This window comes from Procambarus clarkii, chromosome 8, assembly GCF_040958095.1.
Source record: "Procambarus clarkii isolate CNS0578487 chromosome 8, FALCON_Pclarkii_2.0, whole genome shotgun sequence".
NCBI classification, from domain to species: Eukaryota; Metazoa; Arthropoda; class Malacostraca; order Decapoda; family Cambaridae; genus Procambarus; species Procambarus clarkii.
In genome coordinates, this window is record NC_091157.1 from 29,003,131 (window position 1) to 29,075,219 (window position 72,089).

A 72,089-nucleotide genomic window follows, 5' to 3' on the forward strand; every position below is an offset into this window, starting at 1 on the left:
ATCTCGACTGTGAGGTTTCTGGGTAGCGAAAACTTGACCTGACCTGACCTGACCCTGGGATGTGGGGAAGGGTGGAAGTCCGGGGGCCCTCGGACCCACACCTGGACCCGAGTTAGATTAGGTAAGGCGAGGTCAGGTCGTGTCGTGTCAGGTCGTGTCGTGTCAGGTCGTGTCGTGTCAGGTCGTGTCGTGTCAGGTCGTGTCGTGTCAGGTCGTGTCGTGTCGTGTCGTGTAAGGTCGTGTCGTGTCAGGTCGTGTCGTGTCGGGTCAGGTCGTGTCGGGTCGGGTCGTGTCGGGTCGTGTCGGGTCGTGTCGGGTCAGGTCGTGTCGGGTCAGGTCGTGTCGGGTCAGGTCGGGTCATAAATAAATAAAAATAAATAAATAAAAATGAATAAATAAAAATGAATAAATAACGCGCCGAATGTATCGCCGAATGTATCGCCGAATGAATAATAACGAATAAAGCATAAATAAATATAAATAAAAAATAAAAAATAAAAATAAAATAAAAATAAATAAATAAATAAAAATGAATAAATATATCGCCGAATGAATCGTCACCGAACATAATCGTCGCGTAAATCGTCGGGTAAATCGTCGGGTAAATCGTCGGGTAAATCGTCGCGTAAATCGTCGGGTAAATCGTCGGGTAAATCGTCGCGTAAATCGTCGCATAAATCGTCGGATAAATCGTCGCGTAAATCGTCGGATAAATCGTCGCGTAAATCGTCGGAAAACTTTTACCCGTTTTTTACCCGTGTAAAAACGGGTAAACCCGACAGGTAAACCCGACGGGGTTTACCCGTCGTGTAAGTCGTCGAATAAATCAAATAAAATAAAATAGTGTAAAATCTGTTCTCATGATAACTGACGTGAAAACTGTAAACTAAACACGTCGAGTAAACTGTCAGGGTAAAGCGGCAGGTAAACCGTCTTTGTAAACCGTCGGGTAAACCGTCATTGTAAACCGTCGGGTAAACCGTCATTGTAAACCGTAGGTTAAATCGTCATTGTAAACCATCGAGTAAACCGTCGGGTAAACCTTCGGGTAAACCGTCATTGTAAACTGTCGGGTAAACCGTCATTGTAAACTGTCGGGTAAATCGTCGAGTGAACCGTCGGGTAAATCGTCGACTCGGGTAAATGGACCGATCATAAAAGAAAATAAATGGTAAAACCATTTATTGTTTTGATTTTATAATTTATATTATATGATTATATGATTGATTTGATGTAATATGATATTTGAGATTGATTGACGTCAATCAATCTTCGGCTATCCATAGAATCTATCGAAACTGATGCTCCTACAGGAGAGGACATCACAGAAATCTATCTGTGCCCTGTAATTGCATCGGTTGCGACAGGCTCGAACGCAGGTTTATCCGGGTTAAGAACATGTTCAATCCGAACATGTTCGTCGACCATAATCGTCTTTACTTTTGCCATACCATAAATGAAAAGTAAATGGTCGGACTGAACATAATCGTCGGGTAAACCGTCAGGTAAATCATCTGGTAAATCGTCGGGTAAATCGTCGGGTAAATCGTCGGGTAAAGCGTCGGGTAAATTGTCGGGTAAATCGTCGGGTAAAGCGTTGGGGAAAGCGTCGGGTAAATCGTCGGGTAAATAATCGGGTAAAGCGTCGCGTCGGGACAGGCCTGTCAGTGTGTTGCTGGAGACCCCTGCCAGTGTGTTGCTGGAGACCCCTGCTAGTGTGTTGCTGGACACCCCACCCAGTGTGTTGCTGGAGACCCCTGCCAGTGTGTTCGTCAAAATATTGCTAAATTCGATGATTTTCCGTACGAAACAAAATGCAAGAAAACTTGCTTAAAATGCAATATTATGCGAAATTCTGAGATTTCAAGGCCAAATCACATATCGTGATACTACATGAAATAGTATCGAAATATTGGTAAAAATGAATATATTTACGTAATATCAAACTACATGAAAAACGTGAAAAAAGTCACTATATAACCATATTTGAAGATTTTAACTTCAAATCATAGAGCGAGGTTTCGTGTTATTTAGTTCTTAGAAAAGACATATGACAATGTTGTTTCCAATACAAATGATAAAAAACAATGTGTTTTCATTAGAATTAACTATAATGTTCTTGATTTTCCGTTTATATTAACGATGGAAGATGTACACGTAAAACCGCTGTAATCCGGCTGAAACGTCGATATATGCAATAAAAACCGAACTTCTCCCCTTTTCAATATCTTACTCAGTATTTTAACGAGAAACAAATAGATGATTGAAAATGAAGTATTTAAGGTTATTATCTAATCAATTATGTGTTTGCATCATTTTTATCGTATATATATATGAATTAATAACCATGGACGGAAAATTCACAAAAACGTGGAAAACGGCAAAATATTGCCTAATTCGATGATATTTTGTTTAAATCACATGAAGGAAAAGAAGATGATAAACGTTAAAATATTGCTAAATTCGATGATTTTTCGTACGAAGCAAAATGCAAGAAAACTTGCTTAAAATGCAATATTATGCGAAACTCTGAGATTTGAAGGCCAAATCACATATCGTGATACTACATGAAATAGTATCGAAATATTGGTAAAAATGAATATATTTACGTAATATCAAACTACATGAAAAACGTGAAAAAAGTCACAATATAACCATATTTGAGGATTTTAACTTCAAATCATAGAGCGAGGTTTCGTATTATTTAGTTCCAAGAAAAGACATATGACAATGTTGTTTCCGATACAAATGATAAAAAACAATGTGTTTTCATTAGAATTAACAATAATGTTCTTGATTTTCTGTTTATATTACCGATGGAAGATGTACACGAAAATCGCTCTATTCCGGCTGAAACGTCGATATATGCAATAAAAACAGAACTTCTCCCCTTTTCAATATCTTACTCAGTATTTTAACGAGAAACAAATAGTTGATTGAAAATGAAGTATTTAAGGTTATTATCTAATCAATTATGTGTATGCATTATTTTTATCGTATGTATATGAATTAATACCCATGGACTGAAAATTCAAAAAAACGTGGAAAAACGGCAAAATATTGCCTAATTCGATGATATTTTGTTTAAATCACATGAAGGAAAAGGGGATGATAAACGTCAAAATATTGCTAAATTCGATGATTTTTCGTACGAAACAAAATGCAAGAAAACTTGCTTAAAATGCAATATTACGCGAAATTCTGAGATTTGAAGGGTAAATCACATATCGTGATACTACATGAAATAGTATCGGAATATTGGTAAAAATGAATATATTTGCGTAATATCAAACTACATGATTAACGTGAAAAAGTTACTATTTTACCATATTTGAGGATTTTACCTTCAAATCATAGAGCGAGGTTTCGTATTATTTAGATCCAAGAACAGACATATGACAATGTTGTTTCCAATACAAATGATAAAAAAACAATGTGTTTTCATTAGAATTAACTATAATGTTCTTGATTTTCCGTTTATATTAACGATGGAAGATGTACACGTAAAACCGCTCTAATCCGGCTGAAACGTCGATATATGCAATAAAAACCGAACTTCTCCCCTTTTCAATATCTTACTCAGTATTTTAACGAGAAACAAATAGATGATTGAAAATGAAGTATTTAAGACGAAAATTCACAAAAAACGTTGAAAACGTCAAAATATTGCCTAATTCGATGATATTTTGTTTAAATCACATGAAGGAAAATGAGATGATAAACGTTAAAATATTGCTAAATTCGATGATTTTTCGTACGAAGCAAAATGCAAGAAACCTTGCATTAAATGCAATATTATGCGAAATTCTGATATTTGAAGGCCAAATCACATATCGTGATACTACATGAAATAGTATCGAAATATTGGTAAAAATGAATATATTTACGTAATATCAAACTACATGAAAAACGTGAAAAAAGTCACTATATAACCATATTTGAAGATTTTAACTTCAAATCATAGAGCGAGGTTTCGTATTATTTAGTTCCAAGAAAAGACATATGACAATGTTGTTTCCAATACAAATGATAAAAAACAATGTGTTATCATTAGAATTAACTATAATGTTCTTGATTTTCCGTTAATATTAACGAGGGAAGATGTACACGTAAAACCGCTCTAATCCGGCTGAAACGTCGATATATGCAATAAAAACCGAACTTCTCCCCTTTTCAATATCTTACTCAGTATTTTAACGAGAAACAAATAGATGATTGAAAATGAAGTATTTAAGGTTATTATCTAATCAATTATGTGTTTGCATCATTTTTATCGTATATATATGAATTAAAACCCATGGACTGAAAATTCACAAAAACGTGGAAAACGACAAAATATTGCCTAATTCGATGATATTTTGTTAAAATCACATGAAGGAAAAGGGGATGATAAACGTTAAAATATTGCTAAATTCGATGATTTTCCGTACGAAACAAAATGCAAGAAAACTTGCTTAAAATGCAATATTATGCGAAATTCTGAGATTTCAAGGCCAAATCACATATCGTGATACTACATGAAATAGTATCGAAATATTGGTAAAAATGAATATATTTACGTAATATCAAACTACATGAAAAACGTGAAAAAAGTCACTATATAACCATATTTGAAGATTTTAACTTCAAATCATAGAGCGAGGTTTCGTGTTATTTAGTTCTTAGAAAAGACATATGACAATGTTGTTTCCAATACAAATGATAAAAAACAATGTGTTTTCATTAGAATTAACTATAATGTTCTTGATTTTCCGTTTATAGTAACGAGGGAAGATGTACACGTAAAACCGCTCTAATCCGGCTGATACGTCGATATATGCAATAAAAACCGAACTTCTCCCCTTTTCAACATCTTACTCAGTATTTTAACGAGAAACAAATAGATGATTGAAAATGAAGTATTTAAGGTTATCATCTAATCAATTATGTGTTTGCATCATTTTTATCGTATATATATGAATTAAAACCCATGGACTGAAAATTCACAAAAACGTGGAAAACGGCAAAATATTGCCTAATTCGATGATATTTTGTTTAAATCACATGAAGGAAAAGGAGATGATAAACGTCAAAATATTGCTATATTCGATGATTTTTCGTACGAAACAAAATGCAAGAAAACTTGCTTAAAATGCAATATTATGCGAAATTCTGAGATTTGAAGGCCAAATCACATATCGTGATACTACATGAAATAGTATCGAAATATTGGTAAAAATGAATATATTTACGTAATATAACGTAATATTTAAGGTTATTATCCTTATTACATGGGAAGATGTACAGGTAATTCAATGAAATACATGAAAAACGTGAAAAAAGTCACTATTTAACCATATTTGAGGATTTTAACTTCAAATCATACAGCGAGGTTTCATATTATTTGGATCCAAGAAAAGACATGACAATGTTGTTTCCAATACAAATGATAAAAATCAAAGTGTTTTCATTAGAATTAACTAAAATGTTCCTGGTTTTCCGTTTATATTACCGATGGAAGATGTACACGAAAATCGCTCTATTCCGGCTGAAACGTCGATATATGCAATAAAAACAGAACTTCTCCCCTTTTCAATATCTTACTCAGTATTTTAACGAGAAACAAATAGTTGATTGAAAATGAAGTATTTAAGGTTATTATCTAATCAATTATGTGTTTGCATCATTTTTATCGTATATATATGAATTAATACCCATGGACTGAAAATTCAAAAAACGTGGAAAAACGGCAAAATATTGCCTAATTCGATGATATTTTGTTTAAATCACATGAAGGAAAAGGGGATGATAAACGTCAAAATATTGCTAAATTCGATGATTTTTCGTACGAAACAAAATGCAAGAAAACTTGCTTAAAATGCAATATTACGCGAAATTCTGAGATTTGAAGGGCAAATCACATATCGTGATACTACATGAAATAGTATCGGAATATTGGTAAAAATGAATATATTTTCGTAATATCAAACTACATGATTAACGTGAAAAAGTTACTATTTTACCATATTTGAGGATTTTACCTTCAAATCATAGTGCGAGGTTTCGTATTATTTAGATCCAAGAACAGACATATGACAATGTTGTTTCCAATACAAATGATAAAAAACAATGTGTTTTCATTAGAATTAACTATAATGTTCTTGATTTTCCGTTTATATTAACGATGGAAGATGTACACGTAAAACCGCTCTAATCCGGCTGAAACGTCGATATATGCAATAAAAACCGAACTTCTCCCCTTTTCAATATCTTACTCAGTATTTTAACGAGAAACAAATAGATGATTGAAAATGAAGTATTTAAGGTTATTATCTAATCAATTATGTGTTTGCATCATTTTTATCGTATATATATGAATTAATACCCATGGACTGAAAATTCACAAAATCGTGGAAAACGACAAAATATTGCCTAATTCGATGATATTTTGTTTAAATCACATGAAGGAAAATGGGATGATAAACGTCAAAATATTGCTAAATTCGATGATTTTCCGTACGAAACAAAATGCAAGAAAACTTGCTTAAATGCAATATTATGCGAAATTCTGAGATTTCAAGGCCAAATCACATACCGTGATACTACATGAAATAGTATCGAAATATTGGTAAAAATGAATATATTTACGTAATATCAAACTACCTGAAAAACATGAAAAAAGTCACTATTTAACCATATTTGAGGATTTTAACTTCAAATCATACAGCGAGGTTTCATATTATTTGGATCCAAGAAAAGACATATGACAATGTTGTTTCCAATACAAATGATAAAAATCAAAGTGTTTTCATTAGAATTAACTAAAATGTTCCTGGATTTCCGTTTATATTACCGATGGAAGATGTACACGAAAATCGCTTTATTCCGGCTGAAACGTCGATATATGCAATAAAAACCGAACTTCTCCCCTTTTCAATATCTTACTCAGTATTTTAACGAGACACAAATAGATGATTGAAAATGAAGTATTTAAGGTTATTATCTAATCAATTATGTGTTTGCATCATTTTTATCGTATATATATATATGAATAATACCCATGGACGGAAAATTCACAAAAACGTGGAAAACGGCAAAATATTGCCTAATTCGATGATATTTTGTTTAAATCACATGAAGGAAAAGGAGATGATAAACGTTAAAATATTGCTAAATTCGATGATTTTTCGTACGAAGCAAAATGCAAGAAACCTTGCTTAAAATGCAATATTATGCGAAATTCTGATATTTGAAGGCCAAATTACATATAGTGATACTACATGAAATAGTATCGAAATATTGGTAAAAATGAATATATTTACGTAATATCAAACTACATGATAAACGTGAAAAAAGTCACTATATAACCATATTTGAAGATTTTAACTTCAAATCATAGAGCGAGGTTTCGTATTATTTAGTTCCAAGAAAAGACATATGACAATGTTGTTTCCAATACAAATGATAAAAAACAATGTGTTTTCATTAGAATTAACTATAATGTTCTTGATTTTCCGTTTATATTAACGAGGGAAGATGTACACGTAAAACCGCTCTAATCCGGCTGAAACGTCGATATATGCAATAAAAACCGAACTTCTCCCCATTTCAATATCTTACTCAGTATTTTAACGAGAAACAAATAGATGATTGAAAATGAAGTATTTAAGGTTATTATCTAATCAATTATGTGTTTGCATCATTTTTATCGTATATATATGAATTAAAACCCATGGACTGAAAATTCACAAAAACGTGGAAAACGGCAAAATATTGCCTAATTCGATGATATTTTGTTTAAATCACATGAAGGATAAGGAGATGATGAACGTCAAAATATTGCTATATTCGATGATTTTTCGTACGAAACAAAATGCAAGAAAACTTGTTTAAAATGCAATATTATGCGAAATTCTGAGATTTGAAGGCCAAATCACATATCGTGATACTACATGAAATAGTATCGAAATATTGGTAAAAATGAATATATTTACGTAATATCAAACTACATGAAAAACTTGAAAAAAGTCACTATATAACCTTATTTGAGGATTTTAACTTCAAATCATAGAGCGAGGTTTCGTATTCTTTAGATCCAAGAAAAGACATATGACAATGTTGTTTCCAATACAAATGATAAAAAACAATGTGTTTTCATTAGAATTAACTATAATGTTCTTGATTTTCCGTTTATATTAACGATGGAAGATGTACACGTAAAACCGCTGTAATCCGGCTGAAACGTCGATATATGCAATAAAAACCGAACTTCTCCCCTTTTCAATATCATACTCAGTATTTTAACGAGAAACAAATAGATGATTGAAAATGAAGTATTTAAGGTTATTATCTAATCAATTATGTGTTTGCATCATTTTTATCGTATATATATATGAATTAATACCCATGGACGGAAAATTCAAAAAAACGTATAAAACGGCAAAATATTGCCAAATTCGATGATATTTTGTTTAAATCACATGAAGGAAAAGAAGATGATAAACGTTAAAATATTGCTAAATTCGATGATTTTTCGTACGAAGCAAAATGCAAGAAAACTTGCTTAAAATGCAATATTATGCGAAACTCTGAGATTTGAAGGCCAAATCACATATCGTGATACTACATGAAATAGTATCGAAATATTGGTAAAAATGAATATATTTACGTAATATCAAACTACATGAAAAACGTGAAAAAAGTCACTATATAACCATATTTGAGGATTTTAACTTCAAATCATAAAGCGAGGTTTCGTATTATTTAGTTCCAAGAAAAGACATATGACAATGTTGTTTCCGATACAAATGATAAAAAACAATGTGTTTTCATTAGAATTAACTATAATGTTCTTGATTTTCTGTTTATATTACCGATGGAAGATGTACACGAAAATCGCTCTATTCCGGCTGAAAAGTCGATATATGCAATAAAAACAGAACTTCTCCCCTTTTCAATATCTTACTCAGTATTTTAACGAGAAACAAATAGTTGATTGAAAATGAAGTATTTAAGGTTATTATCTAATCAATTATGTGTTTGCATCATTTTTATCGTATGTATATGAATTAATACCCATGGACTGAAAATTCAAAAACGTGGAAAAACGGCAAAATATTGCCTAATTCGATGATATTTTGTTTAAATCACATGAAGGAAAAGGGGATGATAAACGTCAAAATATTGCTAAATTCGATGATTTTTCGTACGAAACAAAATGCAAAAAAACTTGCTTAAAATGCAATATTACGCGAAATTCTGAGATTTGAAGGGCAAATCACATATCGTGATACTACATGAAATAGTATCGGAATATTGGTAAAAATGAATATATTTGCGTAATATCAAACTACATGATTAACGTGAAAAAGTTACTATTTTACCATATTTGAGGATTTTACCTTCAAATCATAGAGCAAGGTTTCGTATTATTTAGATCCAAGAACAGACATATGACAATGTTGTTTCCAATACAAATGATAAAAAACAATGTGTTTTCATTAGAATTAACTATAATGTTCTTGATTTTTCGTTTATATTAACGATGGAAGATGTACACGTAAAACCACTCTAATCCGGCTGAAACGTCGATATATGCAATAAAAACCGAACTTCTCCCCTTTTCAATATCTTACTCAGTATTTTAACGAGAAACAAATAGATGATTGAAAATGAAGTATTTAAGACGAAAATTCACAAAAACGTTGAAAACGTCAAAATATTGCCTAATTCGATGATATTTTGTTTAAATCACATGAAGGAAAAGGAGATGATAAACGTTAAAATATTGCTAAATTCGATGATTTTTCGTACGAAGCAAAATGCAAGAAACCTTGCTTAAAATGCAATATTATGCGAAATTCTGATATTTGAAGGCCAAATCACATATCTTGATACTGCATGAAATAGTATCGAAATATTGGTAAAAATGAATATATTTACGTAATATCAAACTACATGAAAAACGTGAAAAAAGTCACTATATAACCATATTTGAAGATTTTAACTTCAAATCATAGAGCGAGGTTTCGTATTATTTAGTTCCAAGAAAAGACATATGACAATGTTGTTTCCAATACAAATGATAAAAAACAATGTGTTTTCATTAGAATTAACTATAATGTTCTTGATTTTCCGTTTATATTAACGATGGAAGATGTACACGTAAAACCGCTGTAATCCGGCTGAAACGTCGATATATGCAATAAAAACCGAACTTCTCCCCTTTTCAATATCTTACTCAGTATTTTAACGAGAAACAAATAGATGATTGAAAATGAAGTATTTAAGGTTATTATCTAATCAATTATGTGTTTGCATCATTTTTATCGTATATATATATGAATTAATAACCATGGACGGAAAATTCACAAAAACGTGGAAAACGGCAAAATATTGCCTAATTCGATGATATTTTGTTTAAATCACATGAAGGAAAAGAAGATGATAAACGTTAAAATATTGCTAAATTCGATGATTTTTCGTACGAAGCAAAATGCAAGAAAACTTGCTTAAAATGCAATATTATGCGAAACTCTGAGATTTGAAGGCCAAATCACATATCGTGATACTACATGAAATAGTATCGAAATATTGGTAAAAATGAATATATTTACGTAATATCAAACTACATGAAAAACGTGAAAAAAGTCACAATATAACCATATTTGAGGATTTTAACTTCAAATCATAGAGCGAGGTTTCGTATTATTTAGTTCCAAGAAAAGACATATGACAATGTTGTTTCCGATACAAATGATAAAAAACAATGTGTTTTCATTAGAATTAACTATAATGTTCTTGATTTTCTGTTTATATTACCGATGGAAGATGTACACGAAAATCGCTCTATTCCGGCTGAAACGTCGATATATGCAATAAAAACAGAACTTCTCCCCTTTTCAATATCTTACTCAGTATTTTAACGAGAAACAAATAGTTGATTGAAAATGAAGTATTTAAGGTTATTATCTAATCAATTATGTGTATGCATTATTTTTATCGTATGTATATGAATTAATACCCATGGACTGAAAATTCAAAAAAACGTGGAAAAACGGCAAAATATTGCCTAATTCGATGATATTTTGTTTAAATCACATGAAGGAAAAGGGGATGATAAACGTCAAAATATTGCTAAATTCGATGATTTTTCGTACGAAACAAAATGCAAGAAAACTTGCTTAAAATGCAATATTACGCGAAATTCTGAGATTTGAATGGCAAATCACATATCGTGATACTACATGAAATAGTATCGGAATATTGGTAAAAATGAATATATTTGCGTAATATCAAACTACATGATTAACGTGAAAAAGTTACTATTTTACCATATTTGAGGATTTTACCTTCAAATCATAGAGCGAGGTTTCGTATTATTTAGATCCAAGAACAGACATATGACAATGTTGTTTCCAATACAAATGATAAAAAACAATGTGTTTTCATTAGAATTAACTATAATGTTCTTGATTTTCCGTTTATATTAACGATGGAAGATGTACACGTAAAACCGCTCTAATCCGGCTGAAACGTCGATATATGCAATAAAAACCGAACTTCTCCCCTTTTCAATATCTTACTCAGTATTTTAACGAGAAACAAATAGATGATTGAAAATGAAGTATTTAAGACGAAAATTCACAAAAAACGTTGAAAACCTCAAAATATTGCCTAATTCGATGATATTTTGTTTAAATCACATGAAGGAAAAGGAGATGATAAACGTTAAAATATTGCTAAATTCGATGATTTTTCGTACGAAGCAAAATGCAAGAAACCTTGCATTAAATGCAATATTATGCGAAATTCTGATATTTGAAGGCCAAATCACATATCGTGATACTACATGAAATAGTATCGAAATATTGGTAAAAATGAATATATTTACGTAATATCAAACTACATGAAAAACGTGAAAAAAGTCACTATATAACCATATTTGAAGATTTTAACTTCAAATCATAGAGCGAGGTTTCGTATTATTTAGTTCCAAGAAAAGACATATGACAATGTTGTTTCCAATACAAATGATAAAAAACAATGTGTTATCATTAGAATTAACTATAATGTTCTTGATTTTCCGTTTATATTAACGAGGGAAGATGTACACGTAAAACCGCTCTAATCCGGCTGAAACGTCGATATATGCAATAAAAACCGAACTTCTCCCCTTTTCAATATCTTACTCAGTATTTTAACGAGAAACAAATAGATGATTGAAAATGAAGTATTTAAGGTTATTATCTAATCAATTATGTGTTTGCATCATTTTTATCGTATATATATGAATTAAAACCCATGGACTGAAAATTCACAAAAACGTGGAAAACGGCAAAATATTGCCTAATTCGATGATATTTTGTTTAAATCACATGAAGGATAAGGAGATGATGAACGTCAAAATATTGCTATATTCGATGATTTTTCGTACGAAACAAAATGCAAGAAAACTTGTTTAAAATGCAATATTATGCGAAATTCTGAGATTTGAAGGCCAAATCACATATCGTGATACTACATGAAATAGTATCGAAATATTGGTAAAAATGAATATATTTACGTAATATCAAACTACATGAAAAACTTGAAAAAAGTCACTATATAACCTTATTTCAGGATTTTAACTTCAAATCATAGAGCGAGGTTTCGTATTCTTTAGATCCAATAAAAGACATATGACAATGTTGTTTCCAATACAAATGATAAAAAACAATGTGTTTTCATTAGAATTAACTATAATGTTCTTGATTTTCCGTTTATATTAACGATGGAAGATGTACACGTAAAACCGCTGTAATCCGGCTGAAACGTCGATATATGCAATAAAAACCGAACTTCTCCCCTTTTCAATATCATACTCAGTATTTTAACGAGAAACAAATAGATGATTGAAAATGAAGTATTTAAGGTTATTATCTAATCAATTATGTGTTTGCATCATTTTTATCGTATATATATATGAATTAATACCCATGGACGGAAAATTCAAAAAAACGTATAAAACGGCAAAATATTGCCTAATTCGATGATATTTTGTTTAAATCACATGAAGGAAAAGAAGATGATAAACGTTAAAATATTGCTAAATTCGATGATTTTTCGTACGAAGCAAAATGCAAGAAAACTTGCTTAAAATGCAATATTATGCGAAACTCTGAGATTTGAAGGCCAAATCACATATCGTGATACTACATGAAATAGTATCGAAATATTGGTAAAAATGAATATATTTACGTAATATCAAACTTCATGAAAAACGTGAAAAAAGTCACTATATAACCATATTTGAGGATTTTAACTTCAAATCATAAAGCGAGGTTTCGTATTATTTAGTTCCAAGAAAAGACATATGACAATGTTGTTTCCGATACAAATGATAAAAAACAATGTGTTTTCATTAGAATTAACTATAATGTTCTTGATTTTCTGTTTATATTACCGATGGAAGATGTACACGAAAATCGCTCTATTCCGGCTGAAACGTCGATATATGCAATAAAAACAGAACTTCTCCCCTTTTCAATATCTTACTCAGTATTTTAACGAGAAACAAATAGTTGATTGAAAATGAAGTATTTAAGGTTATTATCTAATCAATTATGTGTTTGCATCATTTTTATCGTATGTATATGAATTAATACCCATGGACTGAAAATTCAAAAACGTGGAAAAACGGCAAAATATTGCCTAATTCGATGATATTTTGTTTAAATCACATGAAGGAAAAGGGGATGATAAACGTCAAAATATTGCTAAATTCGATGATTTTTCGTACGAAACAAAATGCAAAAAAACTTGCTTAAAATGCAATATTACGCGAAATTCTGAGATTTGAAGGGCAAATCACATATCGTGATACTACATGAAATAGTATCGGAATATTGGTAAAAATGAATATATTTGCGTAATATCAAACTACATGATTAACGTGAAAAAGTTACTATTTTACCATATTTGAGGATTTTACCTTCAAATCATAGAGCAAGGTTTCGTATTATTTAGATCCAAGAACAGACATATGACAATGTTGTTTCCAATACAAATGATAAAAAACAATGTGTTTTCATTAGAATTAACTATAATGTTCTTGATTTTTCGTTTATATTAACGATGGAAGATGTACACGTAAAACCGCTCTAATCCGGCTGAAACGTCGATATATGCAATAAAAACCGAACTTCTCCCCTTTTCAATATCTTACTCAGTATTTTAACGAGAAACAAATAGATGATTGAAAATGAAGTATTTAAGACGAAAATTCACAAAAACGTTGAAAACGTCAAAATATTGCCTAATTCGATGATATTTTGTTTAAATCACATGAAGGAAAAGGAGATGATAAACGTTAAAATATTGCTAAATTCGATGATTTTTCGTACGAAGCAAAATGCAAGAAACCTTGCTTAAAATGCAATATTATGCGAAATTCTGATATTTGAAGGCCAAATCACATATCTTGATACTGCATGAAATAGTATCGAAATATTGGTAAAAATGAATATATTTACGTAATATCAAACTACATGAAAAACGTGAAAAAAGTCACTATATAACCATATTTGAAGATTTTAACTTCAAATCATAGAGCGAGGTTTCGTATTATTTAGTTCCAAGAAAAGACATATGACAATGTTGTTTCCAATACAAATGATAAAAAACAATGTGTTATCATTAGAATTAACTATAATGTTCTTGATTTTCCGTTTATATTAACGAGGGAAGATGTACACGTAAAACCGCTCTAATCCGGCTGAAACGTCGATATATGCAATAAAAACCGAACTTCTCCCCTTTTCAATATCTTACTCAGTATTTTAACGAGAAACAAATAGATGATTGAAAATGAAGTATTTAAGGTTATTATCTAATCAATTATGTGTTTGCATCATTTTTATCGTATATATATATATGAATAATACCCATGGACGGAAAATTCACAAAAACGTGGAAAACGGCAAAATATTGCCTAATTCGATGATATTTTGTTTAAATCACATGAAGGAAAAGGAGATGATAAACGTTAAAATATTGCTAAATTCGATGATTTTTCGTACGAAGCAAAATGCAAGAAACCTTGCTTAAAATGCAATATTATGCGAAATTCTGATATTTGAAGGCCAAATTACATATAGTGATACTACATGAAATAGTATCGAAATATTGGTAAAAATGAATATATTTACGTAATATCAAACTACATGAAAAACTTGAAAAAAGTCACTATATAACCTTATTTCAGGATTTTAACTTCAAATCATAGAGCGAGGTTTCGTATTCTTTAGATCCAAGAAAAGACATATGACAATGTTGTTTCCAATACAAATGATAAAAAACAATGTGTTTTCATTAGAATTAACTATAATGTTCTTGATTTTCCGTTTATATTAACGATGGAAGACGTACACGTAAAACCGCTGTAATCCGGCTGAAACGTCGATATATGCAATAAAAACCGAACTTCTCCCCTTTTCAATATCATACTCAGTATTTTAACGAGAAAAAATAGATGATTGAAAATGAAGTATTTAAGGTTATTATCTAATCAATTATGTGTTTGCATCATTTTTATCGTATATATATATATGAATTAATACCCATGGACGGAAAATTCAAAAAAACGTATAAAACGGCAAAATATTGCCTAATTCGATGATATTTTGTTTAAATCACATGAAGGAAAAGAAGATGATAAACGTTAAAATATTGCTAAATTCGATGATTTTTCGTACGAAGCAAAATGCAAGAAAACTTGCTTAAAATGCAATATTATGCGAAACTCTGAGATTTGAAGGCCAAATCACATATCGTGATACTACATGAAATAGTATCGAAATATTGGTAAAAATGAATATATTTACGTAATATCAAACTACATGAAAAACGTGAAAAAAGTCACTATATAACCATATTTGAGGATTTTAACTTCAAATCATAAAGCGAGGTTTCGTATTATTTAGTTCCAAGAAAAGACATATGACAATGTTGTTTCCGATACAAATGATAAAAAACAATGTGTTTTCATTAGAATTAACTATAATGTTCTTGATTTTCTGTTTATATTACCGATGGAAGATGTACACGAAAATCGCTCTATTCCGGCTGAAACGTCGATATATGCAATAAAAACAGAACTTCTCCCCTTTTTCAATATCTTACTCAGTATTTTAACGAGAAACAAATAGTTGATTGAAAATGAAGTATTTAAGGTTATTATCTAATCAATTATGTGTTTGCATCATTTTTATCGTATGTATATGAATTAATACCCATGGACTGAAAATTCAAAAACGTGGAAAAACGGCAAAATATTGCCTAATTCGATGATATTTTGTTTAAATCACATGAAGGAAAAGGGGATGATAAACGTCAAAATATTGCTAAATTCGATGATTTTTCGTACGAAACAAAATGCAAAAAAACTTGCTTAAAATGCAATATTACGCGAAATTCTGAGATTTGAAGGGCAAATCACATATCGTGATACTACATGAAATAGTATCGGAATATTGGTAAAAATGAATATATTTGCGTAATATCAAACTACATGATTAACGTGAAAAAGTTACTATTTTACCATATTTGAGGATTTTACCTTCAAATCATAGAGCAAGGTTTCGTATTATTTAGATCCAAGAACAGACATATGACAATGTTGTTTCCAATACAAATGATAAAAAACAATGTGTTTTCATTAGAATTAACTATAATGTTCTTGATTTTTCGTTTATATTAACGATGGAAGATGTACACGTAAAACCGCTCTAATCCGGCTGAAACGTCGATATATGCAATAAAAACCGAACTTCTCCCCTTTTCAATATCTTACTCAGTATTTTAACGAGAAACAAATAGATGATTGAAAATGAAGTATTTAAGACGAAAATTCACAAAAACGTTGAAAACGTCAAAATATTGCCTAATTCGATGATATTTTGTTTAAATCACATGAAGGAAAAGGAGATGATAAACGTTAAAATATTGCTAAATTCGATGATTTTTCGTACGAAGCAAAATGCAAGAAACCTTGCTTAAAATGCAATATTATGCGAAATTCTGATATTTGAAGGCCAAATCACATATCTTGATACTGCATGAAATAGTATCGAAATATTGGTAAAAATGAATATATTTACGTAATATCAAACTACATGAAAAACGTGAAAAAAGTCACTCTATAACCATATTTGAAGATTTTAACTTCAAATCATAGAGCGAGGTTTCGTATTATTTAGTTCCAAGAAAAGACATATGACAATGTTGTTTCCAATACAAATGATAAAAAACAATGTGTTATCATTAGAATTAACTATAATGTTCTTGATTTTCCGTTTATATTAACGAGGGAAGATGTACACGTAAAACCGCTCTAATCCGGCTGAAACGTCGATATATGCAATAAAAACCGAACTTCTCCCCTTTTCAATATCTTACTCAGTATTTTAACGAGAAACAAATAGATGATTGAAAATGAAGTATTTAAGGTTATTATCTAATCAATTATGTGTTTGCATCATTTTTATCGTATATATATATATGAATAATACCCATGGACGGAAAATTCACAAAAACGTGGAAAACGGCAAAATATTGCCTAATTCGATGATATTTTGTTTAAATCACACGAAGGAAAAGGAGATGGTAAACGTTAAAATATTGCTAAATTCGATGATTTTTCGTACGAAGCAAAATGCAAGAAACCTTGCTTAAAATGCAATATTATGCGAAATTCTGATATTTGAAGGCCAAATCACATATAGTGATAGTACATGAAATAGTATCGAAATATTGGTAAAAATGAATATATTTACGTAATATCAAACTACATGAAAAACGTGAAAAAAGTCACTATATAAATATATTTGAAGATTTTAACTTCAAATCATAGAGCGAGGTTTCGTATTATTTAGTTCCAAGAAAAGACATATGACAATGTTGTTTCCAATACAAATGATAAAAAACAATGTGTTTTCATTAGAATTAACTATAATGTTCTTGATTTTCCGTTTATATTAACGAGGGAAGATGTACACGTAAAACCGCTCTAATCCGGCTGAAACGTCGATATATGCAATAAAAACCGAACTTCTCCCCTTTTCAATATCTTACTCAGTATTTTAACGAGAAACAAATAGATGATTGAAAATGAAGTATTTAAGGTTATTATCTAATCAATTATGTGTTTGCATCATTTTTATCGTATATATATGAATTAATACCCATGGACTGAAAATTCACATAATCGTGGAAAACGACAAAATATTGCCTAATTCGATGATATTTTGTTTAAATCACATGAAGGAAAATGGGATGATAAACGTCAAAATATTGCTAAATTCGATGATTTTCCGTACGAAACAAAATGCAAGAAAACTTGCTTAAAATGCAATATTATGCGAAATTCTGAGATTTCAAGGCCAAATCACATACCGTGATACTACATGAAATAGTATCGAAATATTGGTAAAAATGAATATATTTACGTAATATCAAACTACATGAAAAACATGAAAAAAGTCACTATTTAACCATATTTGAGGATTTTAACTTCAAATCATACAGCGAGGTTTCATATTATTTGGATCCAAGAAAAGGCATATGACAATGTTGTTTCCAATACAAATGATAAAAATCAAAGTGTTTTCATTAGAATTAACTAAAATGTTCCTGGTTTTCCGTTTATATTACCGATGGAAGATGTACACGAAAATCGCTTTATTCCGGCTGAAACGTCGATATATGCAATAAAAACCGAACTTCTCCCCTTTTCAATATCTTACTCAGTATTTTAACGAGAAACAAATAGATGATTGAAAATGAAGTATTTAAGGTTATTATCTAATCAATTATGTGTTTGCATCATTTTTATCGTATATATATGAATTAAAACCCATGGACTGAAAATTCACAAAAACGTGGAAAACGGCAAAATATTGCCTAATTCGATGATATTTTGTTTAAATCACATGAAGGATAAGGAGATGATGAACGTCAAAATATTGCTATATTCGATGATTTTTCGTACGAAACAAAATGCAAGAAAACTTGTTTAAAATGCAATATTATGCGAAATTCTGAGATTTGAAGGCCAAATCACATATCGTGATACTACATGAAATAGTATCGAAATATTGGTAAAAATGAATATATTTACGTAATATCAAACTACATGAAAAACTTGAAAAAAGTCACTATATAACCTTATTTGAGGATTTTAACTTCAAATCATAGAGCGAGGTTTCGTATTCTTTAGATCCATGAAAAGACATATGACAATGTTGTTTCCAATACAAATGATAAAAAACAATGTGTTTTCATTAGAATTAACTATAATGTTCTTGATTTTCCGTTTATATTAACGATGGAAGATGTACACGTAAAACCGCTGTAATCCGGCTGAAACGTCGATATATGCAATAAAAACCAAACTTCTCCCCTTTTCAATATCTTACTCAGTATTTTAACGAGAAACAAATAGATGATTGAAAATGAAGTATTTAAGGTTATTATCTAATCAATTATGTGTTTGCATCATTTTTATCGTATATATATATGAATTAATACCCATGGACGGAAAATTCACAAAAACGTGGAAAACGGCAAAATATTGCCTAATTCGATGATATTTTGTTTAAATCACATGAAGGAAAAGAAGATGATAAACGTTAAAATATTGCTAAATTCGATGATTTTTCGTACGAAGCAAAATGCAAGAAAACTTGCTTAAAATGCAATATTATGCGAAACTCTGAGATTTGAAGGCCAAATCACATATCGTGATACGACATGAAATAGTATCGAAATATTGGTAAAAATGAATATATTTACGTAATATCAAACTACATGAAAAACGTGAAAAAAGTCACTATATAACCATATTTGAGAATTTTAACTTCAAATCATAGAGCGAGGTTTCGTATTATTTAGTTCCAAGAAAAGACATATGACTATGTTGTTTCCGATACAAATGATAAAAAACAATGTGTTTTCATTAGAATTAACTATAATGTTCTTGATTTTGTGTTTATATTAACGAGGGAAGATGTACACGTAAAATCGCTCTAATCCAGCTGAAACGTCGATATATGCAATAAAAACCGAACTTCTCTCCTTTTCAACATCTTACTCAGTATTTTAACGAGAAACAAATAGATGATTGAAAATGAAGTATTTAAGGTTATTATCTAATCAATTATGTGTTTGCATCATTTTTATCGTATATATATGAATAAATATGTCCATGTCCAAGTTAAATATGTTCATTCAGTCCATGAATACCCATGGACTGAAAATTCACAAAAACGTGGAAAACGACAAAATATTGCCTAATTCGATGATATTTTGTTTAAATCACATGAAGGAAAAGGGGATGATAAACGTCAAAATATTGCTAAATTCGATGATTTTCCGTACGAAACAAAATGCAAGAAAACTTGCTTAAAATGCAATATTATGCGAAATTCTGAGATTTCAAGGCCAAATCACATATCGTGATACTACATGAAATAGTATCGAAATATTGGTAAAAATGAATATATTTACGTAATATAACGTAATATTTAAGTTTATTATCCTTATTACATGGGAAGATGTACACGTAATTCAATGAAATACATGAAAAACGTGAAAAAAGTCACTATTTAACCATATTTGAGGATTTTAACTTCAAATCATACAGCGAGGTTTCATATTATTTGGATCCAAGAAAAGACATGACAATGTTGTTTCCAATACAAATGATAAAAATCAAAGTGTTTTCATTAGAATTAACTAAAATGTTCCTGGTTTTCCGTTTATATTACCGATGGAAGATGTACACGAAAATCGCTCTATTCCGGCTGAAACGTCGATATATGCAATAAAAACAGAACTTCTCCCCTTTTCAATATCTTACTCAGTATTTTAACGAGAAACAAATAGTTGATTGAAAATGAAGTATTTAAGGTTATTATCTAATCAATTATGTGTTTGCATCATTTTTATCGTATATATATGAATTAATACCCATGGACTGAAAATTCAAAAAACGTGGAAAAACGGCAAAATATTGCCTAATTCGATGATATTTTGTTTAAATCACATAAAGGAAAAGGGGATGATAAACGTCAAAATATTGCTAAATTCGATGATTTTTCGTACGAAACAAAATGCAAGAAAACTTGCTTAAAATGCAATATTACGCGAAATTCTGAGATTTGAAGGGCAAATCACATATCGTGATACTACATGAAATAGTATCGGAATATTGGTAAAAATGAATATATTTGCGTAATATCAAACTACATGATTAACGTGAAAAAGTTACTATTTTACCATATTTGAGGATTTTACCTTCAAATCATAGTGCGAGGTTTCGTATTATTTAGATCCAAGAACAGACATATGACAATGTTGTTTCCAATACAAATGATAAAAAACAATGTGTTTTCATTAGAATTAACTATAATGTTCTTGATTTTCCGTTTATATTAACGATGGAAGATGTACACGTAAAACCGCTCTTATCCGGCTGAAACGTCGATATATGCAATAAAAACCGAACTTCTCCCCTTTTCAATATCTTACTCAGTATTTTAACGAGAAACAAATAGATGATTGAAAATGAAGTATTTAAGGTTATTATCTAATCAATTATGTGTTTGCATCATTTTTATCGTATATATATGAATTAAAACCCATGGACTGAAAATTCACAAAAACGTGGAAAACGGCAAAATATTGCCTAATTCGATGATATTTTGTTTAAATCACATGAAGGATAAGGAGATGATGAACGTCAAAATATTGCTATATTCGATGATTTTTCGTACGAAACAAAATGCAAGAAAACTTGTTTTAAATGCAATATTATGCGAAATTCTGAGATTTGAAGGCCAAATCACATATCGTGATACTACATGAAATAGTATCGAAATATTGGTAAAAATGAATATATTTACGTAATATCAAACTACATGAAAAACTTGAAAAAAGTCACTATATAACCTTATTTCAGGATTTTAACTTCAAATCATAGAGCGAGGTTTCGTATTCTTTAGATCCAAGAAAAGACATATGACAATGTTGTTTCCAATACAAATGATAAAAAACAATGTGTTTTCATTAGAATTAACTATAATGTTCTTGATTTTCCGTTTATATTAACGATGGAAGATGTACACGTAAAACCGCTGTAATCCGGCTGAAACGTCGATATATGCAATAAAAACCGAACTTCTCCCCTTTTCAATATCATACTCAGTATTTTAACGAGAAACAAATAGATGATTGAAAATGAAGTATTTAAGGTTATTATCTAATCAATTATGTGTTTGCATCATTTTTATCGTATATATATATGAATTAATACCCATGGACGGAAAATTCAAAAAAACGTATAAAACGGCAAAATATTGCCTAATTCGATGATATTTTGTTTAAATCACATGAAGGAAAAGAAGATGATAAACGTTAAAATATTGCTAAATTCGATGATTTTTCGTACGAAGCAAAATGCAAGAAAACTTGCTTAAAATGCAATATTATGCGAAACTCTGAGATTTGAAGGCCAAATCACATATCGTGATACTACATGAAATAGTATCGAAATATTGGTAAAAATGAATATATTTACGTAATATCAAACTACATGAAAAACGTGAAAAAAGTCACTATATAACCATATTTGAGGATTTTAACTTCAAATCATAAAGCGAGGTTTCGTATTATTTAGTTCCAAGAAAAGACATATGACAATGTTGTTTCCGATACAAATGATAAAAAACAATGTGTTTTCATTAGAATTAACTATAATGTTCTTGATTTTCTGTTTATATTACCGATGGAAGATGTACACGAAAATCGCTCTATTCCGGCTGAAACGTCGATATATGCAATAAAAACAGAACTTCTCCCCTTTTCAATATCTTACTCAGTATTTTAACGAGAAACAAATAGTTGATTGAAAATGAAGTATTTAAGGTTATTATCTAATCAATTATGTGTTTGCATCATTTTTATCGTATGTATATGAATTAATACCCATGGACTGAAAATTCAAAAACGTGGAAAAACGGCAAAATATTGCCTAATTCGATGATATTTTGTTTAAATCACATGAAGGAAAAGGGGATGATAAACGTCAAAATATTGCTAAATTCGATGATTTTTCGTACGAAACAAAATGCAAAAAAACTTGCTTAAAATGCAATATTACGCGAAATTCTGAGATTTGAAGGGCAAATCACATATCGTGATACTACATGAAATAGTATCGGAATATTGGTAAAAATGAATATATATGCGTAATATCAAACTACATGATTAACGTGAAAAAGTTACTATTTTACCATATTTGAGGATTTTACCTTCAAATCATAGAGCAAGGTTTCGTATTATTTAGATCCAAGAACAGACATATGACAATGTTGTTTCCAATACAAATGATAAAAAACAATGTGTTTTCATTAGAATTAACTATAATGTTCTTGATTTTTCGTTTATATTAACGATGGAAGATGTACACGTAAAACCGCTCTAATCCGGCTGAAACGTCGATATATGCAATAAAAACCGAACTTCTCCCCTTTTCAATATCTTACTCAGTATTTTAACGAGAAACAAATAGATGATTGAAAATGAAGTATTTAAGACGAAAATTCACAAAAACGTTGAAAACGTCAAAATATTGCCTAATTCGATGATATTTTGTTTAAATCACATGAAGGAAAAGGAGATGATAAACGTTAAAATATTGCTAAATTCGATGATTTTTCGTACGAAGCAAAATGCAAGAAACCTTGCTTAAAATGCAATATTATGCGAAATTCTGATATTTGAAGGCCAAATCACATATCTTGATACTGCATGAAATAGTATCGAAATATTGGTAAAAATGAATATATTTACGTAATATCAAACTACATGAAAAACGTGAAAAAAGTCACTCTATAACCATATTTGAAGATTTTAACTTCAAATCATAGAGCGAGGTTTCGTATTATTTAGTTCCAAGAAAAGACATATGACAATGTTGTTTCCAATACAAATGATAAAAAACAATGTGTTATCATTAGAATTAACTATAATGTTCTTGATTTTCCGTTTATATTAACGAGGGAAGATGTACACGTAAAACCGCTCTAATCCGGCTGAAACGTCGATATATGCAATAAAAACCGAACTTCTCCCCTTTTCAATATCTTACTCAGTATTTTAACGAGAAACAAATAGATGATTGAAAATGAAGTATTTAAGGTTATTATCTAATCAATTATGTGTTTGCATCATTTTTATCGTATATATATATATGAATAATACCCATGGACGGAAAATTCACAAAAACGTGGAAAACGGCAAAATATTGCCTAATTCGATGATATTTTGTTTAAATCACATGAAGGAAAAGGAGATGATAAACGTTAAAATATTGCTAAATTCGATGATTTTTCGTACGAAGCAAAATGCAAGAAACCTTGCTTAAAATGCAATATTATGCGAAATTCTGATATTTGAAGGCCAAATTACATATAGTGATACTACATGAAATAGTATCGAAATATTGGTAAAAATGAATATATTTACGTAATATCAAACTACATGAAAAACTTGAAAAAAGTCACTATATAACCTTATTTCAGGATTTTAACTTCAAATCATAGAGCGAGGTTTCGAATTCTTTAGATCCAAGAAAAGACATATGACAATGTTGTTTCCAATACAAATGATAAAAAACAATGTGTTTTCATTAGAATTAACTATAATGTTCTTGATTTTCCGTTTATATTAACGATGGAAGATGTACACGTAAAACCGCTGTAATCCGGCTGAAACGTCGATATATGCAATAAAAACCGAACTTCTCCCCTTTTCAATATCATACTCAGTATTTTAACGAGAAACAAATAGATGATTGAAAATGAAGTATTTAAGGTTATTATCTAATCAATTATGTGTTTGCATCATTTTTATCGTATATATATATATATGAATTAATACCCATGGACGGAAAATTCAAAAAAACGTATAAAACGGCAAAATATTGCCTAATTCGATGATATTTTGTTTAAATCACATGAAGGAAAAGAAGATGATAAACGTTAAAATATTGCTAAATTCGATGATTTTTCGTACGAAGCAAAATGCAAGAAAACTTGCTTAAAATGCAATATTATGCGAAACTCTGAGATTTGAAGGCCAAATCACATATCGTGATACTACATGAAATAGTATCGAAATATTGGTAAAAATGAATATATTTACGTAATATCAAACTACATGAAAAACGTGAAAAAAGTCACTATATAACCATATTTGAGGATTTTGACTTCAAATCATAAAGCGAGGTTTCGTATTATTTAGTTCCAAGAAAAGACATATGACAATGTTGTTTCCGATACAAATGATAAAAAACAATGTGTTTTCATTAGAATTAACTATAATGTTCTTGATTTTCTGTTTATATTACCGATGGAAGATGTACACGAAAATCGCTCTATTCCGGCTGAAACGTCGATATATGCAATAAAAACAGAACTTCTCCCCTTTTCAATATCTTACTCAGTATTTTAACGAGAAACAAATAGTTGATTGAAAATGAAGTATTTAAGGTTATTATCTAATCAATTTTGTGTTTGCATCATTTTTATCGTATGTATATGAATTAATACCCATGGACTGAAAATTCAAAAACGTGGAAAAACGGCAAAATATTGCCTAATTCGATGATATTTTGTTTAAATCACATGAAGGAAAAGGGGATGATAAACGTCAAAATATTGCTAAATTCGATGATTTTTCGTACGAAACAAAATGCAAAAAAACTTGCTTAAAATGCAATATTACGCGAAATTCTGAGATTTGAAGGGCAAATCACATATCGTGATACTACATGAAATAGTATCGGAATATTGGTAAAAATGAATATATTTGCGTAATATCAAACTACATGATTAACGTGAAAAAGTTACTATTTTACCATATTTGAGGATTTTACCTTCAAATCATAGAGCAAGGTTTCGTATTATTTAGATCCAAGAACAGACATATGACAATGTTGTTTCCAATACAAATGATAAAAAACAATGTGTTTTCATTAGAATTAACTATAATGTTCTTGATTTTTCGTTTATATTAACGATGGAAGATGTACACGTAAAACCGCTCTAATCCGGCTGAAACGTCGATATATGCAATAAAAACCGAACTTCTCCCCTTTTCAATATCTTACTCAGTATTTTAACGAGAAACAAATAGATGATTGAAAATGAAGTATTTAAGACGAAAATTCACAAAAACGTTGAAAACGTCAAAATATTGCCTAATTCGATGATATTTTGTTTAAATCACATGAAGGAAAAGGAGATGATAAACGTTAAAATATTGCTAAATTCGATGATTTTTCGTACGAAGCAAAATGCAAGAAACCTTGCTTAAAATGCAATATTATGCGAAATTCTGATATTTGAAGGCCAAATCACATATCTTGATACTGCATGAAATAGTATCGAAATATTGGTAAAAATGAATATATTTACGTAATATCAAACTACATGAAAAACGTGAAAAAAGTCACTATATAACCATATTTGAAGATTTTAACTTCAAATCATAGAGCGAGGTTTCGTATTATTTAGTTCCAAGAAAAGACATATGACAATGTTGTTTCCAATACAAATGATAAAAAACAATGTGTTTTCATTAGAATAAACTATAATGTTCTTGATTTTCCGTTTATATTAACGAGGGAAGATGTACACGTAAAACCGCTCTAATCCGGCTGAAACGTCGATATATGCAATAAAAACCGAACTTCTCCCCTTTTCAATATCTTACTCAGTATTTTAACGAGAAACAAATAGATGATTGAAAATGAAGTATTTAAGGTTATTATCTAATCAATTATGTGTTTGCATCATTTTTATCGTATATATATATATGAATCCATGGACGGAAAATTCACAAAAACGTGGAAAACGGCAAAATATTGCCTAATTCGATGATATTTTGTTTAAATCACACGAAGGAAAAGGAGATGATAAACGTTAAAATATTGCTAAATTCGATGATTTTTCGTACGAAGCAAAATGCAAGAAACCTTGCTTAAAATGCAATATTATGCGAAATTCTGATATTTGAAGGCCAAATCACATATAGTGATAGTACATGAAATAGTATCGAAATATTGGTAAAAATGAATATATTTACGTAATATCAAACTACATGAAAAACGTGAAAAAAGTCACTATATAAATATATTTGAAGATTTTAACTTCAAATCATAGAGCGAGGTTTCGTATTATTTAGTTCCAAGAAAAGACATATGACAATGTTGTTTCCAATACAAATGATAAAAAACAATGTGTTTTCATTAGAATTAACTATAATGTTCTTGATTTTCCGTTTATATTAACGAGGGAAGATGTACACGTAAAACCGCTCTAATCCGGCTGAAACGTCGATATATGCAATAAAAACCGAACTTCTCCCCTTTTCAATATCTTACTCAGTATTTTAACGAGAAACAAATAGATGATTGAAAATGAAGTATTTAAGGTTATTATCTAATCAATTATGTGTTTGCATCATTTTTATCGTATATATATGAATTAATACCCATGGACTGAAAATTCACAAAATCGTGGAAAACGACAAAATATTGCCTAATTCGATGATATTTTGTTTAAATCACATGAAGGAAAATGGGATGATAAACGTCAAAATATTGCTAAATTCGATGATTTTCCGTACGAAACAAAATGCAAGAAAACTTGCTTAAAATGCAATATTATGCGAAATTCTGAGATTTCAAGGCCAAGTCACATACCGTGATACTACATGAAATAGTATCGAAATATTGGTAAAAATGAATATATTTACGTAATATCAAACTACATGAAAAACATGAAAAAAGTCACTATTTAACCATATTTGAGGATTTTAACTTCAAATCATACAGCGAGGTTTCATATTATTTGGATCCAAGAAAAGGCATATGACAATGTTGTTTCCAATACAAATGATAAAAATCAAAGTGTTTTCATTAGAATTAACTAAAATGTTCCTGGTTTTCCGTTTATATTACCGATGGAAGATGTACACGAAAATCGCTTTATTCCGGCTGAAACGTCGATATATGCAATAAAAACCGAACTTCTCCCCTTTTCAATATCTTACTCAGTATTTTAACGAGAAACAAATAGATGATTGAAAATGAAGTATTTAAGGTTATTATCTAATCAATTATGTGTTTGCATCATTTTTATCGTATATATATGAATTAAAACCCATGGACTGAAAATTCACAAAAACGTGGAAAACGGCAAAATATTGCCTAATTCGATGATATTTTGTTTAAATCACATGAAGGATAAGGAGATGATGAACGTCAAAATATTGCTATATTCGATGATTTTTCGTACGAAACAAAATGCAAGAAAACTTGTTTAAAATGCAATATTATGCGAAATTCTGAGATTTGAAGGCCAAATCACATATCGTGATACTACATGAAATAGTATCGAAATATTGGTAAAAATGAATATATTTACGTAATATCAAACTACATGAAAAACTTGAAAAAAGTCACTATATAACCTTATTTGAGGATTTTAACTTCAAATCATAGAGCGAGGTTTCGTATTCTTTAGATCCATGAAAAGACATATGACAATGTTGTTTCCAATACAAATGATAAAAAACAATGTGTTTTCATTAGAATTAACTATAATGTTCTTGATTTTCCGTTTATATTAACGATGGAAGATGTACACGTAAAACCGCTGTAATCCGGCTGAAACGTCGATATATGCAATAAAAACCAAACTTCTCCCCTTTTCAATATCTTACTCAGTATTTTAACGAGAAACAAATAGATGATTGAAAATGAAGTATTTAAGGTTATTATCTAATCAATTATGTGTTTGCATCATTTTTATCGTATATATATATGAATTAATACCCATGGACGGAAAATTCACAAAAAACGTGGAAAACGGCAAAATATTGCCTAATTCGATGATATTTTGTTTAAATCACATGAAGGAAAAGAAGATGATAAACGTTAAAATATTGCTAAATTCGATGATTTTTCGTACGAAGCAAAATGCAAGAAAACTTGCTTAAAATGCAATATTATGCGAAACTCTGAGATTTGAAGGCCAAATCACATATCGTGATACGACATGAAATAGTATCGAAATATTGGTAAAAATGAATATATTTACGTAATATCAAACTACATGAAAAACGTGAAAAAAGTCACTATATAACCATATTTGAGAATTTTAACTTCAAATCATAGAGCGAGGTTTCGTATTATTTAGTTCCAAGAAAAGACATATGACAATGTTGTTTCCGATACAAATGATAAAAAACAATGTGTTTTCATTAGAATTAACTATAATGTTCTTGATTTTGTGTTTATATTAACGAGGGAAGATGTACACGTAAAATCGCTCTAATCCAGCTGAAACGTCGATATATGCAATAAAAACCGAACTTCTCTCCTTTTCAACATCTTACTCAGTATTTTAACGAGAAACAAATAGATGATTGAAAATGAAGTATTTAAGGTTATTATCTAATCAATTATGTGTTTGCATCATTTTTATCGTATATATATGAATAAATATGTCCATGTCCAAGTTAAATATGTTCATTCAGTCCATGAATACCCATGGACTGAAAATTCACAAAAACGTGGAAAACGACAAAATATTGCCTAATTCGATGATATTTTGTTTAAATCACATGAAGGAAAAGGGGATGATAAACGTCAAAATATTGCTAAATTCGATGATTTTCCGTACGAAACAAAATGCAAGAAAACTTGCTTAAAATGCAATATTATGCGAAATTCTGAGATTTCAAGGCCAAATCACATATCGTGATACTACATGAAATAGTATCGAAATATTGGTAAAAATGAATATATTTACGTAATATAACGTAATATTTAAGTTTATTATCCTTATTACATGGGAAGATGTACACGTAATTCAATGAAATACATGAAAAACGTGAAAAAAGTCACTATTTAACCATATTTGAGGATTTTAACTTCAAATCATACAGCGAGGTTTCATATTATTTGGATCCAAGAAAAGACATGACAATGTTGTTTCCAATACAAATGATAAAAATCAAAGTGTTTTCATTAGAATTAACTAAAATGTTCCTGGTTTTCCGTTTATATTACCGATGGAAGATGTACACGAAAATCGCTCTATTCCGGCTGAAACGTCGATATATGCAATAAAAACAGAACTTCTCCCCTTTTCAATATCTTACTCAGTATTTTAACGAGAAACAAATAGTTGATTGAAAATGAAGTATTTAAGGTTATTATCTAATCAATTATGTGTTTGCATCATTTTTATCGTATATATATGAATTAATACCCATGGACTGAAAATTCAAAAAACGTGGAAAAACGGCAAAATATTGCCTAATTCGATGATATTTTGTTTAAATCACATGAAGGAAAAGGGGATAATAAACGTCAAAATATTGCTAAATTCGATGATTTTTCCTACGAAACAAAATGCAAGAAAACTTGCTTAAAATGCAATATTACGCGAAATTCTGAGATTTGAAGGGCAAATCACATATCGTGATACTACATGAAATAGTATCGGAATATTGGTAAAAATGAATATATTTGCGTAATATCAAACTACATGATTAACGTGAAAAAGTTACTATTTTACCATATTTGAGGATTTTACCTTCAAATCATAGTGCGAGGTTTCGTATTATTTAGATCCAAGAACAGACATATGACAATGTTGTTTCCAATACAAATGATAAAAAACAATGTGTTTTCATTAGAATTAACTATAATGTTCTTGATTTTCCGTTTATATTAACGATGGAAGATGTACACGTAAAACCGCTCTTATCCGGCTGAAACGTCGATATATGCAATAAAAACCGAACTTCTCCCCTTTTCAATATCTTACTCAGTATTTTAACGAGAAACAAATAGATGATTGAAAATGAAGTATTTAAGGTTATTATCTAATCAATTATGTGTTTGCATCATTTTTATCGTATATATATGAATTAAAACCCATGGACTGAAAATTCACAAAAACGTGGAAAACGGCAAAATATTGCCTAATTCGATGATATTTTGTTTAAATCACATGAAGGATAAGGAGATGATGAACGTCAAAATATTGCTATATTCGATGATTTTTCGTACGAAACAAAATGCAAGAAAACTTGTTTAAAATGCAATATTATGCGAAATTCTGAGATTTGAAGGCCAAATCACATATCGTGATACTACATGAAATAGTATCGAAATATTGGTAAAAATGAATATATTTACGTAATATCAAACTACATGAAAAACGTGAAAAAAGTCACTATATAACCTTATTTGAGGATTTTAACTTCAAATCATAGAGCGAGGTTTCGTATTCTTTAGATCCAAGAAAAGACATATGACAATGTTGTTTCCAATACAAATGATAAAAAACAATGTGTTTTCATTAGAATTAACTATAATGTTCTTGATTTTCCGTTTATATTAACGATGGAAGATGTACACGTAAAACCGCTGTAATCCGGCTGAAACCTCGATATATGCAATAAAAACCGAACTTCTCCCCTTTTCAATATCTTACTCAGTATTTTAACGAGAAACAAATAGATGATTGAAAATGAAGTATTTAAGGTTATTATCTAATCAATTATGTGTTTGCATCATTTTTATCGTATATATATATGAATTAATACCCATGGACGGAAAATTCACAAAAACGTGGAAAACGGCAAAATATTGCCTAATTCGATGATATTTTGTTTAAATCACATTAAGGAAAAGAAGATGATAAACGTTAAAATATTGCTAAATTCGATGATTTTTCGTACGAAGCAAAATGCAAGAAAACTTGCTTAAATTGCAATATTATGCGAAACTCTGAGATTTGAAGGCCAAATCACATATCGTGATACTAAATGAAATAGTATCGAAATATTGGTAAAAATGAATATATTTACGTAATATCAAACTACATGAAAAACGTGAAAAAAGTCACTATTTAACCATATTTGAGGATTTTAACTTCAAATCATACAGCGAGGTTTCATATTATTTGGATCCAAGAAAAGACATATGACAATGTTGTTTCCAATACAAATGATAAAAATCAAAGTGTTTTCATTAGAATTAACTAAAATGTTCCTGGTTTTCCGTTTTTATTACCGATGGAAGATGTACACGAAAATCGCTTTATTCCGGCTGAAACGTCGATATATGCAATAAAAACCGAACTTCTCCCCTTTTCAATATCTTACTCAGTATTTTAACGAGAAACAAATAGATGATTGAAAATGAAGTATTTAAGGTTATTATCTAATCAATTATGTGTTTGCATCATTTTTATCGTATATATATGAATTAAAACCCATGGACTGAAAATTCACAAAAACGTGGAAAACGGCAAAATATTGCCTAATTCGATGATATTTTGTTTAAATCACATGAAGGATAAGGAGATGATGAACGTCAAAATATTGCTATATTCGATGATTTTTCGTACGAAACAAAATGCAAGAAAACTTGTTTAAAATGCAATATTATGCGAAACTCTGAGATTTGAAGGCCAAATCACATATCGTGATACTAAATGAAATAGTATCGAAATATTGGTAAAAATGAATATATTTACGTAATATCAAACTACATGAAAAACGTGAAAAAAGTCACTATATAACCATATTTGAGGATTTTAACTTCAAATCATAGAGCGAGGTTTCGTATTATTTAGTTCCAAGAAAAGACATATGACAATGTTGTTTCCGATACAAATGATAAAAAACAATGTGTTTTCATTAGAATTAACTATAATGTTCTTGATTTTCTGTTTATATTACCGATGGAAGATGTACACGAAAATCGCTCTATTCCGGCTGAAACGTCGATATATGCAATAAAAACAGAACTTCTCCCCTTTTCAATATCTTACTCAGTATTTTAACGAGAAACAAATAGATTGATTGAAAATGAAGTATTTAAGGTTATTATCTAATCAATTATGTGTTTGCATCATTTTTATCGTATAGTATATGAATTAATACCCACTGGACTGAAAATTCACAAAAACGTGGAAAAACGGCAAAATATTGCCTAATTCGATGATATTTTGTTTAAATCACATGAAGGAAAAGGAGATGATAAACGTCAAAATATTGCTAAATTCGATGATTTTTCGTACGAAACAAAATGCAAAAAAACTTGCTTAAAATGCAATATTACGCGAAATTCTGAGATTTGAAGGGCAAATCACATATCGTGATACTACATGAAATAGTATCGGAATATTGGTAAAAATGAATATATTTGCGTAATATCAAACTACATGATTAACGTGAAAAAGTTACTATTTTACCTTATTTGTGGATTTTAACTTCAAATCATAGAGCGAGGTTTCGTATTATTTAGATCCAAGAACAGACATATGACAATGTTGTTTCCAATACAAATGATAAAAAACAATGTGTTTTCATTAGAATTAACTATAATGTTCTTGATTTTCCGTTTATATTAACGATGGAAGATGTACACGTAAAACCGCTCTAATCCGGCTGAAACGTCGATATATGCAATAAAAACCGAACTTCTCCCCTTTTCAATATCTTACTCAGTATTTTAACGAGAAACAAATAGATGATTGAAAATGAAGTATTTAAGGTTATTATCTAATCAATTATGTGTTTGCATCATTTTTATCGTATATATATGAATTAATACCCATGGACTGAAAATTCACAAAAACGTGGAAAACGACAAAATATTGCCTAATTCGATGATATTTTGTTTAAATCACATGAAGGAAAAGGGGATGATAAAAGTTAAAATATTGCTAAATTCGATGATTTTCCGTACGAAACAAAATGCAAGAAAACTTGCTTAAAATGCAATATTATGCGAAATTCTGAGATTTGAAGGCCAAATCACATATCGTGATACTATATGAAATTGTATCGAAATATTGGTAAAAATGAATATATTTACGTAATATCAAACTACATGAAAAACGTGAAAAAAGTCACTATATAACCATATTTGAGGATTTTATCTTCAAATCATAGAGCGAAGTTTCGTATTCTTTAGATCCAAGAAAAGACATATGACAATGTTGTTTCCAATACAAATGATAAAAAACAATGTGTTTTCATTAGAATTAACTATAATGTTCTTGATTTTCCGTTTATATTAACGATGGAAGATGTACACGTAAAACCGCTGTAATCCGGCTGAAACGTCGATATATGCAATAAAAACCGAACTTCTCCCCTTTTCAATATCTTACTCAGAACTTTAACGAGAAACAAATAGATGATTGAAAATGAAGTATTTAAGGTTATTATCTAATCAATTATGTGTTTGCATCATTTTTATCGTATATATATATGAATTAATACCCATGGACTGAAAATTCACAAAAACGTGGAAAACGGCAAAATATTGCCTAATTCGATGATATTTTGTTTAAATCACAAGAAGGAAAAGGAGATGATAAACGTTAAAATATTGCTAAATTCGATGATTTTTCGTACGAAGCAAAATGCAAGAAAACTTGCTTAAAATGCAATATTATGCGAAATTCTGAGATTTGAAGGCCAAATCACATATCGTGATACTACATGAAATAGTATCGAAATATTGGTAAAAATGAATATATTTACGTAATATCAAACTACATGAAAAACGTGAAAAAAGTCACTATTTAACCATATTTGAGGATTTTAACTTCAAATCATACAGCGAGGTTTCATATTATTTGGATCCAAGAAAAGACATATGACAATGTTGTTTCCAATACAAATGATAAAAATCAAAGTGTTTTCATTAGAATTAACTAAAATGTTCCTAGTTTTCCGTTTATATTACCGATGGAAGATGTACACGAAAATCGCTCTATTCCGGCTGAAACGTCGATATATGCAATAAAAACAGAACTTCTCCCCTTTTCAATATCTTACTCAGTATTTTAACGAGAAACAAATAGATGATTGAAAATGAAGTATTTAAGGTTATTATCTAATCAATTATGTGTTTGCATCATTTTTATCGTATATATATGAATTAATACCCATGGACTGAAAATTCACAAAAACGTGGAAAACGGCAAAATATTGCCTAATTCGATGATATTTTGTTTAAATCACATGAAGGAAAAGGGGATGATAAACGTCAAAATATTGCTAAATTCGATGATTTTCCGTACGAAACAAAATGCAAGAAAACTTGCTTAAAATGCAATATTTTGCGAAATTCTGAGATTTCAAGGCCAAATCACATATCGTGATACTACATGAAATAGTATCGAAATATTGGTAAAAATGAATATATTTACGTAATATCAAACTACATGAAAAACGTGAAAAAAGTCACTATATAACCTTATTTGAGGATTTTAACTTCAAATCATAGAGCGAGGTTTCGTATTCTTTAGATCCAAGAAAAGACATATGACAATGTTGTTTCCAATACAAATGATAAAAAACAATGTGTTTTCATTAGAATTAACTATAATGTTCTTGATTTTCCGTTTATATTAACGATGGAAGATGTACACGTAAAACCGCTGTAATCCGGCTGAAACCTCGATATATGCAATAAAAACCGAACTTCTCCCCTTTTCAATATCTTACTCAGTATTTTAACGAGAAACAAATAGATGATTGAAAATGAAGTATTTAAGGTTATTATCTAATCAATTATGTGTTTGCATCATTTTTATCGTATATATATATGAATTAATACCCATGGACGGAAAATTCACAAAAACGTGGAAAACGGCAAAATATTGCCTAATTCGATGATATTTTGTTTAAATCACATTAAGGAAAAGAAGATGATAAACGTTAAAATATTGCTAAATTCGATGATTTTTCGTACGAAGCAAAATGCAAGAAAACTTGCTTAAATTGCAATATTATGCGAAACTCTGAGATTTGAAGGCCAAATCACATATCGTGATACTAAATGAAATAGTATCGAAATATTGGTAAAAATGAATATATTTACGTAATATCAAACTACATGAAAAACGTGAAAAAAGTCACTATTTAACCATATTTGAGGATTTTAACTTCAAATCATACAGCGAGGTTTCATATTATTTGGATCCAAGAAAAGACATATGACAATGTTGTTTCCAATACAAATGATAAAAATCAAAGTGTTTTCATTAGAATTAACTAAAATGTTCCTGGTTTTCCGTTTTTATTACCGATGGAAGATGTACACGAAAATCGCTTTATTCCGGCTGAAACGTCGATATATGCAATAAAAACCGAACTTCTCCCCTTTTCAATATCTTACTCAGTATTTTAACGAGAAACAAATAGATGATTGAAAATGAAGTATTTAAGGTTATTATCTAATCAATTATGTGTTTGCATCATTTTTATCGTATATATATGAATTAAAACCCATGGACTGAAAATTCACAAAAACGTGGAAAACGGCAAAATATTGCCTAATTCGATGATATTTTGTTTAAATCACATGAAGGATAAGGAGATGATGAACGTCAAAATATTGCTATATTCGATGATTTTTCGTACGAAACAAAATGCAAGAAAACTTGTTTAAAATGCAATATTATGCGAAACTCTGAGATTTGAAGGCCAAATCACATATCGTGATACTAAATGAAATAGTATCGAAATATTGGTAAAAATGAATATATTTACGTAATATCAAACTACATGAAAAACGTGAAAAAAGTCACTATATAACCATATTTGAGGATTTTAACTTCAAATCATAGAGCGAGGTTTCGTATTATTTAGTTCCAAGAAAAGACATATGACAATGTTGTTTCCGATACAAATGATAAAAAACAATGTGTTTTCATTAGAATTAACTATAATGTTCTTGATTTTCTGTTTATATTACCGATGGAAGATGTACACGAAAATCGCTCTATTCCGGCTGAAACGTCGATATATGCAATAAAAACAGAACTTCTCCCCTTTTCAATATCTTACTCAGTATTTTAACGAGAAACAAATAGTTGATTGAAAATGAAGTATTTAAGGTTATTATCTAATCAATTATGTGTTTGCATCATTTTTATCGTATGTATATGAATTAATACCCACGGACTGAAAATTCAAAAAACGTGGAAAAACGGCAAAATATTGCCTAATTCGATGATATTTTGTTTAAATCACATGAAGGAAAAGGGGATGATAAACGTCAAAATATTGCTAAATTCGATGATTTTTCGTACGAAACAAAATGCAAAAAAACTTGCTTAAAATGCAATATTACGCGAAATTCTGAGATTTGAAGGGCAAATCACATATCGTGATACTACATGAAATAGTATCGGAATATTGGTAAAAATGAATATATTTGCGTAATATCAAACTACATGATTAACGTGAAAAAGTTACTATTTTACCTTATTTGTGGATTTTAACTTCAAATCATAGAGCGAGGTTTCGTATTATTTAGATCCAAGAACAGACATATGACAATGTTGTTTCCAATACAAATGATAAAAAACAATGTGTTTTCATTAGAATTAACTATAATGTTCTTGATTTTCCGTTTATATTAACGATGGAAGATGTACACGTAAAACCGCTCTAATCCGGCTGAAACGTCGATATATGCAATAAAAACCGAACTTCTCCCCTTTTCAATATCTTACTCAGTATTTTAACGAGAAACAAATAGATGATTGAAAATGAAGTATTTAAGGTTATTATCTAATCAATTATGTGTTTGCATCATTTTTATCGTATATATATGAATTAATACCCATGGACTGAAAATTCACAAAAACGTGGAAAACGACAAAATATTGCCTAATTCGATGATATTTTGTTTAAATCACATGAAGGAAAAGGGGATGATAAAAGTTAAAATATTGCTAAATTCGATGATTTTCCGTACGAAACAAAATGCAAGAAAACTTGCTTAAAATGCAATATTATGCGAAATTCTGAGATTTGAAGGCCAAATCACATATCGTGATACTATATGAAATTGTATCGAAATATTGGTAAAAATGAATATATTTACGTAATATCAAACTACATGAAAAACGTGAAAAAAGTCACTATATAACCATATTTGAGGATTTTATCTTCAAATCATAGAGCGAAGTTTCGTATTCTTTAGATCCAAGAAAAGACATATGACAATGTTGTTTCCAATACAAATGATAAAAAACAATGTGTTTTCATTAGAATTAACTATAATGTTCTTGATTTTCCGTTTATATTAACGATGGAAGATGTACACGTAAAACCGCTGTAATCCGGCTGAAACGTCGATATATGCAATAAAAACCGAACTTCTCCCCTTTTCAATATCTTACTCAGAACTTTAACGAGAAACAAATAGATGATTGAAAATGAAGTATTTAAGGTTATTATCTAATCAATTATGTGTTTGCATCATTTTTATCGTATATATATATGAATTAATACCCATGGACTGAAAATTCACAAAAACGTGGAAAACGGCAAAATATTGCCTAATTCGATGATATTTTGTTTAAATCACAAGAAGGAAAAGGAGATGATAAACGTTAAAATATTGCTAAATTCGATGATTTTTCGTACGAAGCAAAATGCAAGAAAACTTGCTTAAAATGCAATATTATGCGAAATTCTGAGATTTGAAGGCCAAATCACATATCGTGATACTACATGAAATAGTATCGAAATATTGGTAAAAATGAATATATTTACGTAATATCAAACTACATGAAAAACGTGAAAAAAGTCACTATTTAACCATATTTGAGGATTTTAACTTCAAATCATACAGCGAGGTTTCATATTATTTGGATCCAAGAAAAGACATATGACAATGTTGTTTCCAATACAAATGATAAAAATCAAAGTGTTTTCATTAGAATTAACTAAAATGTTCCTAGTTTTCCGTTTATATTACCGATGGAAGATGTACACGAAAATCGCTCTATTCCGGCTGAAACGTCGATATATGCAATAAAAACAGAACTTCTCCCCTTTTCAATATCTTACTCAGTATTTTAACGAGAAACAAATAGATGATTGAAAATGAAGTATTTAAGGTTATTATCTAATCAATTATGTGTTTGCATCATTTTTATCGTATATATATGAATTAATACCCATGGACTGAAAATTCACAAAAACGTGGAAAACGGCAAAATATTGCCTAATTCGATGATATTTTGTTTAAATCACATGAAGGAAAAGGGGATGATAAACGTCAAAATATTGCTAAATTCGATGATTTTCCGTACGAAACAAAATGCAAGAAAACTTGCTTAAAATGCAATATTTTGCGAAATTCTGAGATTTCAAGGCCAAATCACATATCGTGATACTACATGAAATAGTATCGAAATATTGGTAAAAATGAATATATTTACGTCATATCAAACTACATGAAAAACGTGAAAAAAGTCACTATTTAACCATATTTGAGGATTTTAACTTCAAATCATACAGCGAGGTTTCATATTATTTGGATCCAAGAAAAGACATATGACAATGTTGTTTCCAATACAAATGATAAAAATCAAAGTGTTTTCATTAGAATTAACTAAAATGTTCCTGGTTTTCCGTTTATATTACCGATGGAAGATGTACACGAAAATCGCTCTATTCCGGCTGAAACGTCGATATATGCAATAAAAACAGAACTTCTCCCCTTTTTAATATCTTACTCAGTATTTTAACGAGAAACAAATATTTGATTGAAAATGAAGTATTTAAGGTTATTATCTAATCAATTATGTGTTTGCATCATTTTCATCGTATATATATGAATTAATACCCATGGACTGAAAATTCAAAAAACGTGGAAAAACGGCAAAATATTGCATAATTCGATGATATTTTGTTAATATCACATGAAGGAAAAGGAGATGATAAACGTTAAAATATTGCTAAATTCGATGATTTTTCGTACAAAGCAAAATGCAAGAAAACTTGCTTAAAATGCAATATTATGCGAAATTCTGAGATTTGAAGGCCAAATCACATATCGTGATACTACATGAAATAGTATCGAAATATTGGTAGAAATGAATATATTTACGTAATATCAAACTACATGAAAAACGTGAAAAAGTCACTATATAACCATATTTGAGGATTTTAACTTCAAATCATACAGCGAGGTTTCATATTATTTGGATCCAAGAAAAGACATATGACAATGTTGTTTCCAATACAAATGATAAAAAACAATGTGTTTTCATTAGAATTAACTATAATGTTCTTGATTTTCTGTTTATATTAACGAGGGAAGATGTACACGTAAAATCGCTCTAATCCGGCTGAAACGTCGTTATATGCAATAAAAACCGAACTTCTCCCCTTTTCAACATCTTACTCAGTATTTTAACGAGAAACAAATAGTTGATTGAAAATGAAGTATTTAAGGTTATTATCTAATCAATTATGTGTTTGCATCATTTTTATCGTATATATATGAATTATTACCCATGGAATGAAAATTCAAAAAACGTGGAAAAACGGCAAAATATTGCCTAATTCGATGATATTTTGTTTAAATCACATGAAGGAAAAGGGGATGATAAACGTCAAAATATTGCTAAGTTCGATGATTTTTCGTACGAAACAAAATGCAAGAAATCTTGCCCAAAATGCAATATTACGCGAAATTCTGAGATTTGAAGGGCAAATCACATATCGTGATACTACATGAAATAGTATCGGAATATTGGTAAAAATGAATATATTTGCGTAATATCAAACTACATGATTAACGTGAAAAAGTTACTATTTTACCATATTTGAGGATTTTACCTTCAAATCATAGAGCGAGGTTTCGTATTATTTAGATCCAAGAAAAGACATATGACAATGTTGTTTCCAATACAAATGACAAAAATCAATGTGTTTTCATTAGAATTAACTAAAATGTTCCTGATTTTCCGTTCATATTACCGATGGAAGAAGTACACGAAAACCGCTCTATTCCGGCTGAAACGTCGATATATGCAATAAAATCAGAACTTCTCCGCCTTTCAATATCTTACTCAGTATTTTAACGAGAAAGAAATAGTTGATTGAAAATGAAGTATTTAAGGTTATTATCTAATCAATTATGTGTTTGCATCATTTTTATCGTATATATATGAATTAAAACCCATGGACTGAAAATTCACAAAAACGTGGAAAACGGCAAAATATTGCCTAATTCGATGATATTTTGTTTAAATCACATGAAGGAAAAGGAGATGATAAACGTTAAAATATTGCTATATTCGATGATTTTTCGTACGAAACAAAATGCAAGAAAACTTGCTTAAATGCAATATTATGCGAAATTCTGAGATTTGAAGGCCAAATCACATATCGTGATACTACATGAAATAGTATCGCAATATTGGTTAAAATGAATATATTTACGTAATATCAAACTACATGAAAAACGTGAAAAAAGTCACTATATAACCATATTTGAGAATTTTAACTTCAAATCATAGAGCGAGGTTTCGTATTATTTAGATCCAAGAAAAGACATATGACAATGTTGTTTCCAATACAAATGATAAAAAACAATGTGTTTTCATTAGAATTACCTATAATGTTATTGATTTTCCGTTTATATTAACGATGGAAGATGTACACGTAAAACCGATCTAATCCGGCTGAAACGTCGATATATGCAATAAAAACCGAACTTCTCCCCTTTTCAATATCTTACTCAGTATTTTAACGAGAAACAAATAGATGGTTGAAAATGAAGTATTTAAGGTTATTATCTAATCAATTATGTGTTTGCATCATTTTTATCGTATATATATATGAATTAATACCCATGGACGGAAAATTCACAAAAACGTGGAAAACGGCAAAATATTGCCTATTTCGATGATATTTTGTTTAAATCACATGAAGGAAAAGGAGATGATACACGTTAAAATATTGCTAAATTCGATGATTTTTCGTACGAAGCAAAATGCAAGAAAACTTGCTTAAAATGCAATATTATGCGAAATTCTGAGATTTGAAGGCCAAATCACATATCGTGATACTACATGAAATAGTATCGAAATATTGGTAGAAATGAATATATTTACGTAATATCAAACCACATGAAAAACGTGAAAAAAGTCACTATATAACCATAGTTGAGGATTTTAACTTCAAATCATAGAGCGAGGTTTCGTATTATTTAGTTCCAAGAAAAGACATATGACAATGTTGTTTCCAATACAAATGATAAAAAACAATGTGTTTTCATTAGAATTAACTATAATGTTCTTGATTTTCTGTTTATATTTCCGAGGGAAGATGTACACGTAAAATCGCTCTAATCCGGCTGAAACGTCGATATATGCAATAAAAACCGAACTTCTCCACTTTTCAACATCTTACTCAGTATTTTAGCGAGAAACAAATAGATGATTGAAAATGAAGTATTTAAGGTTATTATCTAATCAATTATGTGTTTGCATCATTTTTATCGTATATATATGAATTAATACCCATGGACTGAAAATTCACAAAAACATGGAAAACGACAAAATATTGCCTAATTCGATGATATTTTGTTTAAATCACATGAAGGAAAAGGGGATGATAAACGTCAAAATATTGCTAAATTCGATGATTTTCCGTACGAAACAAAATGCAAGAAAACTTGCTTAAAATGCAATATTATGCGAAATTCTGAGATTTCAAGGCCAAATCACATATCGTGATACTACATGAAATAGTATCGAAATATTGGTAAAAATGAATATATTTACGTAATATAACGTAATATTTAAGGTTATTATCCTTATTACATTTGAAGATGTACACGTAATTCAATGAAATACATGAAAAACGTGAAAAAGTCACTATTTAACCATATTTGAGGATTTTAACTTCAAATCATACAGCGAGGTTTCATATTATTTGGATCCAAGAAAAGACATATGACAATGTTGTTTCCAATACAAATGATAAAAAACAATGTGTTTTCATTAGAATTAACTACAATGTTCTTGATTTTCCGTTTATATTAACGATGGAAGATGTACACGTAAAACCGCTCTAATCCGGCTGAAACGTGGATATATGCAATAAAAACCGAACTTCTCCCCTTTTCAATATCTTACTCAGTATTTTAACGAGAAACAAATAGATGATTGAAAATGAAGTATTTAAGACGAAAATTCACAAAAACGTTGAAAACGGCAAAATATTGCCCAATTCGATGATATTTTGTTTAAATCAGATGAAGGAAAAGGAGATGATAAACGTTAAAATATTGCTAAATTCGATGATTTTTCGTACGAAGCAAAATGCAAGAAACCATGCTTAAAATGCAATATTATGCGAAATTCTGATATTTGAAGGCCAAATCACATATCGTGATACTACATGAAATAGTATCGAAATATTGGTAAAAATGAATATATTTACGTAATATCAAACTACATGAAAAACGTGAAAAAAGTCACTATATAACCATATTTGAAGATTTTAACTTCAAATCATAGAGCGAGGTTTCGTATTATTTACTTCCAAGAAAAGACATATGACAATGTTGTTTCCAATACAAATGATAAAAAACAATGTGTTTTCATTAGAATTAACTATAATGTTCTTGATTTTCCGTTTATATTAACGAGGGAAGATGTACACGTAAAACCGCTCTAATCCGGCTGAAACGTCGATATATGCAATAAAAACCGAACTTCTCCCCTTTTCAATATCTTACTCAGTATTTTAACGAGAAACAAATAGATGATTGAAAATGAAGTATTTAAGGTTATTATCTAATCAATTATGTGTTTGCATCATTTTTATTGTATATATATGAATTAATACCCATGGACTGAAAATTCACAAAAACGTGGAAAACGACAAAATATTGCCTAAGTCGATGATATTTTGTTTAAATCACATGAAGGAAAAGGGGATGATAAACGTCAAAATATTGCTAAATTCGATGATTTTCCGTACGAAACAAAATGCAAGAAAACTTGCTCAACATGCAATATTATGCGAAATTCTGAGATTTCAGGGCCAAATCACATATCGTGATACTACATGAAATAGTATCGAAATATTGGTAAAAATGAATATATTTACGTAATATCAAACTACATGAAAAACGTGAAAAAAATCACTATTTAACCATATTTGAGGATTTTAACATCAAATCATACAGCGAGATTTCATATTATTTGGATCCAAGAAAAGACATATGACAATGTTGTTTCCAATACAAATGATAAAAATCAAAGTGTTTTCATTAGAATTAACTAAAATGTTCCTGGTTTTCCGTTTATATTACCGATGGAAGATGTACACGAAAATCGCTTTATTCCGGCTGAAACGTCGATATTTGCAATAAAAACCGAACTTCTCCCCTTTTCAATATCTAACTCAGTATTTTAACGAGAAACAAATAGATGATTGAAAATGAAGTATTTAAGGGTATTATCTAATCAATTATGTGTTTGCATCATTTTTATCGTATATATATGAATTAATACCCATGGACTGAAAATTCACAAAAACGTGGAAAACGACAAAATATTGCCTAATTCGATGATATTTTGTTTAAATCACATGAGGGAAAAGGGGATGATAAACGTCAAAATATTGCTAAATTCGATGATTTTCCGTACGAAACAAAATGCAAGAAAACTTGCTTAAAATGCAATATTATGCGAAATTCTGAGATTTCAAGGCCAAATCACATATCGTGATACTACATGAAATAGTATCGAAATATTGGTAAAAATGAATATATTTACGTAATATCAAACTACATGAAAAACGTGAAAAAAGTCACTATATAACCATATTTGAGGATTTTAACTTCAAATCATAGAGCGAGGTTTCGTATTATTTAGTTCCAAGAAAAGACATATGACAATGTTGTTTCCAATACAAATGATAAAAAACAATGTGTTTTCATTAGAATTAACTATAATGTTCTTGATTTTCATTTTATATTAACGAGGGAAGATGTACACGTAAAATCGCTCTAATCCGGCTGAAACGTCGATATATGCAATAAAAACCGAACTTCTCCCCTTTTCAACATCTTACTCAGCATTTTAACGAGAAACAAATAGATGATTGAAAATGAAGTATTTAAGGGTATTATCTAATCAATTATGTGTTTGCATCATTTTTATCGTATATATATGAATTAATACCCATGGACTGAAAATTCACAAAAACGTGGAAAACGACAAAATATTGCCTAATTCGATGATATTTTGTTTAAATCACATGAGGGAAAAGGGGATGATAAACGTCAAAATATTGCTAAATTCGATGATTTTCCGTACGAAACAAAATGCAAGAAAACTTGCTTAAAATGCAATATTATGCGAAATTCTGAGATTTCAAGGCCAAATCACATATCGTGATACTACATGAAATAGTATCGAAATATTGGTAAAAATGAATATATTTACGTAATATCAAACTACATGAAAAACGTGAAAAAAGTCACTATATAACCATATTTGAGGATTTTAACTTCAAATCATACAGCGAGGTTTCATATTATTTGGATCCAAGAAAAGAGATATGACAATGTTGTTTCCAATACAAATGATAAAAATCAAAGTGTTTTCATTAGAATTAACTAAAATGTTCCTGGTTTTCCGTTTATATTACCGATGGAAGATGTACACGAAAATCGCTCTATTCCGGCTGAAACGTCGATATATGCAATAAAAACCGAACTTCTCCCCTTTACAATATCTTACTCAGTATTTTAACGAGAAACAATTAGATGATTGAAAATGAAGTATTTAAGGTTATTATCTAATCAATTATGTGTTTGCATCATTTTTATCGTATATGTATGAATTAAAACCCATGGACTGAAAATTCACAAAAACGTGGAAAACGGCAAAATATTGCCTAATTCGATGATATTTTGTTTAAATCACATGAAGGAAAAGGAGATGATAAACGTCAAAATATTGCTATATTCGATGATTTTTCGTATGAAACAAAATGCAAGAAAACTTGCTTAAAATGCAATATTATGCGAAATTCTGAGATTTGAAGGCCAAATCACATATCGTGATACTATATGAAATTGTATCGAAATATAAATAAGGTTATTATCTAATCAATTATGTGTTTGCATAATTTTTATCGTATATATATATGAATTAATACCCATGGACGGAAAATTCACAAAAACGTGGAAAACGGCAAAATATTGCCTAATTCGATGATATTTTGTTTATATCACATGAAGGAAAAGGAGATGATACACGTTAAAATATTGCTAAATTCAATGATTTTTCGTACGAATCAAAATGCAAGAAAACTTGCTTAAAATGCAATATTATGCGAAATTCTGAGATTTGAACGCCAAATCACATATCGTGATACTACATGAAATAGTATCGAAATATTGGTAAAAATTAATATATTTACGGAATATCAAACTACATGAAAAACGTGAAAAAAGTCACTATATAACCATATTTGAGGATTTTAACTTCAAATCATAGAGCGAGGTTTCGTATTATTTAGTTCCAAGAAAAGACATATGACAATGTTGTTTCCAATACAAATGAAAAAAAACAATGTGTTTTCATTAGAATTAACTATAATGTTCTTGATTTTCCGTTTATATTAAAGAGGGAAGATGTACACGTAAAACCGCTCTAATCCGGCTGAAACGTCGATATATGCAATAAAAACCGAACTTTTCCCCTTTTCAATATCTTACTCAGTATTTTAACGAGAAACAAATAGATGATTGAAATTGAAGTATTTAGGGTTATTATCTAATCAATAATATTATCTTATCATAATATCAAATTATGTGTTTGCATCATTTTTATCGTATATATATGAATTAAAACCCATGGACTGAAAATTCACAAAAACGTGGAAAACGGCAAAATATTGCCTAATTCGATGATATTTTGTTTAAATAACATGAAGTAAAAGGAGATGATAAACGTCAAAATATTGCTATATTCGATGATTTTTCGTACGAAACAAAATGCAAGAAAACTTGCTTAAAATGCAATATTATGCGAAATTCTGAGATTTCAAGGCCAAATCACATATCGTGATACTACATGAAATAGTATCGAAATATTGGTAAAAATGAATATATTTACGTAATATCAAACTACATGAAAAACGTGAAAAAAGTCACTATATAACCATATTTGAGGATTTTAACTTCAAATCATAGAGCGAGGTTTCGTATTATTTAGATCCAAGAAAAGACATATGACAATGTTGTTTCCAATACAAATGATAAAAAACAATGTGTTTTCATTAGAATTAACTATAATGTTCTTGATTTTCCGTTTATATTATCGATGGAAGATGTACACGTAAAACCGCTCTAATCCGGCTGAAACGTCGATATATGCAATAAAAACCGAACTTCTCCCCTTTTCAATATCTTACTCAGTATTTTAACGAGAAACAAATAGATGATTGAAAATGAAGTATTTAAGCTTTTTATCTAATCAATTATGTGTTTGCATAATTTTTATCGTATATATATATATATGAATTAATACCCATGGACGGAAAATTCACAATAACGTGGAAAACGGCAAAATATTGCCTAATTCGATGATATTTTGTTTATATCACATGAAGGAAAAGGAGATGATACACGTTAAAATATTGCTAAATTCAATGATTTTTCGTACGAATCAAAATGCAAGAAAACTTGCTTAAAATGCAATATTATGCGAAATTCTGAGATTTGAAGGCCAAATCACATATCGTGATACTACATGAAATAGTATCGAAATATTGGTAAAAATGAATATATTTACGTAATATCAAACTACATGAAAAACGTGAAAAAAGTCACTATATAACCATATTTGAGGATTTTAACTTCAAATCATAGAGCGAGGTTTCGTATTATTTAGTTCCAAGAAAAGACATATGACAATGTTGTTTCCAATACAAATGATAAAAAACAATGTGTTTTCATTAGAATTAACTATAATGTTCTTGATTTTCCGTTTATATTAACGAGGGAAGATGTACACGTAAAACCGCTCTAATCCGGCTGAAACGTCGATATATGCAATAAAAACCGAACTTCTCCCCTTTTCAACAGCTTACTCAGTATTTTAACGAGAAACAAATAGATGATTGAAAATGAAGTATTTAAGGTTATTATCTAATCAATTATGTGTTTGCATCATTTTTATCGTATACATATGAATTCATACCCATGGACTGAAAATTCACAAAAACGTGGAAAACGGCAAAATATTGCCTAATTCGATGATATTTTGTTTAAATAACATGAAGTAAAAGGAGATGATCAACGTCAAAATATTGCTATATTCGATGATTTTTCGTACGAAACAAAATGCAAGAAAACTTGCTTAAAATGCAATATTATGCGAAATTCTGAGATTTCAAGGCCAAATCACATATCGTGATACTACATGAAATAGTATCGAAATATTGATAAAAATGAATATATTTACGTAATATCAAACTACATGAAAAACGTGAAAAAAGTCACTATATAACCATATTTGAGGATTTTAACTTCAAATCATAGAGCGAGGTTTCGTATTATTTAGATCCAAGAAAAGACATATGACAATGTTGTTTCCAATACAAATGATAAAAAACAATGTGTTTTCATTAGAATTAACTATAATGTTCTTGATTTTCCGTTTATATTATCGATGGAAGATGTACACGTAAAACCGCTCTAATCCGGCTGAAACGTCGATATATGCAATAAAAACCGAACTTCTCCCCTTTTCAATATCTTACTCAGTATTTTAACGAGAAACAAATAGATGATTGAAAATGAAGTATTTAAGGTTATTATCAAATCAATTATGTGTTTGCATCATTTTTATCGTATATATATATGAATTAATACCCATGGACGGAAAATTCACAAAAACGTGGAAAATGGCAAAATATTGCCTAATTCGATGATATTTTGTTTAAATCATATGAAGGAAAAGGAGATGATAAACGTTAAAATATTGCTAAATTCGATGATTTTTTGTACGAAGCAAAATGCAAGAAAACTTGCTTAAAATGAAATATTATGCGAAATTCTGAGATTTGAAGGCCAAATCACATATCGTGATACTACATGAAATAGTGTCGAAATATTGGTAAAAATGAATTTATTTACGTAATATCAAACTACATGAAAAACGTGAAAAAAGTCACTATATAACCATATTTGAGGATTTTAACTTCAAATCATAGAGCGAGGTTTCGTATTATTTAGTTCCAAGAAAAGACATATGACAATGTTGTTTCCAATACAAATGATAAAAAACAATGCGTTTTCATTAGAATTAACTATAATGTTCTTGATTTTCCGTTTATATTAACGAGGGAAGATGTACACGTAAAACCGCTCTAATCCGGCTGAAACGTCGATATATGCAATAAAAACCGAACTTCTCCCCTTTTCAATATCTTACTCAGTATTTTAACGAGAAACAAATAGATGATTGAAAATGAAGTATTTAAGCTTTTTATCTAATCAATTATGTGTTTGCATAATTTTTATCGTATATATATATATATGAATTAATACCCATGGACGGAAAATTCACAAAAACGTGGAAAACGGCAAAATATTGCCTAATTCGATGATATTTTGTTTATATCACATGAAGGAAAAGGAGATGATACACGTTAAAATATTGCTAAATTCAATGATTTTTCGTACGAATCAAAATGCAAGAAAACTTGCTTAAAATGCAATATTATGCGAAATTCTGAGATTTGAAGGCCAAATCACATATCGTGATACTACATGAAATAGTATCGAAATATTGGTAAAAATGAATATATTTACGTAATATCAAACTACATGAAAAACGTGAAAAAAGTCACTATATAACCATATTTGAGGATTTTAACTTCAAATCATAGAGCGAGGTTTCGTATTATTTAGATCCAAGAAAAGACATATGACAATGTTGTTTCCAATACAAATGATAAAAAACAATGTGTTTTCATTAGAATTAACTATAATGTTCTTGATTTTCCGTTTATATTAACGATGGAAGATGTACACGTAAAACCGCTCTAATCCGGCTGAAACGTCGATATATGCAATAAAAACCGAACTTCTCCCCTTTTCAATATCTTGCTCAGTATTTTAACGAGAAACAAATAGATGATTGAAATTGAAGTATTTAAGGTTATTATCAAATCAATTATGTGTTTGCATCATTTTTATCGTATATATATATATGAATTAATACCCATGGACGGAAAATTCACAAAAACGTGGAAAACGGCAAAATATTGCCTAATTCGATGATATTTTGTTTAAATCACATGAAGGAAAAGGAGATGATAAACGTTAAAATATTGCTAAATTCGATGATTTTTTGTACGAAGCAAAATGCAAGAAAACTTGCTTAAAATGCAATATTATGCGAAATTCTGAGTTTTGAAGGCCAAATCACATATCGTGATAACACATGAAATAGTATCTAAATATTGGTAAAAATGAATTTATTTACGTAATATCAAACTACATGAAAAACGTGAAAAAGTCACTATATAACCATATTTGAGGATTTTAACTTCAAATCATAGAGCGAGGTTTCGTATTATTTAGTTCCAAGAAAAGACATATGACAATGTTGTTTCCAATACAAATGATAAAAAACAATGTGTTTTCATTAGAATTAACTATAATGTTCTTGATTTTCCGTTTATATTAACGAGGGAAGATGTACACATAAAACCGCTCTAATCCGGCTGAAACGTCGATATATGCAATAAAAACCGAACTTCTTCCCTTTTCAACAGCTTACTCAGTATTTTAACGAGAAACAAATAGATGATTGAAAATGAAGTATTTAAGGTTATTATCTAATCAATTATGTGTTTGCATCATTTTTATCGTATACATATGAATTCATACCCATGGACTGAAAATTCACAAAAACGTGGAAAACGGCAAAATATTGCCTAATTCGATGATATTTTGTTTAAATCACATGAAGGAAAAGGAGATGATAAACGTCAAAATATTGCTATATTCGATGATTTTTCGTACGAAACAAAATGCAAGAAAACTTGCTTAAAATGCAATATTATGCGAAATTCTGAGATTTGAAGACCAAATCACATATCGTGATACTACATGAAATAGTATCGAAATATTGGTAAAAATGAATATATATACGTAATATCAAACTACATGAAAAACGTGAAAAAAGTCACTATATAACCATATTTGAGGATTTTAACTTCAAATCATAGAGCGAGGTTTCGTATTATTTAGATCCAAGAAAAGACATATGACAATGTTGTTTCCAATACAAATGATAAAAAACAATGTGTTTTCATTAGAATTAACTATAATGTTCTTGATTTTCCGTTTATATTAACGATGGAAGATGTACTCGTAAAACCGCTCTAATCCGGCTGAAACGTCGATATATGCAATAAAAACCAAACTTCTCCCCTTTTCAATATCTTACTCAGTATTTTAACGAGAAACAAATAGATGATTGAAAATGAAGTATTTAAGGTTATTATCTAATCAATTATGTGTTTGCATCATTTTTATCGTATATATATATGAATTAATACCCATGGACGGAAAATTCACAAAAACATGGAAAACGGCAAAATATTTACTAATTCGATGATATTTTGTTTAAATCACATGAAGGAAAAGGGCATGATAAACGTCAAAATATTACTAAATTCCATGATTTTCCGTACGAAACAAAATGCAAGAAAACTTGCTTAAAATGCAATATTATGCGAAATTCTGAGATTTCAAGGCCAAATCACATATCGTGATACTACATGAAATAGTATCGAAATATTGGTAAAAATGAATATATTTACGTAATATCAAACTACATGAAAAACGTGAAAAAAGTCACTATATAACCATATTTGAGGATTTTAACTTCAAATCATAGAGCGAGGTTTCGTATTATTTAGATCCAAGAAAAGACATATGACAATGTTGTTTCCAATACAAATGATAAAAAACAATGTGTTTTCATTAGAATTAACTATAATGTTCTTGATTTTCCGTTTATATTAATCGATGGAAGATGTACACGTAAAACCGCTCTAATCCGGCTGAAACGTCGATATATGCAATAAAAACCGAACTTCTCCCCTTTTCAATATCTTACTCAGTATTTTAACGAGAAACAAATAGATGATTGAAAATGAAGTATTTAAGGTTATTATCAAATCAATTATGTGTTTGCATCATTTTTATCGTATATATATATGAATTAATACCCATGGACGGAAAATTCACAAAAACGTGGAAAATGGCAAAATATTGCCTAATTCGATGATATTTTGTTTAAATCACATGAAGGAAAAGGAGATGATAAACGTTAAAATATTGCTAAATTCGATGATTTTTTGTACGAAGCAAAATGCAAGAAAACTTGCTTAAAATGAAATATTATGCGAAATTCTGAGATTTGAAGGCCAAATCACATATCGTGATACTACATGAAATAGTGTCGAAATATTGGTAAAAATGAATTTATTTACGTAATATCAAACTACATGAAAAACGTGAAAAAAGTCACTATATAACCATATTTGAGGATTTTAACTTCAAATCATAGAGCGAGGTTTCGTATTATTTAGTTCCAAGAAAAGACATATGACAATGTTGTTTCCAATACAAATGATAAAAAACAATGCTGTTTTCATTAGAATTAACTATAATGTTCTTGATTTTCCGTTTATATTAACGAGGGAAGATGTACACGTAAAACCGCTCTAATCCGGCTGAAACGTCGATATATGCAATAAAAACCGAACTTCTCCCCTTTTCAATATCTTACTCAGTATTTTAACGAGAAACAAATAGATGATTGAAAATGAAGTATTTAAGCTTTATTATCTAATCAATTATGTGTTTGCATAATTTTTATCGTATATATATATATATGAATTAATACCCATGGACGGAAAATTCACAAAAACGTGGAAAACGGCAAAATATTTGCCTAATTCGATGATATTTTGTTTATAATCACATGAAGGAAAAGGAGATGATACACGTTAAAATATTGCTAAATTCAATGATTTTTCGTACGAATCAAAATGCAAGAAAACTTGCTTAAAATGCAATATTATGCGAAATTCTGAGATTTGAAGGCCAAATCACATATCGTGATACTACATGAAATAGTATCGAAATATTGGTAAAAATGAATATATTTACGTAATATCAAACTACATGAAAAACGTGAAAAAAGTCACTATATAACCATATTTGAGGATTTTAACTTCAAATCATAGAGCGAGGTTTCGTATTATTTAGATCCAAGAAAAGACATATGACAATGTTGTTTCCAATACAAATGATAAAAAACAATGTGTTTTCATTAGAATTAACTATAATGTTCTTGATTTTCCGTTTATATTAACGATGGAAGATGTACACGTAAAACCGCTCTAATCCGGCTGAAACGTCGATATAGCAATAAAAACCGAACTTCTCCCCTTTTCAATATCTTACTCAGTATTTTAACGAGAAACAAATAGATGATTGAAATTGAAGTATTTAAGGTTATTATCAAATCAATTATGTGTTTGCATCATTTTTATCGTATATATATATGAATTAATACCCATGGACGGAAAATTCACAAAAACGTGGAAAACGGCAAAATATTGCCTAATTCGATGATATTTTGTTTAAATCACATGAAGGAAAAGGAGATGATAAACGTTAAAATATTGCTAAATTCGATGATTTTTTGTACGAAGCAAAATGCAAGAAAACTTGCTTAAAATGCAATATTATGCGAAATTCTGAGATTTGAAGGCCAAATCACATATCGTGATAACACATGAAATAGTATCGAAATATTGGTAAAAATGAATATATTTACGTAATATCAAACTACATGAAAAACGTGAAAAAAGTCACTATATAACCATATTTGAGGATTTTAACTTCAAATCATAGAGCGAGGTTTCGTATTATTTAGTTCCAAGAAAAGACATATGACAATGTTGTTTCCAATACAAATGATAAAAAACAATGTGTTTTCATTAGAATTAACTATAATGTTCTTGATTTTCCGTTTATATTAACGAGGGAAGATGTACACGTAAAACCGCTCTAATCCGGCTGAAACGTCGATATATGCAATAAAAACCGAACTTCTCCCCTTTTCAACTATCTTACTCAGTATTTTAACGAGAAACAAATAGATGATTGAAAATGAAGTATTTAAGGTTATTATCTAATCAATTATGTGTTTGCATCATTTTTATCGTATACTATATGAATTCATACCCATGGACTGAAAATTCACAAAAACGTGGAAAACGGCAAAATATTGCCTAATTCGATGATATTTTGTTTAAATCACATGAAGGAAAAGGAGATGATAAACGTCAAAATATTGCTATATTCGATGATTTTTCGTACGAAACAAAATGCAAGAAAACTTGCTTAAAATGCAATATTATGCGAAATTCTGAGATTTCAAGGCCAAATCACATATCGTGATACTACATGAAATAGTATCGAAATATTGGTAAAAATGAATATATTTACGTAATATCAAACTACATGAAAAACGTGAAAAAAGTCACTATATAACCATATTTGAGGATTTTAACTTCAAATCATAGAGCGAGGTTTCGTATTATTTAGATCCAAGAAAAGACATATGACAATGTTGTTTCCAATACAAATGATAAAAAACAATGTGTTTTCATTAGAATTAACTATAATGTTCTTGATTTTCCGTTTATATTAACGATGGAAGATGTACACGTAAAACCGCTCTAATCCGGCTGAAACGTCGATATATGCAATAAAAACCGAACTTCTCCCCTTTTCAATATCTTACTCAGTATTTTAACGAGAAACAAATAGATGATTGAAATTGAAGTATTTAAGGTTATTATCAAATCAATTATGTGTTTGCATCATTTTTATCGTATATATATATGAATTAATACCCATGGACGGAAAATTCACAAAAACGTGGAAAAACGGCAAAATATTGCCTAATTCGATGATATTTTGTTTAAATCACATGAAGGAAAAGGAGATGATAAACGTTAAAATATTGCTAAATTCGATGATTTTTTGTACGAAGCAAAATGCAAGAAAACTTGCTTAAAATGCAATATTATGCGAAATTCTGAGATTTGAAGGCCAAATCACATATCGTGATACTACATGAAATAGTATCGAAATATTGGTAAAAATGAATTTATTTACGTAATATCAAACTACATGAAAAACGTGAAAAAGTCACTATATAACCATATTTGAGGATTTTAACTTCAAATCATAGAGCGAGGTTTCGTATTATTTAGTTCCAAGAAAAGACATATGACAATGTTGTTTCCAATACAAATGATAAAAAACAATGTGTTTTCATTAGAATTAACTATAATGTTCTTGATTTTCCGTTTATATTAACGAGGGAAGATGTACACGTAAAACCGCTCTAATCCGGCTGAAACGTCGATATATGCAATAAAAACCGAACTTCTCCCCTTTTCAATATCTTACTCAGTATTTTAACGAGAAACAAATAGATGATTGAAAATGAAGTATTTAAGCTTATTATCTAATCAATTATGTGTTTGCATAATTTTTATCGTATATATATATGAATTAATACCCATGGACGGAAAATTCACAAAAACGTGGAAAACGGCAAAATATTGCCTAATTCGATGATATTTTGTTTATAATCACATGAAGGAAAAGGAGATGATACACGTTAAAATATTGCTAAATTCAATGATTTTTCGTACGAATCAAAATGCAAGAAAACTTGCTTAAAATGCAATATTATGCGAAATTCTGAGATTTGAAGGCCAAATCACATATCGTGATACTACATGAAATAGTATCGAAATATTGGTAAAAATGAATATATTTACGTAATATCAAACTACATGAAAAACGTGAAAAAAGTCACTATATAACCATATTTGAGGATTTTAACTTCAAATCATAGAGCGAGGTTTCGTATTATTTAGATCCAAGAAAAGACATATGACAATGTTGTTTCCAATACAAATGATAAAAAACAATGTGTTTTCATTAGAATTAACTATAATGTTCTTGATTTTCCGTTTATATTAACGATGGAAGATGTACACGTAAAACCGCTCTAATCCGGCTGAAACGTCGATATAGCAATAAAAACCGAACTTCTCCCCTTTTCAATATCTTGCTCAGTATTTTAACGAGAAACAAATAGATGATTGAAAATGAAGTATTTAAGGTTATTATCTAATCAATTATGTGTTTGCATCATTTTTATCGTATATATATATGAATTAATACCCATGGACTGAAAATTCACAAAAACGTGGAAAACGGCAAAATATTGCCTAATTCGATGATATTTTGTTTAAATCACATGAAGGAAAAGGAGATGATAAACGTCAAAATATTGCTAAATTCGATGATTTTTTGTACGAAGCAAAATGCAAGAAAACTTGCTTAAAATGCAATATTATGCGAAATTCTGAGATTTGAAGGCCAAATCACATATCGTGATACTACATGAAATAGTATCGAAATATTGGTAAAAATGAATTTATTTACGTAATATCAAACTACATGAAAAACGTGAAAAAAGTCACTATATAACCATATTTGAGGATTTTAACTTCAAATCATAGAGCGAGGTTTCGTATTATTTAGTTCCAAGAAAAGACATATGACAATGTTGTTTCCAATACAAATGATAAAAAACAATGTGTTTTCATTAGAATTAACTATAATGTTCTTGATTTTCCGTTTATATTAACGAGGGAAGATGTACACGTAAAACCGCTCTAATCCGGCTGAAACGTCGATATATGCAATAAAAACCGAACTTCTCCCCTTTTCAACATCTTACTCAGTATTTTAACGAGAAACAAATAGATGATTGAAAATGAAGTATTTAAGGTTATTATCTAATCAATTATGTGTTTGCATCATTTTTATCGTATATATATGAATTAATATCCATGGACTGAAAATTCACAAAAACGTGGAAAACGGCAAAATATTGCCTAATTCGATGATATTTTATTTAAATCACATGAAGGAAAAGGGATGATAAACGTCAAAATATTGCTAAATTCGATGATTTTTCCGTACGAAACAAAATGCAAGAAAACTTGCTTAAAATGCAATATTATGCGAAATTCTGAGATTTCAAGGCCAAATCACATATCGTGATACTACATGAAATAGTATCGAAATATTGGTAAAAATGAATATATTTACGTAATATCAAACTACATGAAAAACGTGAAAAAAGTCACTATATAACCATATTTGAGGATTTTAACTTCAAATCATAGAGCGAGGTTTCGTATTATTTAGATCCAAGAAAAGACATATGACAATGTTGTTTCCAATACAAATGATAAAAAACAATGTGTTTTCATTAGAATTAACTATAATGTTCTTGATTTTCCGTTTATATTAACGAGGGAAGATGTACACGTAAAACCGCTCTAATCCGGCTGAAACGTCGATATATACAATAAAAACCGAACTTCTCCCCTTTTCAATATCTTACTCAGTATTTTAACGAGAAACAAATAGATGATTGAAAATGAAGTATTTAAGGTTATTATCTAATCAATTATGTGTTTGCATCATTTTTATCGTATACATATGAATTAATACCCATGGACTGAAAATTCACAAAAACGTGGAAAACGGCAAAATATTGCCTAATTCGATGATATTTTGTTTAAATCACATGAAAGGAAAAGGGGATGATAAACGTCAAAATATTGCTAAATTCGATGATTTTCCGTACGAAACAAAATGCAAGAAAACTTGCTTAAAATGCAATATTATGCGAAATTCTGAGATTTCAAGGCCAAATCACATATCGTGATACTACATGAAATAGTATCGAAATATTGGTAAAAATGAATATATTTACGTAATATCAAACTACATGAAAAACGTGAAAAAAGTCACTATATAACCATATTTGAGGATTTTAACTTCAAATCATAGAGCGAGGTTTCGTATTATTTAGATCCAAGAAAAGACATATGACAATGTTGTTTCCAATACAAATGATAAAAAACAATGTGTTTTCATTAGAATTAACTATAATGTTCTTGATTTTCCGTTTATATTAACGATGGAACATGTACACGTAAAACCGCTCTAATCCGGCTGAAACGTCGATATATGCAATAAAAACCGAACTTTTCCCCTTTTCAATATCTTACTCAGTATTTTAACGAGAAACAAATAGATGATTGAAATTGAAGTATTTAGGGTTATTATCTAATCAATAATATTATCTTATCATAATATCAAATTATGTGTTTGCATCATTTTTATCGTATATATATGAATTAAATACCCATGGACTGAAAATTCACAAAAACGTGGAAAACGGCAAAATATTGCCTAATTCGATGATATTTTGTTTAAATAACATGAAGTAAAAGGAGATGATAAACGTCAAAATATTGCTATATTCGATGATTTTTCGTACGAAACAAAATGCAAGAAAACTTGCTTAAAATGCAATATTATGCGAAATTCTGAGATTTCAAGGCCAAATCACATATCGTGATACTACATGAAATAGTATCGAAATATTGGTAAAAATGAATATATTTACGTAATATCAAACTACATGAAAAACGTGAAAAAAGTCACTATATAACCATATTTGAGGATTTTAACTTCAAATCATAGAGCGAGGTTTCGTATTATTTAGATCCAAGAAAAGACATATGACAATGTTGTTTCCAATACAAATGATAAAAAACAATGTGTTTTCATTAGAATTAACTATAATGTTCTTGATTTTCCGTTTATATTAATCGATGGAAGATGTACACGTAAAACCGCTCTAATCCGGCTGAAACGTCGATATATGCAATAAAAACCGAACTTCTCCCCTTTTCAATATCTTACTCAGTATTTTAACGAGAAACAAATAGATGATTGAAAATGAAGTATTTAAGGTTATTATCAAATCAATTATGTGTTTGCATCATTTTTATCGTATATATATATGAATTAATACCCATGGACGGAAAATTCACAAAAACGTGGAAAATGGCAAAATATTGCCTAATTCGATGATATTTTGTTTAAATCACATGAAGGAAAAGGAGATGATAAACGTTAAAATATTGCTAAATTCGATGATTTTTTGTACGAAGCAAAATGCAAGAAAACTTGCTTAAAATGCAATATTATGCGAAATTCTGAGATTTGAAGGCCAAATCACATATCGTGATACTACATGAAATAGTATCGAAATATTGGTAAAAATGAATTTATTTACGTAATATCAAACTACATGACAAACGTGAAAAAAGTCACTATATAACCATATTTGAGGATTTTAACTTCAAATCATAGAGCGAGGTTTCGTATTATTTAGTTCCAAGAAAAGACATATGACAATGTTGTTTCCAATACAAATGATAAAAAACAATGTGTTTTCATTAGAATTAACTATAATGTTCTTGATTTTCCGTTTATATTAACGAGGGAAGATGTACACGTAAAACCGCTCTAATCCGGCTGAAACGTCGATATATGCAATAAAAACCGAACTTCTCCCCTTTTCAATATCTTACTCAGTATTTTAACGAGAAACAAATAGATGATTGAAAATGAAGTATTTAAGGTTATTATCTAATCAATTATGTGTTTGCATCATTTTTATCGTATATATATGAATTAATACCCATGGACTGAAAATTCACAAAAACGTGGAAAACGGCAAAATATTGTCCTAATTCGATGATATTTTGTTTAAATCACATGAAGGAAAAGGAGATGATAAACGTTAAAATATTGCTAAATTCGATGATTTTTTGTACGAAGCAAAATGCAAGAAAACTTGCTTAAAATGCAATATTATGCGAAATTCTGAGATTTGAAGGCCAAATCACATATCGTGATACTACATGAAATAGTATCGAAATATTGGTAAAAATGAATATATTTACGTAATATCAAACTACATGAAAAACGTGAAAAAAGTCACTATATAACCATATTTGAGGATTTTAACTTCAAATCATAGAGCGAGGTTTCGTATTATTTAGATCCAAGAAAAGACATATGACAATGTTGTTTCCAATACAAATGATAAAAAACAATGTGTTTTCATTAGAATTAACTATAATGTTCTTGATTTTCCGTTTATATTAACGATGGAAGATGTACACGTAAAACCGCTCTAATCCGGCTGAAACGTCGATATATGCAATAAAAACCGAACTTCTCCCCTTTTCAATATCTTACTCAGTATTTTAACGAGAAACAAATAGATGATTGAAAATGAAGTATTTAAGGTTATTATCTAATCAATTATGTGTTTGCATCATTTTTATCGTATATATATGAATTAATACCCATGGACTGAAAATTCACAAAAACGTGGAAAACGGCAAAATATTGCCTAATTCGATGATATTTTGTTTAAATCACATGAAGGAAAAGGAGATGATAAACGTCAAAATATTGCTAAATTCGATGATTTTTCGTACGAAACAAAATGCAAGAAAACTTGCTTAAAATGCAATATTATGCGAAATTCTGAGATTTCAAGGCCAAATCACATATCGTGATACTACATGAAATAGTATCGAAATATTGGTAAAAATGAATATATTTACGTAATATCAAACTACATGAAAAACGTGAAAAAAGTCACTATATAACCATATTTGAGGATTTTAACTTCAAATCATAGAGCGAGGTTTCGTATTATTTAGATCCAAGAAAAGACATATGACAATGTTGTTTCCAATACAAATGATAAAAAACAATGTGTTTTCATTAGAATTAACTATAATGTTCTTGATTTTCCGTTTATATTAACGATGGAAGATGTACACGTAAAACCGCTCTAATCCGGCTGAAACGTCGATATATGCAATAAAAACCGAACTTCTCCCCTTTTCAATATCTTACTCAGTATTTTAACGAGAAACAAATAGATGATTGAAAATGAAGTATTTAAGGTTATTATCTAAATCAATTATGTGTTTGCATCATTTTTATCGTATATATATATGAATTAATACCCATGGACGGAAAATTCACAAAAACGTGGAAAACGGCAAAATATTGCCTAATTCGATGATATTTTGTTTAAATCACATGAAGGAAAAGGAGATGATAAACGTTAAAATATTGCTAAATTCGATGATTTTTCGTACGAAGCAAAATGCAAGAAAACTTGCTTAAAATGCAATATTATGCGAAATTCTGAGATTTGAAGGCCAAATCACATATCGTGATACTACATGAAATAGTATCGAAATATTGGTAAAAATGAATATATTTACGTAATATCAAACTACATGAAAAACGTGAAAAAAGTCACTATATAACCATATTTGAGGATTTTAACTTCAAATCATAGAGCGAGGTTTCGTATTATTTAGATTCCAAGAAAAGACATATGACAATGTTGTTTCCAATACAAATGATAAAAAACAATGTGTTTTCATTAGAATTAACTATAATGTTCTTGATTTTCCGTTTATATTAACGATGGAAGATGTACACGTAAAACCGCTCTAATCCGGCTGAAACGTCGATATATGCAATAAAAACCGAACTTCTCCCCTTTTCAATATCTTACTCAGTATTTTAACGAGAAACAAATAGATGATTGAAAATGAAGTATTTAAGGTTATTATCTAATCAATTATGTGTTTGCATCATTTTTATCGTATATATATGAATTAATACCCATGGACTGAAAATTCACAAAAACGTGGAAAACGGCAAAATATTGCCTAATTCGATGATATTTTGTTTAAATCACATGAAGGAAAAGGAGATGATAAACGTTAAAATATTGCTAAATTCGATGATTTTTTGTACGAAGCAAAATGCAAGAAAACTTGCTTAAAATGCAATATTATGCGAAATTCTGAGATTTGAAGGCCAAATCACATATCGTGATACTACATGAAATAGTATCGAAATATTGGTAAAAATGAATTTATTTACGTAATATCAAACTACATGAAAAACGTGAAAAAAGTCACTATATAACCATATTTGAGGATTTTAACTTCAAATCATAGAGCGAGGTTTCGTATTATTTAGTTCCTAAGAAAAGACATATGACAATGTTGTTTCCAATACAAATGATAAAAAACAATGTGTTTTCATTAGAATTAACTATAATGTTCTTGATTTTCCGTTTATATTAACGAGGGAAGATGTACACGTAAAACCGCTCTAATCCGGCTGGAAACGTCGATATATGCAATAAAAACCGAACTTCTCCCCTTTTCAATATCTTACTCAGTATTTTAACGAGAAACAAATAGATGATTGAAAATGAAGTATTTAAGGTTATAATTATCTATAATATCAATTATGTGTTTGCATCATTTTTATCGTATATATATGAATTAAAACCCATGGACTGAAAATTCACAAAAACGTGGAAAACGGCAAAATATTGTCTAATTCGATGATATTTTGTTTAAATCACATGAAGGAAAAGGAGATGATAAACGTCAAAATATTACTATATTCGATGATTTTTCGTACGAAACAAAATGCAAGAAAACTTGCTTAAAATGCAATATTATGCGAAATTCTGAGATTTGAAGGCCAAATCACATATCGTGATACTACATGAAATAGTATCGAAATATTGGTAAAAATGAATATATTTACGTAATATCAAACTACATGAAAAACGTGAAAAAAAGTCACTATATAACCATATTTGAAGATTTTAACTTCAAATCATAGAGCGAGGTTTCGTATTATTTAGATCCAAGAAAAGACATATGACAATGTTGTTTCCAATACAAATGATAAAAAACAATGTGTTTTCATTAGAATTAACTATAATGTTCTTGATTTTCCGTTTATATTAACGATGGAAGATGTACTCGTAAAACCGCTCTAATCCGGCTGAAACGTCGATATATGCAATAAAAACCGAACTTCTCCCCTTTTCAATATCTTACTCAGTATTTTAACGAGAAACAAATAGATGATTGAAAATGAAGTATTTAAGGTTATTATCTAATCAATTATGTGTTTGCATCATTTTTATCGTATATATATATGAATTAATACCCATGGACGGAAAATTCACAAAAACGTGGAAAACGGCAAAATATTTCCTAATTCGATGATATTTTGTTTAAATCACATGAAGGAAAAGGGCATGATAAACGTCAAAATATTACTAAATTCGATGATTTTACGTACGAAACAAAATGCAAGAAAACTTGCTTAAAATGCAATATTATGCGAAATTCTGAGATTTCAAGGCCAAATCACATATCGTGATACTACATGAAATAGTATCGAAATATTGGTAAAAATGAATATATTTACGTAATATCAAACTACATGAAAAACGTGAAAAAAGTCACTATATAACCATATTTGAGGATTTTAACTTCAAATCATAGAGCGAGGTTTCGTATTATTTAGATCCAAGAAAAGACATATGACAATGTTGTTTCCAATACAAATGATAAAAAACAATGTGTTTTCAATAGAATTAACTATAATGTTCTTGATTTTCCGTTTATATTAACGATGGAAGATGTACACGTAAAACCGCTCTAATCCGGCTGAAACGTCGATATATGCAATAAAAACCGAACTTCTCCCCTTTTCAATATCTTACTCAGTATTTTAACGAGAAACAAATAGATGATTGAAAATGAAGTATTTAAGGTTATTATCAAATCAATTATGTGTTTGCATCATTTTTATCGTATATATATATGAATTAATACCCATGGACGGAAAATTCACAAAAACGTGGAAAACTGGCAAAATATTGCCTAATTCGATGATATTTTGTTTAAATCACATAAAGGAAAAGGAGATGATAAACGTTAAAATATTGCTAAATTCGATGATTTTTTGTACGAAGCAAAATGCAAGAAAACTTGCTTAAAATGAAATATTATGCGAAATTCTGAGATTTGAAGGCCAAATCACATATCGTGATACTACATGAAATAGTGTCGAAATATTGGTAAAAATGAATTTATTTACGTAATATCAAACTACATGACAAACGTGAAAAAAGTCACTATATAACCATATTTGAGGATTTTAACTTCAAATCATAGAGCGAGGTTTCGTATTATTTAGTTCCAAGAAAAGACATATGACAATGTTGTTTCCAATACAAATGATAAAAAACAATGCGTTTTCATTAGAATTAACTATAATGTTCTTGATTTTCCGTTTATATTAACGAGGGAAGATGTACACGTAAAACCGCTCTAATCCGGCTGAAACGTCGATATATGCAATAAAAACCGAACTTCTCCCCTTTTCAATATCTTACTCAGTATTTTAACGAGAAACAAATAGATGATTGAAAATGAAGTATTTAAGTTTATTATCTAATCAATTATGTGTTTGCATCATTTTTATCGTATATATATGAATTAAAACCCATGGACTGAAAATTCACAAAAACGTGGAAAACGGCAAAATATTGTCTAATTCGATGATATTTTGTTTAAATCACATGAAGGAAAAGGAGATGATAAACGTTAAAATATTGCTAAATTCGATGATTTTTTGTACGAAGCAAAATGCAAGAAAACTTGCTTAAAATGCAATATTATGCGAAATTCTGAGATTTGAAGGCCAAATCACATATCGTGATACTACATGAAATAGTATCGAAATATTGGTAAAAATGAATTTATTTACGTAATATCAAACTACATGAAAAACGTGAAAAAAGTCACTATATAACCATATTTGAAGATTTTAACTTCAAATCATTGAGCGAGGTTTCGTATTATTTAGTTCCTAGAAAAGACATATGACAATGTTGTTTCCAATACAAATGATAAAAAAACAATGTGTTTTCATTAGAATTAACTATAATGTTCTTGATTTTCCGTTTATATTAACGAGGGAAGATGTACACGTAAAACCGCTCTAATCCGGCTGGAACGTCGATATATGCAATAAAAACCGAACTTCTCCCCTTTTCAACATCTTACTCAGTATTTTAACTAGAAACAAATAGATGATTGAAAATGAAGTATTTAGGGTTATTATCTAATCAATAATATTATCTTATCATAATATCAAATTATGTGTTTGCATCATTTTTATCGTATATATATGAATTAAAACCCATGGACTGAAAATTCACAAAAACGTGGAAAACGGCAAAATATTGTCTAATTCGGTGATATTTTGTTTAAATCACATGAAGGAAAAGGAGATGATAAACGTCAAAATATTACTATATTCGATGATTTTTCGTACGAAACAAAATGCAAGAAAACTTGCTTAAAATGCAATATTATGCGAAATTCTGAGATTTGAAGGCCAAATCACATATCGTGATACTACATGAAATAGTATCGAAATATTGGTAAAAATGAATATATTTACGTAATATCAAACTACATGAAAAACGTAAAAAAAAGTCACTATATAACCATATTTGAAGATTTTAACTTCAAATCATAGAGCGAGGTTTCGTATTATTTAGATCCAAGAAAAGACATATGACAATGTTGTTTCCAATACAAATGATAAAAAACAATGTGTTTTCATTAGAATTAACTATAATGTTCTTGATTTTCCGTTTATATTAACGATGGAAGATGTACTCGTAAAACCGCTCTAATCCGGCTGAAACGTCGATATATGCAATAAAAACCAAACTTCTCCCCTTTTCAATATCTTACTCAGTATTTTAACGAGAAACAAATAGATGATTGAAAATGAAGTATTTAAGGTTATTATCTAATCAATTATGTGTTTGCATCATTTTTATCGTATATATATATGAATTAATACCCATGGACGGAAAATTCACAAAAACGTGGAAAACGGCAAAATATTTCCTAATTCGATGATATTTTGTTTAAATCACATGAAGGAAAAGGGCATGATAAACGTCAAAATATTACTAAATTCGATGATTTTACGTACGAAACAAAATGCAAGAAAACTTGCTTAAAATGCAATATTATGCGAAATTCTGAGATTTCAAGGCCAAATCACATATCGTGATACTACATGAAATAGTATCGAAATATTGGTAAAAATGAATATATTTACGTAATATCAAACAACATGAAAAACGTGAAAAAAGTCACTATATAACCATATTTGAGGATTTTAACTTCAAATCATAGAGCGAGGTTTCGTATTATTTAGATCCAAGAAAAGACATATGACAATGTTGTTTCCAATACAAATGATAAAAAACAATGTGTTTTCAATAGAATTAACTATAATGTTCTTGATTTTCCGTTTATATTAACGATGGAAGATGTACACGTAAAACCGCTCTAATCCGGCTGAAACGTCGATATATGCAATAAAAACCGAACTTCTCCCCTTTTCAATATCTTACTCAGTATTTTAACGAGAAACAAATAGATGATTGAAAATGAAGTATTTAAGGTTATTATCAAATCAATTATGTGTTTGCATCATTTTTATCGTATATATATATGAATTAATACCCATGGACGGAAAATTCACAAAAACGTGGAAAACGGCAAAATATTGCCTAATTCGATGATATTTTGTTTAAATCACATAAAGGAAAAGGAGATGATAAACGTTAAAATATTGCTAAATTCGATGATTTTTTGTACGAAGCAAAATGCAAGAAAACTTGCTTAAAATGCAATATTATGCGAAATTCTGAGATTTGAAGGCCAAATCACATATCGTGATACTACATGAAATAGTATCGAAATATTGGTAAAAATGAATTTATTTACGTAATATCAAACTACATGAAAAACGTGAAAAAGTCACTATATAACCATATTTGAGGATTTTAACTTCAAATCATAGAGCGAGGTTTCGTATTATTTAGTTCCAAGAAAAGACATATGACAATGTTGTTTCCAATACAAATGATAAAAAACAATGTGTTTTCATTAGAATTAACTATAATGTTCTTGATTTTCCGTTTATATTAACGAGGGAATATGTACACGTAAAACCGCTCTAATCCGGCTGAAACGTCGATATATGCAATAAAACCGAACTTCTCCCCTTTTCAACATCTTACTCAGTATTTTAACGAGAAACAAATAGATGATTGAAAATGAAGTATTTAAGGTTATTATCTAATCAATTATGTGTTTCCATCATTTTTATCGTATATATATGAATTAATACCCATGAACTGAAAATTCACAAAAACGTGGAAAACGGCAAAAATTGCCTAATTCGATGATATTTTGTTTAAATCACATGAAGGAAAAGGGCATGATAAACGTCAAAATATTGCTAAATTCGATGATTTTCCGTACGAAACAAAATGCAAGAAAACTTGCTTAAAATGCAATATTATGCGAAATTCTGAGATTTCAAGGCCAAATCACATATCGTGATACTACATGAAATAGTATCGAAATATTGGTAAAAATGAATATATTTACGTAATATCAAACTACATGAAAAACGTGAAAAAAGTCACTATATAACCATATTTGAGGATTTTAACTTCAAATCATAGAGCGAGGTTTCGTATTATTTAGATCCAAGAAAAGACATATGACAATGTTGTTTCCAATACAAATGATAAAAAACAATGTGTTTTCATTAGAATTAACTATAATGTTCTTGATTTTCCGTTTATATTAACGATGGAACATGTACACGTAAAACCGCTCTAATCCGGCTGAAACGTCGATATATGCAATAAAAACCGAACTTCTCCCCTTTTCAATATCGTACTCAGTATTTTAACGAGAAACAAATAGATGATTGAAAATGAAGTATTTAAGGTTATTATCAAATCAATTATTTGTTTGCATCATTTTTATCGTATATATATATATGAATTAATACCCATGGACGGAAAATTCACAAAAACGTGGAAAATGGCAAAATATTGCCTAATTCGATGATATTCTGTTTAAATCACATGAAGGAAAAGGAGATGATAAACGTTAAAATATTGCTAAATTCGATGATTTTTTGTACGAAGCAAAATGCAAGAAAACTTGCTTAAAATGCAATATTATGCGAAATTCTGAGATTTGAAGGCCAAATCACATATCGTGATACTACATGAAATAGTATCGAAATATTGGTAAAAATGAATATATTTACGTAATATCAAACTACATGAAAAACGTGAAAAAAGTCACTATATAACCATATTTGAGGATTTTAACTTCAAATCATAGAGCGAGGTTTCGTATTATTTAGATCCAAGAAAAGACATATGACAATGTTGTTTCCAATACAAATGATAAAAAACAATGTGTTTTCATTAGAATTAACTATAATGTTCTTGATTTTCCGTTTATATTAACGATGGAACATGTACACGTAAAACCGCTCTAATCCGGCTGAAACGTCGATATATGCAATAAAAACCGAACTTCTCCCCGTTTCAATATCTTACTCAGTATTTTAACGAGAAACAAATAGATGATTGAAAATGAAGTATTTAAGGTTATTATCTAATCAATTATGTGTTTGCATCATTTTTATCGTATATATATGAATTAATACCCATGGACTGAAAATTCATAAAAACGTGGAAAACGACAAAATATTGCCTAAGTCGATGATATTTTGTTTAAATCACATGAAGGAAAAGGGGATGATAAACGTCAAAATATTGCTAAATTCGATGATTTTCCGTACGAAACAAAATGCAAGAAAACTTGCTCAACATGCAATATTATGCGAAATTCTGAGATTTCAGGGCCAAATCACATATCGTGATACTACATGAAATAGTATCGAAATATTGGTAAAAATGAATATATTTACGTAATATCAAACTACATGAAAAACGTGAAAAAAATCACTATTTAACCATATTTGAGGATTTTAACATCAAATCATACAGCGAGGTTTCATATTATTTGGATCCAAGAAAAGACATATGACAATGTTGTTTCCAATACAAATGATAAAAATTAAAGTGTTTTCATTAGAATTAACTAAAATGTTCCTGGTTTTCCGTTTATATTACCGATGGAAGATGTACACGAAAATCGCTTTATTCCGGCTGAAACGTCGATATATGCAATAAAAACCGAACTTCTCCCCTTCTCAATATCTTACTCAGTATTTTAACGAGAAACAAATAGATGATTGAAAATGAAGTATTTAAGGTTATTATCTAATCAATTATGTGTTTGCATCATTTTTATCGTATATGTATGAATTAAAACCCATGGACTGAAAATTCACAAAAACGTGGAAAACGGCAAAATATTGCCTAATTCGATGATATTTTGTTTAAATCACATGAAGGAAAAAGAGATGATAAACGTCAAAATATTGCTATATTCGATGATTTTTCGTATGAAACAAAATGCAACAAAACTTGCTTAAAATGCAATATTATGCGAAATTCTGAGATTTGAAGGCCAAATCACATATCGTGATACTATATGAAATTGTATTGAAATATAAATAAGGTTATTATCTAATCAATTATGTGTTTGCATAATTTTTATCGTATATATATATGAATTAATACCCATGAACGGAAAATTCACAAAAACGTGGAAAACGGCAAAATATTGCCTAATTCGATGATATTTTGTTTATATCACATGAAGGAAAAGGAGATGATACACGTTAAAATATTGCTAAATTCAATGATTTTTCGAACGAATCAAAATGCAAGAAAACTTGCTTAAAATGCAATATTATGCGAAATTCTGAGATTTGAAGGCCAAATCACATATCGTGATACTACATGAAATAGTATCGAAATATTGGTAAAAATTAATATATTTACGTAATATCAAACTACATGAAAAACGTGAAAAAAGTCACTATATAACCATATTTGAGGATTTTAACTTCAAATCATAGAGCGAGGTTTCGTATTATTTAGTTCCAAGAAGAGACATATGACAATGTTGTTTCCAATACAAATGATAAAAAACAATGTGTTTTCATTAGAATTAACTATAATGTTCTTGATTTTCCGTTTATATTAAAGAGGGAAGATGTACACGTAAAACCGCTCTAATCCGGCTGAAACGTCGATATATGCAATAAAAACCGAACTTCTCCCCTTTTCAATATCTTACTCAGTATTTTAACGAGAAACAAATAGATGATTGAAATTGAAGTATTTAGGGTTATTATCTAATCAATAATATTATCTTATCATAATATCAAATTATGTGTTTGCATCATTTTTATCGTATATATATGAATTAAAACCCATGGACTGAAAATTCACAAAAACGTGGAAAACGGCAAAATATTGCCTAATTCGATGATATTTTGTTTAAATAACATGAAGTAAAAGGAGATGATAAACGTCAAAATATTGCTATATTCGATGATTTTTCGTACGAAACAAAATGCAAGAAAACTTGCTTAAAATGCAATATTATGCGAAATTCTGAGATTTCAAGGCCAAATCACATATCGTGATACTACATGAAATAGTATCGAAATATTGGTAAAAATGAATATATTTACGTAATATCAAACTACTGTGGGAACCGACCTGTGAGATTTATATTTATTTAATTTATATGAATTTATATTTACGTTAATTTATATACTTCGATAGCAATTTGTATAATGATAAGTGGACTGTATTTCTGCAATAATCTCTTAATCTCACAAATCGATCCTCTACACATTAGGGGGGGGGGTTATTAAATTAATATATATATGCAGCCAATCAAACTACAGAAATAACTACATACATTAAAGAGGTTCCTTATCTTATAGTACAGCAGGTTAGTCCACCAGGTATAACTAGGGTGTAGACACCAAATTATCCTCTTTGAGGTAGCTTCCATATCACCCAGTAACTGGTGCACAAATCTTGCATCCTCGTCTTGACCTGTCAAAAGTGCGCTAGCTGTGAAGCCAGATACCTATATATGACATGTATATCAGAGAAAACAGTACATGGAACATGAAGACCTGGCTTAATTACCTTTAGTTTGAGGCTTCCATGTGATCTAACCGGGTCACCCTATATCCTGACATTAATGGCCATAAATGAATGATAAACGGGTTTCGGATAGACTTAACTTGAATTGTAGACATCGTGTTGGAGATGGTACCTTTGGTTTCCATAACACTACGTCCAAATAAAATTAACAGGAGCCGAATTTGCTCCCGTGTGAGCCTCTGGTCTCAATATAAACAATGCTGTTTAACACTCCATACTATTGACGTTACTGGCCGACATTGTCCAGAATGATAGGAGCCGAATTTGCTCCACACGTCTCGGAGGTGACACAACAATGGCTGCCCTCCTTCCCCACTCACGCCTGGCCTACTTTGTCCAGATTTCAGAAAGTGATAGAAGGGTCACATTTACTCTACTTTAATATTGATAATTAAGTTAATTTATATAAGATGTTTTTATGATGGTAAAGTCCAAAGACTATTGTATTTAAGAACAATTCCCAGCAGAATAGCTGGTGAATTATAATAGTATGTGGTGATGATATCCCGTTTTCTATAGACGGTAATTCCACTACAAGTTACGTTTTCTATGGGTAACTTGTTGGTAATACAGCTATTATCTGTATGATTATTAAATGGTGTCGGATTTTCCGACATAATTCCCCAGGGGGCTGCTCACGGGTCGAAGTCCTCTTTAGAACAGACGAACACCGATACTCCTCCTTCGAATTATTACATTAATTTGATGTTAGTAGTTAGTAATCACACATTTGTGTGTCTGTTCGTACAGGACGGATGTCCCGTACTAGAGTTGCAGGGGTTAGAAGTCTAATGCGATTTCATTTCCCTGTCAACTCTTGAAAGGCTAATATTCAAGCCTTATTACATATTATTTAACCCAGAAGACTGGATGTGATCAAGTACTACAGTCAAGTATGATTCAGGGACTGCAGTGAGATCAGTGACATTAGATATAACTTGAAGTTTCTTCAGGTAACTGGTCACTGATATATAAACACTGAGGCCCATGGAATACATCTTGATTAAATAATAAATGTATCAAATCAGTCATCAGATTTATTGGGGTTTAATTTAGTTAATTGATTCAGAAGATTGAATAGCTCATCATTAAAGTAAAGTATGGTTCTGAGACTGCAGTGGGTTCAGTGACATTGGTCGCAGTGACTTGTAGCTGTTTTAGGCTACTGTTCACTGATTTGCCACTGAGGCCTCATGAAATCATCTTCAGCTTCAAATA